The sequence below is a fragment of the Nicrophorus vespilloides genome, unplaced genomic scaffold (assembly GCF_001412225.1).
Source record: "Nicrophorus vespilloides isolate i.1.1-1 unplaced genomic scaffold, Nicve_v1.0, whole genome shotgun sequence".
NCBI lineage: Eukaryota > Metazoa > Arthropoda > Insecta > Coleoptera > Silphidae > Nicrophorus > Nicrophorus vespilloides.
The window spans coordinates 24,847-96,935 of NW_017096573.1; the positions used below are offsets into that span (position 1 = coordinate 24,847).

At 32.1% G+C, this 72,089-nt stretch overlaps 1 protein-coding gene across 1 annotated transcript; it reads left to right on the top strand.

Annotated features, from left to right (window-relative positions):
• The first annotated feature begins 2,999 nt into the window (after positions 1–2,999).
• On the top strand, positions 3,000–47,436 carry LOC108557428 (leucine-rich repeat-containing protein 24). The gene is made up of 2 exons (XM_017913935.1): positions 3,000–3,142; positions 44,920–47,436. The coding sequence occupies exon 2, from the start codon at positions 44,959–44,961 to the stop codon at positions 47,158–47,160; it is 2,202 nt and encodes a 733-aa protein (XP_017769424.1). The 5' UTR covers positions 3,000–3,142; positions 44,920–44,958; the 3' UTR covers positions 47,161–47,436.
• The last annotated feature ends 24,653 nt before the right edge of the window (positions 47,437–72,089 follow it).

Genomic DNA, 72,089 nt, shown 5'->3' on the forward strand with positions numbered 1-72,089 from the left:
ACTAATATATTAAGTAATACTGATATTAGAAATTATCCATAGGTTTAGATCAAAATGTCTAAAACATGATCAGGGCTGCATGGTTCATTAATAATAAACAAATACATCAAGATCTTCCTGTAGGTCGACTATACCAACGTTTAGTATTAGGTGCAAAGATAGGTCGTATCGTAATTCGTAATTTTTAAGATTTAGAATATAATTTCAATTGATAACTGAATTTGTCATTTGTCAAAATGAAATCTTTAAGAAAATTAACGAATTATAAATTAAAACTATTATTAACCAAAATTATGTTATTGAAATTCGAATTATGAATTGATGCATTCTTATATTTGAAATTTAAAAGTAAAATAGTAATCAGATAATGCATATTACTTAATATAGGCTTCGTGCCATCAACTTCAATGATAACTAAAATCTGATCCATTTAATAGAGTTGCGACGAAAGCGGAAACTTTATTTGCAAAGTTTTGTCTCGTGTAGTGCTCCGCTCCGCTCTCCTCTCTTTCTCTCTCTTGATATTTTCCCATGTAAATAAACCCAAAGTTTGCGAAACTATTAAAGCTCGCGAAAATACACACGGGAAGCGCACGTCAAATCGGCCCAAGCAATTTCCAAACATGCATTCCCAATGAAAAAACGAAAAAAAGAACATGCAAATAAGTCATTAAGTGCATGTAGACAATAAACTTTGTATATTGGGTGGAAACATGGGGAGGGATGCGCGTTTCGGGGTTTCCAATGTTCATCCGAGCTTACTAAAGTTTAGACCCAACCGCACCGCTTAAAGCTACCCCCTAAATATAATAGCGGTTTAATCGTAATGCGATTATCGGCAACCCCTGGATAGATAAATGTTATATTGATGCCAATAAAAGCCTTGACTCGTTCCGGATCCGAAATATGCCTGTTGGTTAGTGCTGTAGTATTGTTTTGAACGTACTGTCGTCTGGTGTAGTTTAGTTACGGAACGTTGGCAACGTTTGATGTGACGCCGAATGCGAATGTGAACATTGAATTAACATTAGGCCGTAATTACCAACACTAATCATCGATCATAATGCGCGTTCCGATAAATAATTAATTAGTATCGATTTGGAAGATGCAGATTTGCTGGACCCAACCGTAGTGTAACATGCATTTGCATCGACCAATGCACGCTTCTCATTATATTAATTAACCTCAGCCAATCCCAAACACCAAAATTACTTGCTAAGTTCTAATGTCGTGACGCTGCATTAAGATTGTATTAAATTAATTTACAGTATGCTGCTTGAGCTGATTTGTTATTATCTAAAGCGCTCTTGATTAGATTGAAATATATATTGAGATAAGTTAATAGTAATCAAAATGTATTGATAAATGTTATTGCTCTTGCTTCCATTACTGGTAAACGATTAACCAGTTTTTCCGGTAATTTCGGTATTTTTTTTGTCTCAGAAATTGAAAATGATAAAATGATGATGATAATAAAGATATTCAAGATTACGTCAAAAAATAATTTAAGAAGGAAATCTTTATAAATTGAAATAATATGCCAAAAACAGTATAATTTATCTACATTCCTAGCTATAAAATTGGTTATACATATTTATTTTCCTCCATACTATATAAAGTACTCGAAAAATATTTTCAATTTTACTATATTTTTTGTAATCGTTAACTAATAACGCTATGCGAGATGAGATTACAAAGTTTTCGATGTAGCAGAGAAGATAGCTTGTTACAAACACATTGTATCTTACAATCGAATTTCATGATTGAATGTTTGCCGCCTCCGGCACCGTCAGCAATGATGATAATAATGAGTTCTGCACGCGAATTTCAATAACTTTATTTAACTCGGTTAATGGATTGTATGCAACTCGCCTCGGGAATTGCATTTATCATACACATATATATGTATATTTGCGCATGTTTCGTACTAACTAGTTAGTCTCCATTGTCTCCTCGTTGTCTGTCTCTTTCGAAGTCTATCTCATTCGATCTCCCTCGACGAGAGCAAGACATTTTGTACTGTGTGTCCTCTCCATAGGGAAGGCATGTATTATCTTCGAAAGACTTGCTGCGAGTTTAGCTTGCCCTGCAGGAATATCTTGTATATATCTATATCCGACAGTTTGCCTCTTCCTAGATACACCACGCTGCATATCTACTATATAGATATGTAGATATGCACGCTAGCAAGTTGAAGATCCGGATCGTTCCAAAACCATCCTCCTCATCCTCGAACCGACCCCTCGACCCGATATCAACTTTGTTTCTCCAATGTTATAAGTTTAGCTGACGCCACCAGTATAATATTTTATATTCAAAGTAATATTTTTTGTCCTCCCTTGTCGCTTCTTTCTCCCTTTTTCTCTTTAAGTTGAACCCTCTGTCCTGCACGACGTCCCATTACTATGATTTATTGATACGAATATTTAAACGTTATAAAATGAAACTTTCAAACCTAATAATATCATTTTATACACTTGCATAATTCATAACTCACAGCCGTAAATCTTACGTATCCGGTCTCCATTACCTTCTGCTCTCCTTCTCTCTATTATTTATTTTCTTTTTTGTCTATTTCCGTTCAAAATTTTTTCATTTTATTTTATAACTTATATTTATAAATCTACCTGCAAAGTTTCCTCCATGAATTCCTTTACGCTCCAGTAATTGCTGCGCGCAATTATTATAAATTCGCTAGGAAAATCTCTTTCCAGTCACAAAACGGTAGCATAATTCATGCCTCATTTACAACAAGATATGTATTTTATACTGTTTAATGCATATTTTATGATGATTTGTGTATAGATTTAGTTTATATATTCTAATAAAAATCTGCAGTTTTTACAAACATTTTCTAAATACATTTTGTACATACCTAATTTAAAAAGATTTTTATTCTCTAATCTATAAATATTAATCTAATTTTAAGATTTTCATTCATCTAAATATATTTAAATCCTCGAATCTTATATTATTTTTTGCTTGTTTGTTTCAGAAAAAAACGTTGAAGAAGTTTACGCTATCTTTCTTCTATTTGTGTTCTCTGCAGTATCGATACTTAAAACGGAAATTAAAGTGCTGCAAGAAGCGCGAGATTGAAAAAGAGCGAGAGAAAAGTAGGAGTTCAAGAAAAAAACTTTTGGTATGTATCACATCAGAAGACGTCTATATTTACAATAGTTTAATTAAAGAATTAAATAAATAAAATAACAACAATTCATTTTATTCACTTCAACATGTTAATAATTGTCTATTATTAAACAATTCAATAGTATAATTATTCTTACTTACACAACAGCATACGCATATTTTTACTGAAAATAAAAATTAAATAAGTTTATTTGAAAATATCAAATTGAAAAAAACGTATTAATTTTAGTAATTAGAAAATATTTAACAGAAATATATTTTTTTCCCCTTTGGCCAGCCTATTGATAAATATTTTTACTATATGTTAAAATTTATTTATGTATAAATTGTACTTTTTTTTCTTCTTCTTATTTATTAATGTTTGGCCAATAAATTATTATTATTAATATTTTTTTTTATTATTAGTGAACAATGTTATAAAAAAATATATTATTAATGAATCTATTTTTGTATCATTTTCGAATTGGTTATAATGATGCGATAATTGATTTGTGCATATAAATATATATCATGAGGTAGGCAATAATTCGAGACAATGTTGTCGCAGCTCCATTATAAATTGTTTATTCAATATCGGGAAATTCATTAGCAATTGAACATTCAGCTGTGTCAATTCAATGAAACAACAGCAGAAACAAAATCAACAAGAAAACAACCACAAAGTGGAACATGGCGAAATTTGCTAATTGAATAATATTCGCTTTAGTAATAATACGGAAAATATATATATAACTTTGGATCGCTTTAAAAAGAAGAAAAATGTATAGGGTCTGAGGGACAATACAAAGGAACGGTACCGGAAATTAAAACGGGAAAACGAATTCGCGAAAGGTGATTTTAATTCCTGGTTTTTCCCCTTCTCACAATCATCTTTCTCCCAGACCAAAACAAAAGAAAAAAACGTGAATATCCCGGGACGATGGAGAAATAAAGCAATTTCCTTTGCTCGTTCCGTTCTCGTTATGAATTATACGTATATCTGTATAGAATTAAATGAAAATTGCTACTGTTTTTATCGCTTTTGATTCGGGATAATTGATGATATTCAACGGATTATGTGTTTCGTTCATTTTCTTCATTCAGTTTGAAATTAAATTCAATCTACTTTCAATACTATTGACGAGAATTTTAGAGAAAATTGTGTCAAAGAGTCATCGCGTTTAACGAATTTTTAAAATTACTTAATGAAAAATTAATACTTTGATAATTATTTATTAACACTAACACATTACTGCGATTTTGTTTTGTTTCTAGTAGCATAAATAAATAATTAGCAAAATAAAAAAAGAACTATAAAATTAGTCAAAATTCCATTTTAAAAAATTTTAGAAAATTTCACGAATAAGAATCAACAGTAATTATAAAAATTACTTTGGTTATTTATATTTTTTTTCATTTTCATTAAATCTAACATTTTTTTATGTCGTAATACTTTTATTCACAATCCGTTCATTCACATTGAGTAAATTTTAGATAGCAGTTGACATTAAATGGATAAGCTTTCCCGGTGGATAGTTACCATTATGATGATTTTGAACATTAATAATTACTTAAATATATATACTAAATCTAGTGGTTTGTAACGCTTCAGCCTGTTTGTGGTTTCACTGTTATCGAGTAGGCCAATAGCCAGAACATTAGTATGTGACTCCATAGAGATCTTGGTATCTACTACAAAATGTTGGTATTTTATGCTCGACCATATCTATATGAAGATCTTTATGTATTTGTTTATTCGAACCATGGAGCACTAATAATATTTCTTATGCATTTTTGACTGGAACCTTTTTATAATTTGTATGTTCGATTTAGTGGCCGTACCCCACAATTGGATAACATACGTCCATACTGTGTGTTCTATAAGTATTTTTTTGCACTGGTAATTCCGACCATTTCCCTAGAACCCAGTAGAGTTCTCTAAACTTTATTTCTAATTGCTCCCTCTTAGCCTGAATGTGATCTTTTTGGTGATTGTGATATGTCTAAAAAGGCAGCCGAGCAGTATATTTTGCTTTCCAGATATTGGTAGATGGTATTCACTATTCTGTTTACTTGCTCTATTGTGCCGTGTTTGCAACAAAAGCAAAACTTTTGACAATATCGGTAGAAGACTTATGGGTCTGTACGACTGGATTTCTGCGACAGGTTTTCCTGACTTAGCTATTATTATAATTTGTGCGACTTTCCACTGCGCTGGAATGTTTTAATTTCCTTTGGGCTTATTGGTTTTACAAGAATTGAAATGGACGTTTGAAATGGAGAAGATAAAAAAAACTTGAACTTCCTTATTTTCTTCCATTCAGACTTGCGCTGGAAGTGGTAAAATATAACAATGATTTAATAAAGTCTTAAAATAAGTAGAAGCAAAAAAAAATATTTTAATTCGATTTTTTTTTGTGCTTTCTTCCCTCGTCGTTCGAAAGACGATTACAAATACTTTTTCTCTATATTCTCAGCTCCTAAATTAAGTTTGTACTGTTTTTCCGGGCTTGAGTTTCCCCAGTTTTTTGCCAATTGTAAGTGTTGGGTTTAGCATTCATTATGAGAATGTAAGAGAAAGAGAGAGAAATGTTGGGTCCTCGAATTGTTTCCACAATTTCCATTGTAGGTCGTCGGCTGCTGGGGGCATTAAAAAACTTTATGCATACATCGTAAATATCCCTCTTGCTCTTTCGTTTCTAAGAGAGAAAAACTGCTTTTCGGGCTGCACGAAGCACAAACAGTTTTAAGAGAAACGAAAAGAGAAAAGGAGAAATTTTGAGTTGAATTACGGGGCGGCTGGGGCCAACCAGTATAAATATAAACCTGTGAGGGGAAAACGGAGGACTCCTGACTTATAATACATTTCAGTCGCGATACTTTTTCACGCGAAAAGCGGTCTCCTGTGTGCGTTTTCGGGTGGTCGTTATTAAAATCCTCCGGAATATTTTAATTTACCAGAAGACACGGCGAGAATATTATATGCTCCGTTTTTTACCGCTTTATTTATTTACTTTTGTCGGGTTGCGCTTTTGTTTTCTCGCCCTTAGGATATTTATGCGCTGCAAACTTTTTCATTTTCAGCGGAACCTAAATAAACCCCCGAGAAGCATCTAGTAAGCTATCATCTCTTTGTAAAGATCATTTGTTTTCACAATTTCCTAAAGACAATGTAATTATCAATGCAGTTTTGTTTTCCTGGGCTGTATCCAAGCTATATGTGACATTAATATACAGACTCCATAAACGTTACAATTTTATTTGGATATGGTTCAGTTTATAATTGTGTACTAAAATTTGATATTTTCTTAAAATATATGGAAAAATACCAATTACAATATTTGGAAAAGTATACATCATAATTATTGTAATATTTTCTTATTTAAGAACAAAAAAATTAAATCTTAATATCATTAATATTTTAACAAATTATGTTTTTGGCAATTATTTTCAATTGAAATAATTACATTTAATTTAGGAATAAAAACAATATTTATGAAATTTTTACGCATATTTTATGAATTTATTTATTATTGGAATAATCACGTTCATTTATTTTTCTGGAAATTATTTTCAATTTTAAAAAATACGGTTGATTTACGAAAATAAAATTAATATTTACAAATATTTGACGAAATATTTTTTAGTTGTAATAATCACGTTTATTTTAAGGAACAAAATACTAAATTGTATGGAAATCTCAGTAATTTTCTAATTGAAAATGTATACATGTTTAATTTAAGAAAAAACATTGGATTTTTGTAAATTTTCTACAAAATGTGAAAAATGTATATATTTAAATTATATGGGAAAAATGTTTAACGAAAACTATATTAAATACATACTAATCCATTTTATTTGCCGCCGGATCGGATCCTGGTCAAACTAGGCCCTTTGTGAACACTATCGGTACTTGCAGAAATAGGGTCCATCACAGATTGACGACGTGAAATGAACGACGTTCTTGCATATGGACTTTTAGCCAAGTCTCGATGGACAATGACAGTGTTAAGGATAGCAGCAGATTCACAGTGAAAGGAAAGAGTGGAATCGCAGATCATCTATATACTACTGATAGTCATCATAATGATAACTATCCACCGGGAAAGATTATCAATTAATGTCAATTGCGTTCTTAAAGTTACTCAATGTTCACATTAATGAACAGATTGTGAATAAAATTATACGATATAAAAAAAAATATATACATATTTAATTGAATTTGAATTACTGCTAAATTGTGTCTGATAGAAATTAATATAACGTTCGAGAAGAGGAAATTATAATTATTATTGTTTGATTAAATGCATTTGGTAAAGGATTCATACATACCTGAAAGAGAATACCTTACGTTTTGTTTGGGTTCCTAACCCTTGCGTTATGTTGTGGGAACGGATGATAATGAAGCTATTTATTATGAGTATGCTCTAGGAAGCTGTGGATATTATATATAAATATATGTATATGAGAGAGAGGCAGAGAGAGAAATGCGGATTTGGCGTTGAATGAGTCCAGTTAGTGGGGCTTTAATCGACGATCGGACGGGATATGACCGAAACAATGGACCGACGTAATGCATTACTGGAAGTTCATGTTCCACTATAATTAACGCTCGGCCACAACACGGCGCATATTAGAACGTAATTGTTTACTGGCCCCGACGATACTTAAAACTGCCGCAATCTAATTAAATAATTAACTAATTAAATTAAATCATGGAAGTCGGCATCGTGCAAAAAAAACTAAGAAAAATATTGGACTCTTAAGCCGTAGAGCCCATGGATTAAGGATGGTTCATGAAGAGGAAGTGATGTCTTTCTCGTGTCACAAAGACAACGTAAACTCTTTAAGACGAAAATTCAGTTTAATTGTTGTTATATCCTTTGACATGCAATTACACACGGAACGCATCAAATATCCGTAGCTATGTGTGCTGTTACTCTACAGTTACACTACGAGTTTGCACGGATGTGCGCAAATAGCACAAACATAAACATTTAATAACTATTTTTAATGAATTTAGTTTTAAGTACAGTTAGAATTAAGAAATTTTAAATAGTAAAATTGATATTAGTTGAAACATTATCGATAGAAGAAGTTGTAACAAATAGGGTTTATGCAATAACAGACTCTTTAAAAACGGTTTTTTAATCTTAACATTTCTACAAAACCGTTTTAAACTATGTTTTTTATGCTTTTAGAAAATAAGGATAAAATAAGAGAAAGCATTTTTCTAATTTATTTTCTTTGTTCAATCGTTGTGTAGATTTTATAAATCAAGGAGGACTGTTACTAACCTGTTTGTCTTTTCTCTTCAATTCTTGGCTCTACAGAATACATTACAATTAGTTTCAGATATTTTTTTTTTCAATTCACCTAATAAAAATTCAAATATGCCTTGTTAATAAAGTCGCATCTTCAAGCCTCAGCTACAATTTTCGAATACTGTTCTTCGTACTATAGGAGAAGCATCAGTGTCATTGAGTGCACAAAACACAGTATTTTCGAATTAAATCAATTTCTTAAAAAAAAACGGTTTTGAAAAACCTGGTTTTAAAAACCAACAATCGCTAGTCTGATTTATAATGCCTGATCATTATAAATTTTGCCAAAAATATACTTATGTGAATTAATAAAATACAATCGATAGATAGCGTGGTGGTGAATGTATCACAAAATGCAATATTCTATCAGTTATGGTGGCTCTCATTGCAGACGGTTGTTTGCAACCAACAGATAAATTATCTTTAAGCAGATAATTGCAATCAATTTGGCTTCTACTTCAGAGCGAATCAGAAAATTGGAAATTTAATTGAGGGCCCTGCCGATAGATGACGCTTCACTTAAGCCAGCGGAAGACCCAATTAACCTACGACCGCCGATTTAGGTCCAATTAAGTTACGTTTGATGTGCGTAACGCATCGGCGGATTTGTAACGCAATTATCCTTGATCTTTTATTATCTCTTTTTTTTTGTTTGACTCCATAAAAAGCGCACTGTTTTCACTGGTGCGAGTGCATCGATAATTGAACGTTGTGCATTTTTTTTTATGTTGGAATATTGCGTATCGCATCGCTGCGCCAAAGCATTAGTTTTGTATAAAATAAAATGGCAACAATTAAATATGCGAATAAAAAATGGTATAAAGTAAAATTCCGATGGTCGAAATAGTTGTTGTAAAGTTGATTTTTTTTTTGTTTAATGTGGATGGAGGTAATTATGATGATTGTTTTCGTTATGTCGAGTGAGTAAAGTGCACATACGGCCGCGAGTTTTGCAATAACGATGAGTGGTATAGTGGGGATTACCCCTGCGGCTCTCGTACTTTGCATGATAATACGTGGTTTGGCGTCTCGGATTCCGGTCGTAATATGCAGGGTAAAATTGCAGAAACAAAGGGCGCTCGAGATATCAGTACCTGGGATTGTTGCAGTCTCGGTACTGCTGCTGCTTCTGTTGTACCTTGTTTCATATATGTAGCAGTAATTAAACTCTTTCTGTTGAGTCAGTCGAGTGCAACCGCAGCCAGCAGCCTGAGGATCCTGATAAGAGTCCTCTGCACTCTCTAATTGCTGCTGGCTGCTGCTGGGGTGGCCCTTCATAACCACCCTCAGACCCTTATCCCACCCCCACGTGTACTCCCCGCTCTCTTTTACCGCAACGTCACCGCACCCTCAAACACACTTAATATTTTGCGAGAACGAAAATTTTCTGATAATAAAAGGACTTTGATTTACTGCTGCTCGCGAAAAACGCTTCGGAGACTTGGGGAACGAGAGAAAAGGAGATTATGTACAAGAGAGACTCTTCACAGAGCTTTTCCTACTTCTCGAAATTGGGCTCCAAAATGACCCAATTATTTCTAAATTTAGGTTTGGTACAGCAATCAATACTGCAAACAAACACCACTAACGATCTTCGCAATTATTAGCCAATTAATTTTGACTCTCATAGAATCAATATAAATGTTATAAATATTAACATTATTAATTTTTAAAACTGATTTGTTTTCTGTTAAAACAAATTAGAAAAGTACAAATTATTTCAGTTATAATTTTGAAATAGGTAAGAAATTACACAAAACATTAGCGACATTGAAAAACTTAAAAAATATTTGTTTTCAATAAATTCTATTTATTTATTTGCTGGATGTCGACTAAAATTCTAAAATTCTTCTAAGTTTCATTATTTCATAAATGAAATGAAATGTAAAATGAAAATTACGAATTAATTTATATATATTGTTACATTAGTTCTATTATTATTCTCTTTCGAATACGTATATTTAAAAATTTGGAAGTAGAACAGTATTTTAAGATTATATTTAAATTTTGAGTGGCTCATAAGTGATAAGTAAGCATTCCGTTGCGCTCATCTGCCTTAACGATCCAGATTTCTTTCTGTGTGGGTATTTATGCTAGTATAGATCCCAGAATCATAAAGCAATGAACTACTAGTTTTTAGCTTTGGGATTTTCAATTTTAACAATTTTGGTACGTCCGTTTAGCCGCAGATCTGAGATGTAATTACAATGATAATGTTGAAGTGGAGGTCAAAGGCAACGAATATGAACTATTATGAATTCTGGTGCGGCTATAACGAAATAACCTGAAGATTAAGGCCTCCTTCCATACAAACGGCCAAGCAAGACCAGTTTCTATGAATTACAGCGCAAAGCATTAAACCTCTCCGTCGGATTCTTTGCTGCGAAGCGCGCAATTTCCACAAATCGATGGGAGAAAGAGGAATTTCGAGGTCCGTTGAAGTCAATACATTTCAGTACATGTTTGGAAGAAAAAAAACGCATCATCCATCAATCAGCAATCCCGAACATTCCTATCCGAACGTAGAATCGGGGTCGCTTTTCATTTGGTTCGGAAGTCAAATGAATCGGATAATATTATCCAAGCGAAAACTTCGAGATTCACTTCGAATTCGGATTTTAATTGTTACCGGTGATTTCGTTCCTGAATTTTGATTTACGTAACCCCATTTTAGGAACGGCTCTCGTCTCGCCCTTTGGCGCTGCTCCTACTAAACTGACAACGATTTCGTTCCGCTTCCAAACGCCAAGTCCTGCTACATTATAGAACGCTCGATCGATGCGTCCTGCAACAAAGAAAGTTTCCTCGGTGAAAGACTTTAAACTGCTGCAGCATTACATCTTTCCGCCTACTCGGAGATAGCAAATGCTATTAGGATAATAAGTGCAGACACAGTTACTGCAATACACAATTTTACCCATAATTTTAGTTGCACACTTCAAATTGAATTGCACTAAACAGCGTTTATCATTTTCCATTTTATTTTCTTGATCTTGAATTTCCACATAGTTACTAATATGGTACTTAAAATTTAGTTTATTAACTTTTCAAATTCATTTCTATTAATGTCATAATTTATTTTTTTGATAATTTATAATAAAAGTTTATCAAGTAAAATATAAATTCCACTTATCGTTAATACACAAACTATCAAATTTGACGACCCACACCTTGATTCCCAATTTTCCAAATAGATAGAAACAAACGTTTAATTAAACACCCAAAATTAATGCAATCCTTTCAACTTCCCTCTTCTATTTAAGCAGTTAAATTGATGCTGCTTTATTCACCTGCAGGGAGCGTTAATCTCAATTTCCGTAAACTTCCCATCCGCAAAAAGCGGATTTAAAATTTTCTATTGTTGCGGAGCAATTTGAAAGCGAAGTGTTATTATTAATTATAATGCGGAGATTACGTCGCCCTCCGGCTTCTTCATTTTCCCACCCGCCGTGCGAATACGATCAATTATTTATTTCTCTTGATACATACAATTTTCCGGTTTCCATTAACCATTTTCCTTCCACGCGCAATACTACGCCCATTGAATATGTCCATTCCCGACATAATTCCACTCAAATTCAACGAGAAATACACTTTATAATTAATTAAAAGAAAATGCTAATTATTTTTGAGTTACGATTTAAGCAATTCAATTATTTAATTTTGATGCATATTTTTTCTATTTCTTTAATTTCCTTTTATATTTAACATCATTGATTGAAATAAGTGCACTTAATTAACTCTGGAAATACAACTAAAAAGAGAAAATAATTTTCGAGTTAGAAATCAAGAAATAAGATAATATAATGCCGGTTTTACCGATAATCTTATCGAAATTACAGGTAAATTTTAATAAAAAATTTCGGTAATTTTGGTAATTTTAGTACAATTGGCTATAGAAGCTTTAAGTCTATCTGACTGTATATTATTTAATTCCGAGGCTATAAAATTATGATATTATCTGCGTAAAATATTACTCTAAGCATAGAATCAAAATATGATTGATGTTTCCATCAGAATTTAGATTTTTTTATGTAAAAGTGTATTTGTTTATTGTCTTTTTGTTAATGTATTATTTATTTCGTAATATTTAATCGCCCTTTTGCACACAAAATGGTCAATTTATTTTTTAAATTTCTACTAGTAAATTATAACTAAAAAAAAATGGTACTTATGCAACTCAATAATTAATAAATGTCTTATAATTTAACAGCATTTTTTTTAAATATAACTTTAGTATTCAGGACGTGTCTTAATAAACATTTTTTATTGAGTTCAATAATGGAATCGAGTTTGTTATTATTTCCGCGAAATCGAAAAACGTTGCACCGAAAAACGATTATATAAATAAGCGAATAGATGGCGGCAATCTCGAGTCCCGCGCGTGCAATTTCCACAGTTCATTTCCCGTTATTTTCCCTTCGTCTTTGATACGTTTTCTATTACATTTTTTTTGCGTTCATCCTGTATCGCACCGTAATGTGATTGCAAATATTTTGGAGGGGTTGAAACTTCCTTTATACGCGCGAACGGAAACGAATAAATTCGCGGATTATTAGGGGGCGGAATTAAGGCGATTTTCCATAGAAATGGAATCAAGTTTGCCAGTCACGTCCGGATGCAACTCGGTCTAAGAGGGTGCCTTGGCTCTGACCTCCCTTAGGTGCAGACTGCTGTAACGACTTTAACACAAATGAGCACAAACACAGTTACGACCGTGTTCCATTTCACTTCACTGTATAAAATGTTTAAAACGCTCCATTTTATTTGCATTTTAAAGCTGTATCCGCATAAAACACGGTTTAGGCCACCCACAACGCACCGAAGAACAGCCGAAAGTGTGCAAACAATGTCACCGGAAACTGTGTTTATATTTTTACCTCTCGCACTCACCTGTACCAAAAAAAAGCAAATTTAGTCTTGAAGCTATTTCGGTTAATTTTATGAAAATTTCATTTTATTACGGGAAACTGCGCTCGCAAAACAAGATTTAATTTGCGTGATATTTGCATAAATATGCATTTTTCAAACGTTACATTTCCAATTACGAAATACGCACGGCAAGCGCAAAAACAACCAAGCAACCGGCAAATTAACCAAACAAAACGCCGCAAAAAGTTTTTTTTTCTCTGTGTGTGTGTATGTGATTTTCAAGCAAATTATACAATAAAGGTAAACATAAAATGTAATTATCTGACCTATTTACAATGCTTTATTTTTTTTACTATTATTCAGATATTTATTTTTAGAAACATTCGTTTAAATTAAATATTTATAGGACATTTCAATATCATTAAAATTGTTTTAGTTTCAAAAGCATTGACATAATCTTACCTATATAAAAACTAATGTAATCTAACGTTAACATATCTTCAAATAAACTAAGCTTACTCTACGGTAATAGTACCCAATCTTACATAATCATAAACAGCTTTATCTATCGTAATTTACCATAACGAAAAGATTACCTTATACTAAAATAACATAACCTTACATGATTATAACCTAACTTTATCATACATTAATATTTTGTAACATAGCATATGCAAATATAACTTAACTTAAATTAACATAACTCAGCCTTGTGAAAAAAAGAAATAACTGAAATAAATTAATTAAACCTTACCTATTCTTGCATAAGTAAAAGAGATCCTTATATTGAAACAACTCAATCTTAAATGATTACAATCATACAATTATATATGGTATATACAATTATATAACCTTACTCGAATATAACTAAATATAATTTTACATTACTATAACCTAATATAAATTAACCTAACCAATCTATCCTTATTCAAAAATAATATAACATTATCTTACACAAATAGAACCTTATCTAACCTTAGATAAAAATAGCTTTATGTATCGTAATCTAACATAATCAAAAGATAACTTACTCTTGCATATATTGTAACATTACTTTATGCAACTAACATAGCCTCACATCTATATTCTTTTAGATAGAACCTATCCTTACATCAGTGGTTCTCAATATTTCGTATTTCGCGCCCTCTTAAATAATTTTGCGCCCCCTGTATAACATAAGATAAAATGATAGATTACAGTAACCCAATATTAGTTATTACATCTATACCCTTCAAAAGTTTTATTTTAATTATATTTAAAATTAATAAAAAATATGTCTGAAACCTTGTCTTCTTAATTTATTTGACGTCAAGTTTCGGCACGCCCCACAGTTCAAGAACCGACGCCTTAAACTAATACATTGTAACATAACATTACGCAAATATAAGTTAACTTAACCTTACATTAGTATAATATAATTTAACCTATATGTAATCTATATTATGTTACAGAAATGGAAACTAATCTTAAAATAACATAACTTATTAAAAGATAACCAAGAGATTGTATCAATTTTAATTTCATAGAGATATATGCTTCTATATATGAGTTCGATGTTAAATTTATAGAAAGCCAGTCCGAATAAAATAAATTATTTCGTAAAGTCCTGAAGAATCGATCATGAATGCTGGTAAAAGTTTTTACGTGACAATTAAAAAAAAGAGTGGCTTTTATACACGGTAAATTAAGCTGCGGATAAATTTATAAAAATGTTCCATTTACATGAATCAGGCTTTGGGCTTAATCAAGGAACAAACAAACAATCGGACAGAAATCAGAACTAAAAAATAACATGCACAACATTGTAATCCGGATTATTATGAGTGCGTACAGAATATATCGAAACCGCAGTAATTTTATAACAGAAAAGCGAAATTCGTTACAGGTTTAAACTGGATTTAGCAATGTTTCGAAAAGAGATTTGTGCGCCGCCGCTTCCCGGATTTATATAAATAAATAAAGACTAATTAAATGCCGAATAAATATTCGTAGTTGTAAAAAACAAAAATCGAATTATTAAAAAAAAAATGTAAAGAAAATGCGTAGCGTCAAAGCTAAGCATAATTTTCACGCTGATGCAAACGTATCGAGTTGCACGTTAGAACATACACAGTATATTCTTATAAAGCAATCATAAATAATAATGAAATGAAACGGGATGAAGGACGTATTGTGTTTCCTATTAAAAATGCGTTTGTATTTTTTTTCAATTTTGTTGTTTTCATCATTTTATTTTCTGTCTCTTTTGCATACATTGAAGTCACGAAATAAGAGAAAATGTCTTGATCAAATTTCGTTTCGTTAAATTGGACGATGATTCCAAGGATAATAACAAAGCGCGCGTAATTTGAATTTTCTTTAATATTCGTCGGTGCGGAACGCTTTTTGGTCCTCATCTCCTTCATTCTAAAACAGTAAATAATTACTAATTTCATTGGCTTCGCATTTGATCTTTTTTTGCAAAGTAAATGGTATTTATGTAATTCACAGTTGGCAATAATGTATAATAATAATCTCGATGTTGTTGTATTTTTTTCGGTCTGGCGTTTGCGAATTTTCAGCAGAAGAAAATGGAATTTGCGATTAAAATTGAAATTAATGACGACAATATCCGTCGATGTGGCACTCGATGGCGCTTTAATTACGCAATTACGTTGGCCAAATGGGCCCCGGCTGGGATATATACATATACACGACTATAATATATTTCGCACTCATTAATTATGCATCGTCCGGCCGCGCTGCGAAACGGATGGAAAAAAAATATCGTTATTTTTTTGGTTTCAGTAAAACAACGAGAGAGAGAGAGCAGAAAACAATTTACAAACATGCAATCGAATAAACAGAGTAGGCGACTCGAAACTGGACATGTTACACAACCTTTATAATTAGTGTCGTAATAAATCCTCTCCTTGTTAGTTAATGATAATGAGATATCAATAAAACTAATACCATAATAAAAAGATAATCGAAGGATTTATATAAAAAATATATTTAATCAAATGATAGAAAATAGTAAAATTGAGGTATTAAATATTTTTAAATGTACTTACAATAATTTTATAGAAATATTTCTGAAAAAAAGATAATTGTAATGGAGTTGCAAACATTCTAATTTAAATTAAGAAAGAAAAAATGGAAATTAAATTATGTAATTAATTATTAGTTACAAATGTAAATCGCAAGTTTTCTTTCGTTGTATTAAATTTGTATATTTCAAAGTCCTTTTTAAATTATGAAAATGTTTTTATTTATACAAATTATTTCCGAAAAATTGTGTATTAAAATTTTATAATCTTAAAAACTATACAGAATAAACTATAATAGATATTGGAATAGGGATAGTGATGCTTTAATTTGATAAGGATATTTAGATTTCTGTAAATAAGGATTGTGGAGAGAAAATAAATATTGGTCTTTTTGGAAATAAATTTAATGGAAAAATATCTTAAGTATGAAATTAGTACTAATTAAAATTAGAATTTTAATATTGAATACAATGAGAAATATTCATTTTAAACTTTTTTTTGGCAAAATAATAATTATTTAATGTATTTGGATTTATGTTAAATATTTACAAAATATTAAATTTTTACTTATGAAAAAATAAGAAAGTAATTAATATGAATTAACTTTCAGTACTTTAATCGCAGTTAGATAAAAAAGAGCAACTATTGTGTTGGTAAGAAAGTAATTTTAACTTGTTCTTCTGTCACTTTTAACTTGTTTTAGAAGCCAATTGAGTAATTTTGCTGGTTCCAGGAAAATTATTCTAAAACTATTTGTTAAAAATGTTCGAGTTGATTTCTTTGTAAAAATCTATTCCTACGCAGATTTCTTTTTTATAATACATACACGTTAAATATATCTCTCACAACAATTGAAAATAAATGGACTCGTTAAGAATCTCGATTTTAGCATGAATTGAAAAGATCCACTTAAAAATTAACAATAAATATTTGCAATATCCATCTCAAACGTAATGAAATCCTTACTTTTTTTAAACAAATCATCGCTGTTAATTAAAAATTGATCATCTCCAATAACAGATCAAATTACATCGAAAGCTGAAATGCATCAAAACGATAATGTTATCAATTTGGTGGCATTCAAAATTTATTGTGTATTTTGAGCTGCATTTCAAGGAACCAAATCGTGTTCTAAACACTATAAATTCTCACACATCTTTGGTAACTGAAAAATTATTGAAGCTACGTTGGAAAGTAATATCGCATCTCTAATATAACCCTATCCCTGCATCATTAGATTATCATTTTTTTCAAAGTTTGCAAAATTCTTTAATTTGTAAAATTTTCATTTATTATGATGACTTGAAATCGTTTGTTCTATGAGTGGAATCACGATGTTGCTAGAAAGATGACAAAAGGTCATCAGACAAAATGGAAAATATATATTTAATTAAAGTTAATTTTTTATATACTTTTTTTTACTTCAAACAGATTTAATATGCAACAGATAATTAGAGGGTTTTTAATGGTAGAAATCATGTTTGATTATATTTTTTGCCATCAAACAAATGAATATATTTAAATGAATATTGTAAATATTTGAAATTAAAAATAAATCGTTTGCTTTTTCACAGGGTGGGCCAACTTCGATTGACTTACGTAAAATACATATAACTTTTGTAATTGTATTTCTTTTAGATTTTCTTTTCTTAGATAAAAGTAGAGTTTATTAGAATTTTTTTGATATAAGTGTGGAAAATAATATCATTTAAATGATCTCTATTTTCTTGTTGACAGGTGCATTTCTGGCTCCAAATTTGTTAATTCTTCACGAATATTTCATTAAATTTGTTGTTTATGGTTTACACTGGTAAACCATCCCCATAAAAAAAAATCAAGTGTCGATATCGTGAGAACGCGGAGGAAAAGCGAAATCTGATTTTTTCGAAATAATTCGGTCACCGAATTCATTGGCATATATAAAGCAATTTTCTGAATCACGTGTTAACAATTTTTCGGCTAATGGGATTTTGTATAGAAACATCTTCGAAACAAGTTTCAATATTCTTTTTAGCGATGTTCATTGCGAACAGTACGATGAAAATTCCATTGTTGACGATCACATACTGCACCCCGTTCCTAAAAATGGTTGATTAAATTTCTAATCATGTTTGCACTGGGAGCTGTTGGAACATTAAAATATGCACGGTATTTTTTGTAATAATACATCGTCGGGAAATAAGATAAAATTCTATAATTTTCACCAGTTCTTGCAATAAATATGTAGCCATTATAAAATGTCTTATATTTATAATCTAAAATAAAAATAAATAAAAACTCAAAAGTTATAAATTTTTTAAAATAGTCAGTCCAAGTTGGCTCCAAGTCTATATTTTTGAGCGAGATTGGAAAAATGTACTTTCTTTTAATATTTTTCGTTTTAAATATTATAGCTTGAATATAACAAAACAGAAAAAACTGTTTTTGGTATTTAATTAAAAGCTCGCTCTTAGTGCAACACAGTAACTAAAAAATCTGAAATATTTTTCGATTAATTTGGGAGGGCGTCTCGGGACAAATATCCCTCACCATTATTTAATATATTTTTTTCTCTCGCACTGTAGTAAATTCTTGGGTCTCGCAAAAATTGGGAAAGTTTAGAGCGCACACCGTTAATTAAAAAAGAGCAATGAACAAAACAAAGTGCAACGTGGAATCCGGAAGCAAAATGTTAATTAACTAATGGACGGTGAACCTTTTATCTGTCATTCACTCTGTGTGTTCGACGCACGAAGAAGATGGAATGGAGATTCCAGTCTATTTGCGGATGAAAAATCCTCTGTTAATAATTATAAAAAAATATGTGAATCGATTTCGAGGAAATTAATACAGAAATAGAGCTTAATTTATTTTGTATAGCAACGTTAATTAATTTTATAACACGAAATAGCGCATATAAATAATTCCAAGCGAAATTGCGCTATTTACAAGTCAATGCGTTTCGGTAATCACAAAGAAGTTGTAAGAAAATAAACTTTGAAAAGCGATCGTCTTGAGTCTCATAATGAAAGAGCTTTCTCATGTTTTTTTTCTTTTATGCTATTTTCTCACATATTTTTGTTGTTCTGGTTATGAAATGAATTAGTGGAGTATTGAAAGGAATTGATACACTCCGGTGTTAAGGTACACGAAAACAATTGAAAACAAGTAACCTAGCAACGGGAAAAATATTGAAGTACCTACTTTGATCTTGCGAAAAGGTCTCGTTAGAAGACAAGAAAGGAGAGACAAAGATGGTAAAAAAGAGAGTGGAAGGGAATATAGTCTTTCTAGGGAATTATTTCGCTCCGGCTAATTCCCTGCTGAAATGAAATGAAAGTCAACGAATATCGTTTTGGAATATTATCCAGCAGTTTTCGCCCCTCTGCTAACATCAAATGGTTTTAACATTGTTGAAATTAATTAAAGTAATTTATTTGTTACATTTATTATATATTTAGACATGTTAACAAATAACCAATACATTTCTATTAATTAAAAAAAAATACTCAAGGAATATCAGTGGTGACAGTTTTCGAATAATGAAAGAACAACAGAAGAGAAAAGAAATCATGCACAAATTAGAGCAAGAATTAAGAAACACCAGGCCAACCAACATGACATCAACAAATAATAAAACAACAAACAAATAGACAAGAAATAAAACTAATAAAATCACCTCATCAGCAAAATACACGATCGCAACAGATACATCAACTACATGATAATAAACAGCGATCTATTATGAAAAACTTTGAGTATTATAACTAAAAAACGTTAAATGGAAATAAGTATCAAGCAGAAATAATTGATATTTTTTAACTGGATTCTTAATGAAAACCAATATAGTAAGAAACAAATATTTACAATCACTTATAATAAAGAAAATTAACAAAACAACAATCGGATGATAAACAGAATCATAATCGATAATTATAAAAAATGTCGGAGAAGATTTTGGATGCCAATATTATTGATACACTTATAAATACTGAATTGATGTTAAGGTATCAACACTGTGAGTGATTAGATAATATTGTTTGGAGGTGTCCAAACAGACCACATCAATCGATAAAACCTAATAAAAGAGAAATAATTCAAAATCACACGGTCGCAAGATATACCGAAATGATTATTAATGGCATATTTTATTTAAAAGATGTTATTTAACTGTATTACTTAACAAAAAAAAGGTATTTCTAGTAGCAATCTCATAAAATTGATCTGTATTCATAATGTTTCTTCTGGGTCGCATACGGCCGATGGCCCACGGGTGGGACAAGCCTGATCTAAACCAAAATTAATAAAAAATTGAAAACAAAATATTTTAGAAATATCTGCAAATTTGTAGATTACTTGTTTTGTGATCAAAATCTATGAAATATACAAATTATAATTTACACCAATATAATTCAAATAGACTAGAATGTCATCAACATTGGCTTATGGGACAGTTTCAAAGTGCTTCCACCTTGGATTCGACCCAGATTCGAGCGAACACAATCTAATGCGGCCGTTTGACGTGAGTGCCAAAATCGTGGTTACAGACGCTTCTGTGATTAGAACTGTCGGATTAGCGGTGAAGGCCCAGAAACTAGAGGATTCTCCACATCGAATAAAACCACTGTTCGGAATCAATGGAGTGAACATAGAAAATATTACGTGTAATTACTCTCCACAACAATTGTACTAACAACTATAATTGTAATTAAATCGGATTATGCGGCGATCATAATTGAAACTAATTAATTGTAAATAATTCCATCGCAATACATAATTGCGTATCAACAATGAAAAAAACGGTTAATACCATCAAGTCGGTTTTTGTTGCCACGGCGACTGTGGATAACGGTGAATTAAGCGCGTCGCGAAACCGTTTCTCATGCGTCTAGCGTTTAATATTACGTTTGCAATTATTTCCTTCTGACGTTAACAGTTTTACGTCTGCGAAGTCGTAATTACGCGGCGCGACGGTAATTGCGATGCAGCGTGTTTCATAATAATTTTCCGGTAGTCGTGTGTCGTCGCAGCGTGAGTTAATTCGCTTTGTTAAATTCAAATGGACCGTCTCCAGATATTTTCACGGATTTATGGCCGCATTACACGTTTTTCGGAACGCCTTTTTGGCTCGTCCGATCCGACTGGAAACGCGAACAAAGAGCGTCGATGATGAATGCTGCATCCAACAGAATCCATTAACATAATACACTTCTTATGCATTCTAAGCGAAATGAAGAGATTTGCGAGATTTGTCAGTAGCCTTTAACCTACTCGCTACTTGTAAAGTAACGCATTCAAATTTTTCTTATTTTCTAAAAAGTTGAGCTAACTATCTCGATTTTTAAATTTAATTTCGGTTGATATTAATTGCATAAACAATTCCGGTGTATAATTACATTTACTATGTTTTTGAATTTTAATAATAATTACTTAAATCTATATACTAAATCTAGTGGTTTGCAACACTTAAGCCTATTTGTTTTTTCGCTATTGTCAAGCAGGCCAATAGCCAGAAGATTAGTATGTGTGTCTATCTTCGAATCTGCTACTAAACGCTGGTATTGTATACTCGACCACATCTATATGGATGATATTTAATATTTATATAAAAAATATTTGCTATATATAGAAGGTAAAACAGAAGTCCTAAAAGTCATTGTAACAACCCTGATTATATGACTGATATAAATCGTTGTATTCATCTTCATTTTTTACTTAAAACATTCTATTTTCCAGATATGATTTTATTATTTAAAAAGAATTATATGTTTATCTTTATTTTATATAGCAAACCGAGATGTTATACTTTATCAATGCTTGAGATATGTCCAAAAGGGTAGCCGAGCAGAATGTTTTACTATCTTGGAATAAAAATAATTTAAGTTAATTGAAGCATTACACATATTCATTACTTGGAAAGTAACGCACTGCAATTTTTAAATTCTATGAACTATGAGGGAATAGTAAGGAAATAAAAAACAAAATATAAAATTATTATGATAATTATTTCACAATTTTTAATAACCCATTTAGGATCAAATAATTATGATTTATTCAACTAAATACCATATTAATAATAATATTCATTGCAACACTAATAATAACAAAAAAAAGTGCTCTGCTGCAAAAGGCTATTAACCATAGATCATTCTGCCTTAAATAGGTAGTTTATGTATTTTATATGTATTACATAAATAGGAAGAAAAAAAAAACAATTATTTAAACAATATAACATTAGGTATGTCATATTACACTCCAAACATTCAAAATTACAACACACCATAACTTATTATTATTTTAAATTTTAATAAGTACCGTTTCATGCAGAATAGACAAAATTGAAATACGGTAATTGAAACAAAAAAATTACACAAACAATTTATGGAAGTAGCGACTATGTCAACCAAGTAGATACCTGGAAAGTAGCTTTTTCAATTTCTACATAATTAATATAAATATATCAAACTAGGTATTAATAATAATTCAAGTATAAAGATTTCACAAAACTTGCTTAGTACTTTAAAAGTAATGCATCATAACTTTCTGTTTTTCATATTTTAACCAGTATCCTTGAAAGTTGAATAGACACAATTTAATCCCGGTAATACAAAGCAATGATCAATTCAATTATGTGGAATCTTGCTACTCTCAGTTTTAATACTAACTGTTGAACTTTTTGTATTAGTGAATAAGTAACCTCCTAAATATATGCAATTATTAAAACATTAATTAATTAGGTTTTCTAACTCCAAACATGTATTCACATTTAGATAAGTTGGGAACAACTGAGTTTGAATTGTTTATATTTATAAACCACAATTATTTTCCTACCAATCTTTTATATTCAAAATACCACAATTGTACGTTTCGTGTTAATTAACAAACAAGTATCCAAATTCATGTTATATTCATATTAAAGATCATAACACGTATAAATTGAGTATATTACAATTATTTTATGAAATATTAATTTCAAACCATAATAATTAAAACCATAAACCAAGAAAATAAAAATAAAAATATTTTGCAATTTCATTTATTGAAAACAACGACCGAATACAAAATTAATATAAATAAATCTATATATAGATAAATAAATATAAATTTCGTAATTGCGGAAATGCGGGGTTTCGTGTAACAAACGGATTACAAGCACGCTGCACAACCCGATAAATATAATTAAATTCATGCTTGTTTTCGCTGCACGGTTATTGCGAATAATATTACATTTTAGGCTTGTCATGTGCCTTTATTTGGTGAAATATAAACCCCCTGTTTGAATCCCTACCACTCATGTGCACCTAGATCAAAGAGTCAGCATGCCGATTGCTGTCATGTTTACTTGCAAAATCAGATTTTTTAATCACAAAAACCGATTTATTTTATTTAAAGTTATTCATTCTTTCTATTTAAAATGTGGATGCGCCGGGTAATGACGTAATAAAATATTGCTAAATTTCGTCAAAAAAATAATTAATAAATTAAATATCTATTTTTAATTAAAGATGTTTTAAAAAGATATCTTATTAATCTATGTTATATTGAAAAGTGAATCTTTACATTTTTTCATAATGTATAAACATTCTGTTGTCATCCCCTTTCTCTGAATTTCAAATCAGTGATGAAATTTTAATTTACTTAAAATATCCATTTACATACTGTAATAATCTAATAATTCCACTAAACTCAAAGCTTTGATATGGTTGATGCGCCGGGCAATGAATGTTTTGTACAATACATGTTTCAGTTTTCAATTAAATACATAATGACACAATTTTTATTTATATAACAAAAATTACTAATGAATCTACATGAAATTTATTATTTATCATATTAATTCACTTTATATGAAAAAAAAAAAGATTAAAACATGTAATTCACACTACAAAAAAATTGGCGAGTATTTGTAGTTTTTTTTAATAATTTGCTTCATTTCAATATTAAAGTTTTTCTTATATATGGATCAATGTCATCTATAGATAAATATAAAAATAAACAAATAAATGTTTCTTCGATACATTTTAATGCCCCTATGTTTAATTCCATATCTATTATGTGCATAAACCGTATTGCTGCACATTTCATACATAGTTATTCGATTTCGTTACATGACTCTTTTCTGAAATTCAAGTGTCACAGCATTTCCAATTCCTGGCGAGTGAGTGAACTTACTTACTTACAAATATAAAAAATCGTGTTGCTTAGTTTGTCTCAAAACGAAACGATGCATTGAATAACAATATTTATTTGCAAAAATTTATATTTGCAAATTGGTAAAATATTTTGAGTTAATACTCTTAATTAATTGATAAATAAATGATATTGTAATTTAGTTTTATTAATAATTTTAGAATTACCTAATTATTTGATTTTAACACAATTTTAAATATATTTCTAATTAATTACATAATATTGCACTAGTTACGCTTAAAACAGTTGCTGAAGATGTTAAGAAAAATGTAAATGCAAAAAAGCTCATGATTTTGATCTAATCACTGGTGAAATTCTTAAGAAGTTTCCAAGAAAAGTCTTTGTCAAACTATCGAAGTTGATCAATATTTGTATTCAGTAAGATAATACTAATGTCTGGTAAAAATCTAAGCGAATTGGAATCATACCAAGCAATTTCTCTACTTAATAGGTAGTAGAGAAAATACTTGATAGGATTCCAAGTCTAAGCAGTTTGGAAAATTAATACTAAAACGCCACCACATCAATTGGGCATCAGAAATAATCATTCTATTATTGAACAAGTTAATCGTATCTCTGATGTCTTTGAATAAACATTAGAAGAAATAGGTGTGTGATCTGTTGTCTTCCTCTATGTAGCACAAGATTTAGATAGGATATGGCTTGAAAGCTCTAAATAAAGTTGGTATCTGGCAAAAAAATGACGAATTAACCTAAACGAATTTGATCACATACAAGAGAATTACACATCAACCAATATTTATCAATGGCATTGCATTATCATATACCAATATAGAAAAATAACATGGTAGTACCCTTGGTAGTACAATAAGGTAATCTTATATAACTTCTACGTCCAGTATGGATTTGTAGTATTCAGCAGTTGCGCAAGCGATTCTAATATCCAAGTGATTCAAAGATTTCAGAATAAAGGGCTAAAATGTACTGTGAATACGCCGGAGTTCAGTCCTATTCTTTATAGTGATCTCAATATAGAGTCGCTTAACATATATCATCGCTAGATTTTCCAAACCCCATAAAAAGAGGCTAATATTCATCTTCCAATATTCGTAACGCGCACAACATTACAAGACGACTCAAATAAATAAAGCCTTTTGAACTTGCAAACTGACAAAATGTAAACATCTAGTTAATTCTAGTGATACATTGCAAAAATAATATTGATTGTTAGTTTTTTTTAACTATTTTTAATTATGTTATAGGCTAATAAAAAAAAATACAATTAATTATATGAAAACTAAATTAATGAATGAGAATTGTCACAGAAATACAAAGTTGGTACTAAAAATTTGGAGGATGCTCCAGGTTTATGCATGATTTTCTAATTCTGGAAATATTCTTAGATAAACTGCATTATTTACATGCAAGAATGAGATAATTCCATGCAAATGATAACAAATAATTTGCGGCGTGCATGTGTGTCTATGTTTGGTTACGGTATTTGCATATTCATTTTCCTTAGTTGCATGTAGTAAACTCGTTGTATCTCGGTGCTAGGTGGATGCGCCTAGGCTCAGATCGTAGCTGCCGGAGTACACATGTATGGTCTACATACATGCATGTGTAGAGAGCGGCTTAAGGGGGTAGGATTATTGTAAATGAAAGATCAACATGGATTTGGTGGAAATTATAGCGTCGGGCTATAGATTAATTGATGTATTTTGCCAAGAAGCGAGATAAATTACAGGCGCACACCCACTAATCCTTTAAACAAATTTTTCGATCCTCTACACTTCCTACATGCATACATAAAGTTGGAAGAGTTTATCTAAAAAAAATGCGAAACAGGAAACGATCGGAATGACATTGAGTAAAATGAACAAGGATTTGGTTTTGGACAGGAAGGCTCCGGAATATTTTTTTAGGAACGACGAGAGCAATCATCGTAGATTGATGTACCCAAGCCTGGAAGATAAATACAGGGATGTGTAAAAGAAGATATAGTGAAAAGGTCCGTAGCAAAAAAAAAACGAAAACTGTTTACGTCTCTTTCAATTATTCGTGCGGAGATGCTGAATTTAAAACCACTTGAACTCGTTTTTCCTCTTCGCTATTTTATTTATTTATTCATTCATTCATTTGCGACGAAGTTCTTCCCCGGTATTTCATCACTTAGCAAGCAATTAGTTTAATCGCGTGCCGCGCGACGAAATTGACTCGAAGGCGTAGAGGCATGAAAAGTCAAAGGAATTGTTAATGTTTTCAACCGTGAATCGCTCTCCTTTCGCCCGCATTTATGTTTTATGCTTACTTTAAGTAATGACGTCCCAGTTAAAAGCAAGTTTACTAACTTATTTTCATTTTGTACGAATTATAGTCAATATTTAAGACTACATATTTTCATCAAACCAGGTATTCCTTTTTCATAATTTCACGTGCTTAGAAGTTATTAAAAATTCAAATAATGTCTTCGCCTTTCACATAAAAACTAATACATACAGAATCAATTTTAAATACGAGGGTAATCCCAGAAGTACCTGACCTCACGTATAAATACTATGACCAAAAGTAGGAAATATTGAATACTAAAAAATTCATAAATTTAAGAAAATTTAGTCATTGCCAATAATATCAAATATATTTATAATTTATATTTAATATTTTTCTTTATTTAATATCAATAGTGCGCAATTTATGATTCCAATAATAAATATCTGTTTATTAGCTAACTTAGCAATGAAGGCTGAAAACGGAATGTATTGGAGTCGGAATGGGGATGCGATTGTGAGATCTCCTTAATAGTTCGGTCATTGACGTGGATGAGGAGGTTCCAATTTAGGGAAGGAGCTTTGTGTCCCTCTCTTATTTTGGATGCTAAGCTTCGAGCCTCAGGGCCGTAATCGCAGAATCCAAACTTTCCGAGTGCAATACGCTGTAGTAGCTTTCCTTTATGTACACACATATACACCTTTATGGGCAATCGATATCCATCCCGGCTCTGCAAATAAATATAGCGCAATGAAGAAACGAAGGCGAAAAAGCGAATAAATAAAAAAAATAAACATGTCAGACTGTGGAGCAGCCAGACGACTTTTGTTTGTGAACAGAAAAAAAAAGTATGTATGCGAGAAGAAATGTACAGAGAATCAACGAATGAGAAATATATACGTATGATGGATTACGAACTAATTTCGACATCGCCACGCTTCATTAGCTCCGGTATCTGCTGTTTCGACAATTCGCTAGGAAAGCAAATCATTAAAAACAGGCTAAAAGACATCTAAACAAAGGGAGGTACAAAAAACGAACGCACATGAAAATAACAAGCTGCAATCGCATTTCAGGAAATTTAAACAGGGATGATTCATTTACTCAATATGCATTTGCATCCTGGAAAATTTGCATAGACTTGAGTTGACGTCGAAATCCGAAGTGAATGGCAAAATAAATTTCTTGCTGTGTTGGTGGTGGAATTTCTACCGACATTACATCACTAATATTGCGTTTACTTGTATCCATTCTTACCAATCTTCTTGAAATTTGACATGAAATATAGTTAAACTTTAACAAATTGACAAGTAACTTTTGTTTTTTCAGAAACAAATAAATTAATGCTATTAAGCGAACTTTTATTGGCCCTCTCGTATATACTGATTTTTGTTTGTTTAAAATAATAAATACAACTCCGGCCTCAAATGAATAATCCTGTCTGAAAATTGTCGTTAACAACTGGTTTTGCAATTTTCCAAATTTGCTCTTTATTTTTTTTAATAATATGTCCATGCATACAAAGTTTAAAAAGGACAGAAATTGTATTAACTCCGCTTAATTCAAAAAGCTCCGACGGAATCGTATTCACGTACATAACTGAAGTGGTAATTTTGAGTATGCAAATGCAAACAACCTTTTTCAGCAAAAATTAAATTAAATAAAGAAAAAAAATATAAATTTAAACGAGAGTTTACAGCCACAAATTTTATTCAAAAAGGAAAAAAATGCATTTACATTGTTTTCGTTAATTATCTTAAATTTTGTAACCTAATATAAACTCTTATTGTGATCCACAAATTTAAAAACAATATTTCAATATTGCTCATAAAATAAGAAGATGAAACATCTCAAAAATAATTAATAAATAAAAAAATACTAAAAAAAAGTAGAAACAGAACAATAACATCTTACTTATCCATACCTCATCACATGACCCTTCGAATAGAGCCTATACCATCAGAAATTGTAATTTTTATAAAAATCAGCACATTAAAGGAAACAAATTGCCCGGATACAATCTCATTTATAGTAATTATCTTAAAGAAATAGTATCTTAAAGATGATAACCAAAAATATATTTCATGAGTGACCACAGGGAAGCTGCTGGAATTTTGTATATCATATTTCGAGAAATAAAGAAAAAAAATAAGATAACAAAAATTGAGTATTAGATGGGATTGTGAAAGGTTCGGATAGAATAAACGGATTATGTGCGTAATGAGAGAAGGATTAAATCTTGTAAAGACACAATGAAAGCAATTAATGCGGAGACGTCGAAAGAAGCAGTGGATGTTTGGAATACGTTTTGTGTACAAAATCTTCCTTCCTCTGAGAACGCTAAATCCTTTAATGTAATAATGTTATACGGATATTGAATTCTGAGCGCAAGAGAATTTTGGATTTATGCATGAAAGGATGTGAATGTAATATATCTGATAAGAAACCGTAATATTATGAATCTAATATGCATATTTTATTGGAATATATAAGAAGCGTATAAAAAATATAAATATTTTTTGGTAATTTAATATTTTAAGTTTTCGTAAGTCTTAAAATCTTAAAAAAAATATCTTGTTATTATTTTATTGATAATAATATTTATAATAAAAATCGGTTTAAATATTTTATAATTTACAGAATTAATAACATTTATTGCAACAATTTATTGCACAAAGTAAGAAAAACTTAATACAATAATAAAAATAAAATAAAATTCAACTTCTGTAATTATTTTTCTATACTTATTAAATAATATTTTTTCTTGAAATACCATATTTTCATATTTTTTGTTGATAATTTTAAACAAAAAAATATGTGTTTTTTTTTAAAGAAGAGTATAATAGTGTACAAAAATTATGTATTTTTTTTTATTAGTAAAGCAATCTATCGTCTTTCATAATTATCAGGCTTTACAAATTGGTTAATAAGAGAGAAAAAAGGATACTTAAATAGACATAATGATCCGTAGCCAGTTGGTTTTTGTGGTTCTCTAGCAGGTGGTGGTATCTTGGCTAGCCTCATCTAAGTAAGAACTTGACGAAACTGATGTTAGCTTGTTTGTTGATGTCAACATTTGTATAGATTTATTGGTATTTTTTCTCAGCTTTTTAGACTGGAATCTCTGTATAATCTCAATGCTGCTGTTACAAGCAGATCACCCAAGCCTGGCTTGTAGCATTTGTGAAGCAGTTGTTGGGTTAGTGTGCGATGCTAGTACTACATTATTATCAGCAAAGGTGGTCACAGTGACTTGTTGAGATGTAGGCAGATCCGCTGTCAAAAAAGAAGGTACAGCAAGGGTCCTGAAACGCTACCCTGAGGGACTCCAGAGAGGATTGGTCGTAGAGTTGCGATTTATTCATTGTATTTGATCTGAAAATGTCTCCCCGTTAAATATGATTTAAAGATGCCATAGTATACGTCGGAAAAACACTTCTTAATGTTGTATAGGAATGCGGCTGAACAGTACCTCTTATCCTCAAGACTTTTGCTGATCTCGTCCATGATGTACCTGCTCCACAGTACCATGACGTTCACGAAAACCAAACCAACAGGTCAAATATTACTTGGTTTTCTAGTAGCCAGAATCGTAGTCTTCGAAGCAGCAGTTTTGATAAAATCGGAAGGAGGCTGATTGGTATGTGGGAAATGACAGTACCAGTTGGTTTTCCAGGTTTTGCAATGAGGATAATCTGTGCTACCTTACACTGCACTGCGTAAATGCATTAAAATACTACATTAAAAGTATTTTTTTAATTATGTGAGAATAATAAATTTGATCAAAAAGAAATTGAAAATTTCAAAATAAATATAAAGTGTGAAAAAAAACAAACTATATAATTAATTAAATATTTTATTATTTTATACTTTAGAGAATTATATATTTATAGACGACTAAATGAGTTAATCAAATAGAGAACTAATATATTATTTCCTGAAATATTATATTATTGATAATATTTATAGTTTATCGAAAATGATCATTAACAATTTTGATGAAAAAAAAAAAATTTAAACCACAATGTATTGTGGATTTTAGTATTTATGTTATGGACAATAATTGGAGTAAATTAGTTAAACAACAGTTGCATGCGGATCCCATAAATAAAAAGTTCGGGAAATTGTAATGGAACGGTCGGAATAAATTCGCGTATGCTTTTGCATTGAAATAGCTGCGAATATTAAATTTCTCGTTTGTTTTCTGTTGGAACTAGTCAGAAATTAGCATACTTTCCGCTCCGAGAACAACGTTTTGGGCATCGACGAAATGGCATAGGGATTAAGAGCGCAAGATTAATTTTTATCTAATTATTAAAGGATTACCTTTCCTGTGAGAGTGAGAGTGTTAGAATAAATTTCAATTGAAAGCCGACGACTTTTGAATATTGAACAGAGCAGACCGTAAGACCCTTTTTAACACACTTAGTGTGCACACGTACAGATATATTCGGATCCGAAAAGAAAGTGTATTAAAATCGGGGTCACAATTGTAATGGCGCCGTTAAAATTCAGGATGCGGAAAGTCAGCGTCGGAAAAGTTGCTGCATAGATGAATGGTATCCGGGATTATTGCACTTCCAAGTCCAAAAAACTTCTACCAGTTCGAATCGGGGATTTGGATGAAGTTTCCTGTTCGCACGTCGATCATTTCGAATTTCTGGCGGCGGCAAAGGATTACGATTTTGAATTATTATTTCTGGGGGTGGACAACGTTATCTGGCCGCGATTCCCGATCATCGGGTACCCCGTGAAGGTTCAATTGAGCGATCCAATTCGCTCGATTAACCGTAAAACACTGCTCCTATTGTATTTCACGTGGTTGCAGCAGCGGCAACGAATAAATCCGCCTCGCCGTTTAAATAACTGCGCGAAAAACTAAATTGCAGTTAAAAGTTTCATTATTGACAACGCGCCGCTCGTAAATCCACTTTCGAACCTGCCCCAACAACACGAATTCACTGCATTGAAATGTGTGTCTGTAATGTATTAGCTTATGCAAGTTCATCAATTTTAACAAATGTTAATAAATGCTCATTTAATTATTATTTTTCTTATTTTATCTTTTTTCACAATCAATAACAATACTAGTTTTATATAACGCCATATTAAATATAATATTCTTAATTAGTTCTTAAATTAATTATTCTTAAGCAGTTTTACTTAATTCACATACAAATTGTACTTTATTTGATCATTTTCCATGTTTAATCATCACACTAAATGATGCAATTATAAATAAATATTTTTTGAACAATTCATTTTTATAAATGAAACAAGACACATTACAGCTTGTTTCTAGAGAAATTTTCAATTTGATTCCACATTTCGTTTGTATTTATGTGCTTTACTATACGTCAATTATACTATCTTTAATATATGCTGTACTTGTACACTAATTAATATATGTGCCGGTGTTATGAAATATATTTTTATTTTGAGATTTATATTGGTTTGAGTATGAACAAATTAAAAAATATTTTTAAACTATATAATAAAGTAAACATTTTTTATGATTATGAAATTTTCTGTATAACTTAAAAGTAAATGTGATTTTACAAGATTGAAAAGACCATTTTACAATTAACAGTGTCTTCAAAAAGATTTATAACAATAATAATTTTGATTATATTTGTTTATTTTTAGTTAAAGCCCGTCGAGTCGAGTCCTCTTGCGACTGTTTGTGTTTTGCCCAATTTTGGGTATTTTACGTTGAAGTCACCAGTCACTACTGCTGATCCACCATGTTCTCTTATCTCTCTTGCTAGGTTTGATAGAACGACGTTGCACTCTGCCCAGCTACAGTTTTTTCCGCTGATTTTCATTCAGCGCTCTGCTATATTTGGGACAGCGGTTGCCGCCTGCCTGGTGTCCCGCTTGGTAGCAAAGTGGGCAGAATGGTGCAGATTTGCACTCTTTAGCTTTATGACTTTCGTCCTGTCTTTATCCGAGTAATTGCTGGCACTATGTCCTATTTCCCAGCACCTAAAACAGCGGAGAATATCTGCGCGTTCTCTCACTCTGCAGTAGATTCAACAGTTTCAAGCCAGCTTCTTGAGATAATTCGGCCGTGGCTATTTGGTTTCCTTGGTAGATTGGGCTGAAGGACACTTCCTTTTTAGAAGTTGTTGCGTCAATGTCTTTTATAGGCTTTCCAGCCCCTTTGCAATAGCAGCCCTCAGAGTCTCGGCTTTGCCAAATCCCTTCTCTACTTCCAGCAGAAGGTCTCCTTGTTGCGTTATTCTGAGCGCAGTTACTGCTATACCGACCTCTTCTGGTTTTACACTGGTCTTCACTTTCCGGAGTACTTCTGTGTAGCTGCTTCTTTGTGCGTTAACAATTACTGGTATCGTCCTGCTTCTTCGCTTCTTTGGGTTTTTGTCTTTCCTCCGCTCTACCGTCTTCCAATCATCTGCGGCCCTGTTTTCGTCCGCTTGTTCTTCTTCGTCGGTATTTTTTGTTGTTCCATCGTGTATCACGGTGCTACTTGTGCACTTGTATCTCCCGCGTCTTAAAGCGCGCCGCCGCCTGTCGGCAGGGTAGAAAAAATCCTAATAATGTATGTGAGAGGAAACATTGCAGAAAAACAGGAAAATGGATGAATTCCTGGCCTTGGATTACCATTCCTTTTGAGTATCATATATTATAGACTGTTTTTTTATTCATTATTAATTAACATTAACCAAAGTAGTCAGGCATGCTCGAGGGTATTGATTATATATCTCGTTGACTTCTATTTCTCTCACGATCCAATTATATATTCAGCTACTTATAAATCAGAACAGTGCTGGTATGGTGGTGTATGAAGATTATTAATTAGATTAATGTAGTTCAAGCTTTAAAAGTGTCTTTACATTTTATTTTTTAACGACAAAAATATAAGCTTTTCTGAGGATATAATGCAAGATTTGTGATATTTGTTACCCTTTAGTAATGAACTGCCAACTAATTTAAACATTGCATAGGCTTTTAGTAATTTACGAGATTTGCAATATTTATATTTAAAATACGCACATAGATTTACAATTTTAATAATTAAAATAACGAGAAAAATGCAGGATCTTCACTTTGTATCATTTTACTCAATATTAAAAAAGCTGGCACAGACCAAAATTTATATATTTACAAAAAATATTAGAAAGTATCGTACTATTTATCTGCAAGTAATTGTTAAATATATGAAACTAAATTTATGATATCAATAATACAGTTTTTTTACATTTTATCATTTTTTTCGATAATCACGGAATTATAATATTGATGTTTTAATTAAAGATTTTTTTATTATTATTTATAAAGCAATGTATCTACAATAAAAAAGCAAAATTAAAAACAGATAACATGCTCTAGTTCTGGGCTTATTGTAAGAAAAATTAAAAATATATATTGAAGATTGATCCAGCGACCAAACTCCACAGAGTGCTTATTAAAGAAAAAAACACGAATACATACACGCAAACAAGTCTTATTGTCAATTTAGGCACTACACTAACTTAAAAACGATTAGGAAGGTCCTGTGGTTTGTATCGTTTCAATCTTCGTCGATGTGATTCAGTGTGTGTGAGTTCAGTGGCAAGTTGGTTTGGATGGTCCTCCGCTGAGACGGATGAGTATCTACCCATCAGCCAATACAATTTTTTTTACTGTCAGTCCCAGCTGTTTTCTTTTTGTCGTAATATGCTTTTTCCAGGTGAGTCGACGATTCAGATGCATGCCAAGATACTTAGCATCATCAGCCTGTGGTAGGGCACTGCCATTCAGTGTAACGGGTGGATAAGTTTGTCGACGCATTGTGTACGTTACATGCACCGACTTAGTTTCATTAGCCCTAATTCTCCACTTTCTGAACCAATGTTCTATGCTATTCAAACTTCTTTGGAGTATCTGTGAGGCCGTAGTCCGGTTTTGGTGGGATGCTAGAACAACGGTGTCATCAGCAAATGTGGCTATAGTGGCTTGATGAGGAGTTGGTAGATCAGCCGTGAAGATCAAATAAAGTAAGGGTCCAGAAACACTTCCCTGCGGGTCACCAGAGAGGATTAGGCGTAGCGAGGTCACTTCGTTCTTGTGCTTGACCTGAAAGTGCCTCCCAGTCAAGTACGATATGAATATGACGTAATATTCCTCTACTCTCTGCTGTAATCAGGTTATATCCTGGCGCTTTTTTAGTTTTAAGTCTAGTATAGCTAGCTTAACCTGCCTCACATCAAATTGAGCAATGGGAAGTGACATTTGGTATGGAGACTCCAGAAATTCCAAGTCCTTTGCCGGGAAAGTATCATCCGGTTGTCGAAGAGGCGACTCTCTCTGTTTCGGTTGTTTCGTATGCTTGGTCGCCTTCCACAGTGAGTGTTTGTTAGTTCCAGTAGGACACAGACTACCAAGATACTCGTGCAGTGCCTCGTTGCTCTGACTCTCTAATAAGTTCCTGAGTTGTCTATTGGCTCTATTCAGGCGAGTTTTATCATCCGGATGGTGGGTGGTTTGCCAAATCTTCCTCAGCCTTTGTTTCTCTTTTACGAGGTTACGTACGTTTGCTGGACCTTTGTAGCTAGTTCGGATGGATGATGGTGAAGGTGTAGAGCTCCATGCAGCTGCTTGCATGAATCGGGTGAGATCTTCGACCGCATTTTCCCAGTCTTTCTCCGACTTCAGCCTAGTATCCGTCCTTAACACCGTCTCAAGGTATCCTCTGAACTGGTTCCAGTTGGTTCTATTCGTACTCAGGGTTGGTGGTCTATCCCGTTTCAGAATCTCCGAAGACAGCGTAACAAGTATTGGCGAATGGTCGGATGATAGGTCCAAACTCGTGTCTATGGAAAGGTAGTTATTGGAGGGTATCTCAATATTCACAATGTCGATATCCAGTACGTCGGGTTGTTTGGCTCTGTCAGTTGGCCAGTAGGTTAGTTTACCGGCGGATAAATGTGTGAGGTTTCGCGATTGCATAGCTTTCAGTAGCTCTCGACCTTTTGTTGTTGTAAGTCTGGAGCCCCAAATGGTATCCTTCGCATTGTAGTCTCCAACTACAATGAAGCGACTACCCAGAATGTCGAAGAACTCGACAAATTGCTCAAGTTTGTTGTTGTGTTTCGGTGGGCAGTATATTGATGATATGGTAATTGCACCTCTCCAATCCTCTACAACGACGCTTGTTGCCTGCAAGTGCTCTTCCTGAAAGTTCGACAATGGGTAGTGCTTAATTCTGCTTCTTATTATCAGGGCCGTTCCTGTATGTGCAGTACCATAAGGATGATCCGTCGCATATACCGTATAATTTGGGATAATGACATGGCTTTTATCATGGCTATGGGTTTTTGTATACCATATGAGCTCTTGGATATGCTGTGTCATTACATTTTCAGTTGTTGGTTAATCATTTCTGCTTCTTGTGATGAGAGCGAACATAGTGTCCATCTGTCCCATAAGTTGATCACTGAAGGCACTGCAGTACTTCCCTTCTCTTAATAAGTGCTTCGAATGATATTTTTTGATGCAGCAGAAACACAACATTATATATGTCTTTGTTGTTTTCTGCCTGCTTCAGCTCAACAAAAAACATAGGAAGTTGTTTGCTCGAGTCCTTGCTACTCCTTATATTACTGACATTCCGTACAGTATGACCAAAAGACTCAATTTCCTCCTTTATGTTCTCGGTGTTGCATGAGGAATGCATATCTCTTAATACGACCCTAAAGGAGCATTCAGTTTTCTTCTGGTAGGAGTGTCATGGAATATATTTCTCTTTGATTAGCGCGTTAATCCTTTCGAATTCATTGGTACCATTTGCTTGTACCTTCACCTGTTTCCTTCCAACCAATTTGAGCGTGTACGCGTTCTTCCCGACGGTATCAAAGTCCTTGATTAGTTTATTAATATCGTCCACGTCTGGGATGAAAAACGGCGGTGGCTTTGGAGTGATTTTAGGTTTTTTAGTATTTGTTGGTGTGACTTTCGGCTGGGACTCTTCCGAGGCGTTTGGCAGACTAGCTAAAACAGACTACGGGTTATTTACCCGTTGGCTCATTACCGATATTTTTCTTCTGTTGTTTCTACTGTTGTTGTCGCTGCTGTTGTTGTTGCTGCTGCTGCGGTTGTTGTTGTTGCAAAAACAATGAACCTTGTTCATTAAGCAATTCTTGTTGTTGCTTAATAATGTTTTCTAAGCTGGCGATTTTTGCTTTGTATTCCACCAGCTCAGCATGTATTCTGTTTATTTCCGTGTTGCTAATGCTGCTTGTACTGCAACTCTCCGCACTTACTTGCTTTGCCTGGATTTGCCGCGTGTTTGTTTTATCCCCTGAATTGGGATGTTTTCTCTGTTTTTTTTCTTGAGTTTCTTCCTTTTTTCTCCTGGCTCGGGTGGAACGTGCTCTTCACCGTCCGAAGAACCTTCGTCCGCCATTCTGGTTGGCCCTACCAGCACTATTACTGATTGTTGATTGTTCTCACTCACTATTATTTATTTATCACAACTGTACAGGAATACCGACTACCACAATTATTTAGAAAAACCTAAGACGGTGCACCGAACACACGTCTTATCAATTGAGCGTCTCAAACTGAACTTATTAAAGATAATGCTATATAATTTGAAATTTATCTAAATTGTAGTTTGCATTTCTTATAAATTTCTTGTAATAATACAGTTTTTTAATACATTGTCAAATTTTAATAATTAAATTGAATAGTTCGCAAATGCAATGGTTTCATATTTCATCGATTTTCTCAATAACCACGCGAGCTAATTAAATCGTTGAATATGCCAATTAAAGATAAAATTATAAGATTTCCTATGAACACAAAATAAATTATTATATATTGTTGTATTGAAAACAAAAGTTAATTAAAATTATTTTGCATATGTTGAGCATTGAAGTTGTTTTGTATGAAATAATATGTTATTATTAATATAATATTGATATAATTTGAAATATTTTTATTATTTAAGAACTAACTATTGTGATTCAAAGAAAAGTTGCTCAAATAATTGCAGATTTGGTGTTACAAAATTAAGTTTGCAGAAAATGTTTTTTTAGACCAGAAACAGCGCTGTTTCATTATAATGCAGTTGCGGCAAAGTTAATCTATGCACGGAGAAAGAGAGAAAGTTGTAAGAATTACGAAAAACTTTTTCCCGACAGTCGGTTAGCCCTTATTCACGCTTTTCTGCATCACAAAAAAATGAGGGCAAAAAGAAAACGAAAATAAAACGCGAGTTGATTTCAAAAAAGTTTTCCTCCATTGCAACGAGGAAAGAGAAAGAAAGGAAAAACTATTCTTTCCTGTCCATTCTTGCGTTAACTTCGTTCGGGAATGCGGGATCAGGAAGGAAGATGAGGGACGTTTCCAGTCTGCAGTTAAACTTAATTAAAACTGAACGACGAGCATGCATCTACGTGTACAGAGAGAAAGAGTGTACAATATGCATTAGATGGAAATACCATATTGAAGGATGAAGGAAAAAAATGAAAATATAAAAAATAGGAAATGGGAGCAAATTTTGTTCCTCGCTCGCTTGAATTAGTGCTGTATAAAGTTTAGTGTATTAAAAATAAAATAACACACAAAAAATATATAAGGGAATGGGAAGAAACACATAGAATAACTTTGGTGTAGTGCGTAATAAAAGATTTTATTTTGGAGCGGTTTTATGCCGCACTAAACTCAAACTTTTTCGGGCACCGAGTTTCGCTATATTAACCGACGCTTATTCACATATATTTTTTATCATTCACTTTAGTTTATTTGTCATACACTAATAACGTTCGTTTTGGGTGTCTAATTAAGAATTAGTGGATATTAGGATGAACTGTAGCAAATTAGTTAATTTACATGAAATTTTTAAATTCAAACGATTTAGTTTATGTTTTATGGGAAGTGCTATGAGATTCGGTTTGATTCAAATAGTTCTGGGATTAGATTGTAGATTGTGCTAACGAAAATTACAAAAATTACATATTTTATTCAGTTTGTATATGAGCTTTTCTAAAAATCGATAACTTATTTCATACCGTTTAGTTAATCAAGTCATTTTTTTAATTAAGTGAAAAAAATGAATTTTATTTTGGTTCATTCAGTTTTAAGTCTATAAATTAGTGAAATTACCTGTTCTTCAAATACTTAAAAAAATGTAAAATAATTTGTTTTTCCAATGAATTAACAAAAATGAAGTTCAATTTGGTTAATTTACTTTTCAATATATAAATGAATAAAATTAACTGCCTTTAAAATACATAATAATCAATGAACAATAAATTGCAAGTATAGATGATTTAGTATAAAATGAGATTGCCAAAATGAGAGATATTCGAATCGTTATCAAAATTTTCTAGTTTATCATTTCAACATTTAATTTATCATATGAGCTCTTATGATATTTTCAGTCCAATAAAAATGTTTTCTGCAATTAATTATTGAATCTATGAATGAATTAACTTCTCAAATCAGTATCTAAGGTTGGTTATCTGAGCTAATGCCCTGGGCCTTACAAATGATGGAGTTCCTAAACAGTGTTAATTGTTTGCACCGCTGCTCATTTTTTTTATCCATGAAAATGTCAAGTTATTTCAGAATATTATTGTTTTTTATTTACCCATTTCATATTTATGCTCTAATACATAAAATTAACATCTAATTGACAGGAAAGCTTAGATAATTGTAATATAATTTAATTTGTAAAATTTTTAAAATAGTTATCAGAATTTAATATAGATGGCGCAATCAAAGATGCATATCATTTTCGATTGAAAAGAAATTTGTTGATTCATTTATATACTATATTTAAATCGGAATTTTACAATTGATTCTACGTGACTTATTGAACGTGTTATGGATGCAGTATTTTAATATGAATATTCAAAACTGAAATGGTTATGGAAACAGCTTACAAATCGAGTAGATTTTTCTTCTCGCTTTTAGTGTTTCTTGTTTGCTGCTTTCTTTCTTATTTTTCTCTTTCTCTTGCAGTATTCTTTTCTTCCTTCTTTCTTAGGTCTTCTTTTGTTCATTACAATGGATCCGGGGTGTGCGATTTCAGATGGGGTCCGGAGCGGAGCGAAAACTTTCCAAATTTATTCTATTTGTAAATCAGGAGGTCTCGAGGGTTCGACGGGTCCACTTGAGAATGCAAACAAGGCCTTAACTTTCTTTCCAAACCATCCCCCACCTTTCCGTTCCTCCATCCTTTTTCAACCCCCGTTTTTATTTCGATTCCCCCCGCGGTCCCCACTCGGCTTCAATTTCGCGCATTGGCCCGAGGGGACGAATGACGGAATGCGATCAGATGTAAAATATTTGTCGGGCGCCAGAAAATACACACATACACACTTACAGATTCGCATCCGAACAACTTTACAAACATTTGCAACCGGAAGTATACGTATATATCCATATATCCATGTATAAAAGGATGAAATAAAAAAGGAAGAGCGTCGCCTTGGAAAAGAGCCCTGTTTTGTCTTGGTTATTTATTTGTTTTATCATTGCTTTCCTCTTTCGGTACTTGCCATACATAATGCATGACCGTTGTCGCATACACTTCTCTTTCTTTATTTTTTTTCCATTTCTTTTCTTTTTCCTACATCTGTCCCAGCCATGTGTTTTAACTTAAGTTTTACCTAAATATTAAAGAAATATGTATCGATGTTTTATTCATACAAGAAACTCGCTCTATTGCTAAACATTATACAACTTTACATGTATTTACCATTAGAATAAATACCATTAGAATAAAATTAGAATAATTATAGGAAAACATATATACTTAGAAATAAATTTTGAAACATATTTTCAAAAATTGCAAGCAATATTATTATAACAAAATGTATATAAATATTTATGTATGCATCCATATGCATTTAATAAAATTAATTAAAGTTATCTATTGCAATATAAAAAATAACTTTAAAATATCTTTTAATTTTCTATAAAAAAATTTAATATTGAATATTGATCAATACATTGAAATTAAATTTATTTTGAATTTCTTGGAAAGATCTAAAATGATATTTATTTTTTTTTAATTTTTAATTAAAAGTGAAGAGATTTGTATATAGATTTTTTATTGAATAAATTAGTCGATAATATTCTATAAAAATAAAAAAATAGATATTTTCTCAATTAAAATTTACAAAGCTCACACAGACAGGGTTTGTCAACTTGGACTGATTGTTTTAAAATATTTATAATGTTGTGTCCAATCGTTATTATTACAATTATTATTGTTAATATAGTGTATTAACGAATCCACGGCGTATCTTCATCGCCTTATTGTTTAAACATATACATCAGCATAAAGGGAACCTTCACCGTGGGAGCGATTGTAACATTCCTTCCTATTTTCAACTAAGAAACCAGACTCTGAATAGGCAGACCAACTACTGAGACCAAAATTCCGTATAGGAGCAGTGACCTGAAGCGGAATGTCCTATCAAAACCGTGTTTTACCCGCTAGCTTAGTTAATTTTATACGTAGAATAATAATTAGTCTTAGGAAGTACACTAAAGAAACAACTACTGAATGAAGAACTACAATAAAGCAAATACTTTGAAGAATATTTTAATAATAAACAACAAGTAAAACTCGTTCAATTTATTATTTACCAAACCTAAGGCTCCACAACAGACAACAGAAGAAGATATCCCACAGTGTCCAGAAATCCATCCCTGGGACACGACAATAACTTCTGAGTTTTTATTTTTTTTTTTAATTATTTTTGTTGTAGATTAAAAAGAATTTTTATAATTTTTATAATTACTACATACTCAAAGCAAGAACTAGTAAAAATGATAAAATTTTGTTATATTTCCCGAGGATTTATTGTTAAAATGCACACAAAAATACCGTTCGCATTTTAATGTTCCAACAACTCTCAGTGCAAACATGATTAGAAACTTAATCAGCCGTTTTTAGTAACGGGGTGCAGTATGTGATCATCACCGATGAAATGTTCATCGTACTGTTCACAATGAAGAAGTTGTGGTGGCTGTACGACAGAGTATCAACGATGTCTGTGTCTGCTCGTCGACATGCAGCATCTCCAGAACATCGCTATGACTAATATTGAAACTTGATTCGAAGACGAAAATTCAATTGATCCAAAAATTGTTAACACGGGATTCAGAACAATGGCGTAGATATGATAATACATTAGGTGACCGAAATATTTCGAAAAATTGAGATTTTAGTTTTGTCTCTGTTTTCCCAATTTAACGGCACCTGATTTCTTTTTGTAAAGACGGTTAACCAGAATAAACCACAAACAGATGCGAAAAATGCATGATAAAGAGTCGTGGCAACATGCTATTATTTTCTTCACTTATATAATAAAAATTCTAATAAACTATACTTTCATGAAATAAAAAAAATATATGTATTTTACATCAGTCAGTCGAAGTTGGCCCACCCTGTATAACCCTTAAACTACTGAAATATATTCACAAAACTGGCTGTAAAAACGCAAAAAAAAAACAAATTGAAACATTTTATAAATTTATGCTACTTTCCGTTTCAAAACTGTGTAAATATAAATAACACAATATTATCATCAAAAATATATTTTACGGTAAATTGAAAAATAAAAAAACTAAATCGGAGTTATGAATTTATTTAAATAATTTTTATTTCAGGATTTTAATTTGTTTAATAATGCGATAAATTTTGTAACAGTCCTTTTTTAAACACCGGAGACCAAGTTGTAACATATTTTTTTTTTCACCTCGAATAATATTTGGCAAATTATTTGTTTATTTTTAGTAGATGGAATAATAACTGTTGTTTGCAATCAAAATTGAAACATATATTATCTATAAAATACAGATTAAATTGTTCATATTTTTACCACATGAAATTTTTATTTAATCTTTATTCATACTATGAAATATGTGCAAACTTTTTTTTGTTTTTTTTAACAGAAATTTTATAAAAACTGTGCAAAATTTAATTGAAAATAGTTATTTAAAAATTGATCTTTTTATTCTTTATAAGAAATATTATTTTCAGTATTATTTTTTAGATTTATACACAGTTGCCTAAAAAAAATAATTATAAAATTTTTCAAAAATAGTATTTTTTATGAAATAAAATGTAACTTATTGATAAAATATTTGATTATTTCTTTGAGTTTACATTAAGAAACTAACGGTTTTTGCTCTTTGATGAAACGGAAAGGACGAGGAAAAGAAAGCTCATTACGGATTTCTTTGCGACGAAGTTCCTGCTACAACTCATCCGCTCGGCCCATCCATTCTGATGCGGTGGAGCTACAAAGATATATATATACCCCAAGTAAGGGGTGGAAAAGAGAGATGTAGCGGAGATTGCGTTCGAGTGTGAGTTTAGACCGAGTTTCGCTTATTCCGTCCATTCGAAAGAGGTTACGTAAACATTTACAGTGGCAACAATAAAAACGGAACGCATACACACAAAAAGCATATAAAATACAGAAAAGCACGGCGAGAAAACAGAAGCTGAACAAAAACAGCGAACGAGGGTAAAAATAAATAAAAACAAATAAAAATAAAAAGGAGGAAAGAAGCCAGAAGAAGCATGCACTGGTAGGATAAGGAGACGGGCGTAACGAAAGTTTGCAAAACTGTAACAAAATTAAAGTACTGTCGGAATTGCTAATTGCTTTGAAGGACGTCTCTGCTCCGGGCGAGGCGCGTCCAGGCAGTAATTGCATAAACTTTAAATTAACTTTCGGTTATCTGGAAGATATTTCCAGATGGAGAAGGAAACTCCATCAATTCTAAACCGGTTTGTTCGGATAATTCGATGCGGTTTTTGAATGCAAGTTTCGTAAACGCTCGGTGATTATCACAATAAATGGTGATGGGATTTGCAGTGAAAGTCGTTGCTACAAAGATAACAACATCTAAGAGTGGACAAACATCTGCCAAAGAGAAACTTCAAATCATTTCGACTCTAATCGAAGGAAATATCGAGTGGTGGAGATTCTTCTGGCAAGGAGAAGAAGGATCAACAACAACTAGAAAAGAAACGTTGGAGGAGGGTGAAGTATGAGGAGAAGTGGGCAAAGGAATAGAAATAAAACGAGCTGAGAGCGACGCCTGGACCGAACAAACAAAATAATCCAATCGATTCTGGGCCAAGCCGAAATTGGCATGTGATAGTTTTCCAGCTAGAGTTTATTTCTTTGGGAAATTGCGAAAGACCGTTGTTATATGGTCCATACACATAGTCATTGCAAACTTGTGCTGCATTCGACGAACTTACAAAACGGCCATATTGTATTTGACATATACAATATATTTAGGTAACTTTACTTTTCAATTAAATTCCAACACAAGTTATCAAATAATGTTTCTATAATATAAGTTTCGGTTGCTAGGTTTTAACCATTTATAACAAATATATCAAAATAAATATAAATTTACACCTTAACTATATTGTAAAATTAATAATAATTTTTTGAAATTTTACTCATTAATGAATAAAATAAAAGCAATGAGACTTCATTTATGCTTTGTAAACAATTTATATACATACACCAATTCTTAAAAATCGTTCCGATTTTCGAAAAATTTGATTATGCAATAGTAACGAATTTGTTATAACACAATTGTAAATAAAATCTAATAAAATTTAAAAGACTTCACCTGTTTTTAATGATTGGGTTGAGAGAAGTTTACTAAATAAAAAATAAATGTAAACTATATTCATTAAATGTATACTAAAAAATGAGCATTACATGTTTGTATAAACGATTTTTTTTAAACGGACCTAAATCCATTTGACCTTCCTGCAGGATACACACATTAACTCTTCATCCACTTCATCCCACTAATCCTTCTCATCAAGTTAATCCATTTCAAGTGCATCCCCTATTTATTCTCAACTTTATCTTCCTTAACTCAATTTCACTTTATCTCCTTTCGCTATTCATTATTACTCACATAGACCATGATGATTGACCAGAAAAAATAAACATTATTTGATTTATTAATAAAATTTGTTTAATGAAATGTATACTAAATTAGAATAAATAGAAAGAAAATAATTACTAAGATTATTATAACTAACTTATAAATCAAATAATAACTTAACTAGATTATAAATATTTAATATCTAAACTTTATTGAAAATTGATTGTTTTAATTGAATTGATATTGATATATAATTGATTTTATATTTCTTGTTGCAGGTTTCAATTTATGCAGATGGTAATGTGGGAGTGAGTGAGATGAGGAAATCAGGGCTGTGGATGGTGGTGGTGGCAGTGGTGATGCTGGGTGTGGCTGAAGCTTGTCCCAGTTCGTGCGTTTGCAAGTGGAAGAACGGAAAGCAGACTGTGGAGTGTAATGATAAAGGATTGCTGTCGATACCAGGAGGTATGGACGCTGGTACTCAAGTCCTAGATTTGTCCGGAAACAGCGTGGATGAGCTTCACGCTGAAATCTTCCTCAAGATGGATTTGATTAATCTGCAAAGGATATACATGGCGCGATGTCGCATCCACAGTATAGATGAGCGAACGTTCAAAGGATTGACAAATTTGGTAGAATTGGATTTGACTGGAAACCTTCTGGAGGCCGTGCCCACCGATGCGTTCGTCGATTGTCCTTCGCTGATGAGGTTGACTCTCAACGCCAATCCGATTAGAACGGTGAGAAGAGCTACGTTTGCTCCACTTTCCTTCCTCAGCACGTTGGAGATGAGCGAGTGCGAGATTGAGAGTCTGGAGGTCGGGGCGTTCCAGGGACTGCACAGTTTGGAATGGCTAAGATTGGATGGGAATCAGCTGAGAATGGTAAAGGGGGGGCGCGTTTTGCCGGAGAATTTGAGGGGAGTCGAGTTGCAGGGAAATCCGTGGGAGTGCGATTGTCACCTTCTGGAGATGAGGTCGTGGTTGGAAACGTTTAGTATAGCCAGTTCGGCTGAGCCCATTTGCGCGGGGCCGAAGAAGCATTCGCGACGCCCGGTGAAATCGATACCTTCCAGCGAACTTGCTTGCCTCCCGGACGTGTCTCCAACGACGCTTTACTTAGAAATCGGCGAAGGCAAGAATATATCGTTGATTTGCAGCGTTCACGCAATTCCCGAAGCTCGAATCTCCTGGTGGTTCCAAGGGCAACTCTTACAGAACGACTCTCTGGTGTCTCCAGGTTTGCGTTTACTTTACTACATCGAAGAAGGTGAGGAAGATAAACGGAGCGAACTCTTTATTTATAACACGAGTCCAGAAGATAATGGAACGTTCGTTTGCACAGCTGAGAATCCTGCTGGAGCGGTTGCTTCTAATTACACCATTCGGATTATCGTTAAGGAAGAGCCTATTATTGTAGTTGTGGCCGTTCCTTTCGAATACCTTTTAGCTGCGACCGTCGGAGTCGTATCTTTGCTGGTAATCTTAGCTATAGCTTTGATAGCTTGTATAGTTAAGTATCGCAGAAATCGTAGGCGTCTTCAAAAGCGCGAGAAGACGAAGGAGGTGGCGCTGCAATACCAAGAGAATAATAGCAAAGTTGAAGAGGATTTAGAGCAGATCACGGATGAGTTGAAGCAGAACATTCTGAGCGAACCTCAGGTGATGTTCTATAGTCCCCCGTTGAGCAAGGAAGTCTTAAACACCATGTCTCCATTGACGACTCACCAAATTCGAAGTCCCTTATCCCTGAGGCATTACCACTTGGAGCAGAATCCTGATTTAATCAACGACACAGAGAGCGTGGGAAGAAGACGTGAAGGAGATGGCGAAGATGACCATGACAGCGCTTCTACCATCCCAGCGGAAGCTATGCATCCCAACCTAGTGCAATTCCCGATCAGCTGCTTGAGAGGCAGCAGGAAGTTATACAGTTTGCACAGCTGGGATGGGGAGCAGTATCCCGCCGATTACGGTCTCCCGAAAATGGTGAACGCGGCGCCGCAGAGCGCGGAGAACTTCTACAGAACGTTGCCTTATAATCGAGCCGCGAAGAGGCATCAGCAGTCAGCGGCTAATCCCCTCAATAGGTTCTCAAGGGAAGCGGAGTTCCTGTCGCGCAGCTCGCAGTACGAGCAGTATTGTCCTGCGGATGTTAGGTACACGGCCGACGGGTATCCCGCGAGGCCCGAGCTAATGCCTTCACCTCCGGAGGGATACAAGAGTGAGACGTGCGCTTCCCTACCTTGCACATCCTCATCCGCAGCTTGCTCATCCTCCTCCTCCGCAACAGCAGTAGGAATGACACCCGCGGGCCTTCCTTGGCCCGTCTGCGTGCCCGCCAACATGCACATGATTAATCACGCCGAATGCAATCAATCCAAGTACGCAAACATCAACAAGAGGTGCGTCGGAGCACAAACGGATACTTCAACTCCCCAAGAAGAACCAGCGCAGAACGATACAACCACGGAGAGCCCAGACGAAGGATACGAAGGTGAACCTGGTGTCGTGTTATAAAAAGAAAAGACCAGAAGTGAAAGAACAGTTGAAATGATAAAATGAACTAACTTATACAGGGTATACATAATGATATGCAGTGGTAAGCCGCAACATTTATTTGCACTCAAAATTACAAATTTAAATTATCTTAATACTTTGCACTTCTATTTAGGAAGTGCCTTGCAAAATTTAGTTGCAACCTAACGACAATATATCTATACAAAATCAATCCAAATATACAAAGAAAGATTGTAGTTTAAAAAAGAAAGTACACGAAAGACGATATTTAAACATATTTAAAATTAGTTGTTGTATCTAAAAAAATTTATTTGTCAAATATACAATCAATTTAATTAATTAAAATTTAATTAATTCAAGCAGATCTAGTAAATTTTCATTCGATTTTATTTTGTAAATTTTCGCACACGAAATCAATATTACATTACCTTTATTTCAAATGTAAATCATAACTTTAGAATAATTAATTAAAAATGCAATTGAAAACGTTAATTTATAAAAACAATTTTAATACTTTGTCTAAAAAATGTGTAAATAAATAATTAAAAACCGGTAATAATATCAGGATATAATAAATAACAATGTATTGCATAAGAATATACCAAGGACTATTAACCAAGATATAATTTCATAGTTTATTTGAATAAACTTTATTATAAATAAATGCAATATTATATAATTCCATTATTTTGCATTTTTATTAGTTAATTGTTGAAGAATATGCTGTGATTTTATTTCTGATTCAAAATAAATTAGGAGATTTATATAATATTTTATATAATGCAATATTGATTATTATAATAAGCATATAACATAACTACGTAGGCAAATCTAAATAATAAAAATATATTTGATCTCATTTTTTTATTGAAATTAAGTAAATATGAGAATTTTATTTGAAAGTATCTAGATTTTCTTCATTGTTTAAATAATTTAGTATATTTTTAAATGAAAAAAAAATGAGTGCAGAGAAGTGAAGTGGCTAAAAATCGATGAACACCACTGTAAATAGTATAAATATGTAATAAAAAATAATAATTAAGAAAAAGTTAAGATTAAGCGAAACGAGAAAATAGTTCTCGATGTAAAGGCAATTTATTTATGAGAATACGGACGTCGGAGTAGGCGAAAGTGTAGCGGAAACTTAATTTTTACTTTGTAAGGATTTAGACGTAAAACTAGATTTGTTAAATTGTTAAACAATTAAATATAACGGATAATAGTGGAAGTTGTAAATAATATGTAAGTTAGGTGAATTATATGAACAGATCTATATATAAATATGTATATGAATGATAGTAATTTAGTAGGATATTGAGTTTATTAGATTATCGTTCCCTTGTTTGTTTACTCTTCAATTATGTACTTTTTTTCATATAGAAATACCCCAATATACGTCGACGTTGATCAATTTTTTATAACAAATACTATATACTAAATATATATATATACATACACAAATAAACAAATAAATAACGAAACATATATGTATGATAATTCGGATCTTGCTATTTATCTCATCCACATTCTCCTTCCTGTATCAATCTTGTGCGTTTTTGCGTGTGTGTGCGACAAAGAGAGCGAATAGATTGAAATGGTGGGAGGGAAGGTTGTGTTTTGGGGTTGTTGGTGGGGTTGTTGGTGGGGTGCGGGTTTTCGACGGCAGAAGATAATGGTAATGTAATCTTGGGGACAAATATAACTCACGGCATAAATCCAGAGACCACTGCTGTGCTATGGGGGTTTACTTGTTTCAGGTTATTACATTATGCTAAGGAAGCTCAGGAGAGATCTTTATCATCCAGTATGCATTAGCTCAGGGGGGAAGGTTGTTATTTTCTTCTGCGTGATATATGGCTCCGGCGCATGCATAATCTATTAATTGCCAACCAACCCCCAAAACTTAAGACGCAAGAAATTAACGTCGGGATTAACAGTGGAACGGCACACTCCCAACAGCAATGATACAAGCTGGCAAAACTAAAGCATGAATACTTAAGTTTCAGGACGCGCACTTTACGATCGTAATACAACAGTGCTTATTCGAATTACCAACATTCCATTAAAGGTAAGTGGAATAATTAATAGTATTTATAATATAAATATTGTCATGCAGTTTATAATCTCATCAATTTGTGTCATAATTATAATATATATATATATATAGCCATTTGTAGTACTTGGCTCCATAACAAAAAACGCATTTTACAATTAAACTTTCTACGATTATTTGAATTTACCGCCATTCTATAAACAATATTCCACTACAAGCAAGTTGACTATTTACTAAATTCTCCAAATTAATTAATTTACTTTCATAATAATGTTATTATTCATATTCTAATTATTAATTTCAATCACACTCGCCATAGTTACACGTATGATCGAGTTTATAAATGTTTATTTACACCAAAAATATGTTTGAATTCAATCACAATTATTCAATTTTCTTTAATTAATTATCAATTTACTTACCAACATTCCATTGACGGTTGAGTTGATTAATTATTATATTTAAAAAAAATCATTAAATTTCAAACTTTCTTAGTTACAACATTCAAAAAGAAGTGTCTGCTTTTAGTTTTTTATTGGATTATTGAAATAATGAAATTAAATGTATCAGTAGTTATTTTTTTAAATTAAATCCAAAATGTTAAAATAATTACAGTGTTGATGATGAGGAAGTTGTTCGCGCTGGTACTAAAAAAATGGTGGAACATGGGTTAACCATCAAACCGTCAACCATCAAACAACCCGGATTACAGGTTCTCGATTTGGGTTTTTTTAACACCATTCAATCATTACAACACAAAGAGTCCTCATCCAGTATTGATGAACTCATTGCGACCGTGTTAAAAATAACCGCGGGGAAAACTAGACAGGTTTTTTCATTATATTTCCAAAGTACATCAAGCTTTCTCACATAAGCAAGGACAAAATTCGTTTGCAGAGAACATTATTAGCACGTCACGTACTTGACTAATTTGTTGAATGTTACTTATAAGTGTTAATTTTCAAATGTTTTCCATTTTATGTTATAGTTTAGTTATGAAAATACAATACAATTTCTAAACTAATATATTTAAATGAAATGAACATTTAGTATATCTTCATAGTACTGAATTTCACATATAAATATTATAATTAATTATAAAGTCAATAATGTTAATATAATATTGATGTTCTCTTAATAGATATTTTAATTTCCCGCCATTAAATTTAAAATATTAGTCTTGAAATCAGTAAAATATAAATCAAGAATGTATAGCTTCAATATTAACTTTTCTTCTTGGTAATCTACAGAAACCAAAAAGTTTTTCGTATGTATATTTTTTATATTTTCAGAAAGAACTAACGATACGTTAAGACATACACAGCGTCAGAATGACTTTGATGAACGTATTTGGAAATGCAAACCCGACGATCCGCGGATGTAAGGAAAACTTTACTTTTAGCAACAAAGTTTTGAATACGCTCCAGTTTTTTGCGGCGAGGAAATGGAAAAATAATAAAAACGTAGAGGCGAGATCCTAAAACCGTAAGTGCATTATTAAATAAAAATCGAAAACTTAGAAATATATACAAACAAGAAATACGTACATTTTACGCAGCACTAAACTCCAAGAAGAGTATAGTTTCGTTCTTCATATAAACTTTAATAAATCATTCCAGAAGAAATGCATTTTGCATATTTTTCTCAATGCTTGATCTATTAAACAACTTTCAGACTATAAAAGTGTCTCAGAGCTTTCATTAACAACTTAATGAATAACATTAATCTTATGGTTATTTTTTTACACAATTTTAGTGTTAAATTACAAAACAAAAGTGGAATTTAATTAAATTTCTTAAGCATTCTTTAGAAAAGCATTACCTAAGGTACTATATATTAATACTACTCTAATTAGACATAAAATAATTTATCAAATTAAATTCAACAATACAACAATATCTCGCTCGCATAGTGCGGGTAATTTAATTTCTTGCACTGTTTGAAACCGGACATTCGAGAAGTTTATGCAGCACAAAAAGAGATTTGATTTTAAAAAAAGAATAATTTGGTGTTATTTTTTATTTTGATCAATTCATATTTAGTTTGATTTGAAATTTGATATAGATGCCGTACTCTTGCTGTATATAATTCTCATTAAATAATTACTTTCATATAATGTTATTCATTTTTTTTTTCACTATTACACAAACATATGTTATACTTTATTAATTTTCGTTTTTATTATGTCATATTAAATTCAATTTACAATTTTATTCCTGTGAACATTATTTAAATCTAATGGCGCTAGACATTTGTTTTTTGGTAAACTTCCGAATGGAAGTTTTTATCATTATATTCTTCTGTAATTTATTGGTTGGCTGCCGTATTGCAGGTTAACTTCAATATATTGATGCTCTGCGATTCAACAATTCCCTTAGTCTATGTATCTGCTGCTAATTAGGTCCATATGCTAAAAGTCTTTCATTTGACTGTCTATTCATGATGAACGATTACCGTATTGCTGCAAGCACCGAGAGGGATTGCAAAGGCCTGGCTTGACCAGGATTCGAATCGTGAGTACAAAATATAAATTAAAATGTTAATTTTATAATTATTATATCCACTAAATATTATTTCTCTTTGAGTATTTCTTCATCATTATTTTTTTATTATATATTATTACTAAATATATGTCATTAATATGATTGATTAAAATTACAATATACAATTTTCACTTAGTTGATGATACTTACAATATCTAAAGTAAAAATAAACGTTTTGAAATATTTGTATTTCTAAAAATGTAATTTCATTAATTTAATTTTTGAAGGAAAAGTGATTAATAAAATTGTCGAATTTTTTAATTGTTAATTTAAGGATGGTTTAAAAATATCATAAATCATCTATAGCTATGAGTTAAAGTTTTAAAGATCACATTAATTAACGAAAATATTGTTGATGGAGGTAATTGCAAGTAACGACATAAATTTGCAATTCAATTGTAAATTCCACTCTAATAAATGGTGCATGCGCCGGGTCATGAGATCATCATAATCCAATAGAGATGTGTCCGCCACCGGTTTTCTCTAATTTCAGCGAAGCAACAGTTAAAATGAATCTCCTGATTGCGCAAAATATTTAATAACTTTACTCCGTCTCTCCGGTATAAAGAATTAAGGACGTGTAAAGACGTCGAGCATCCAAAGGGAAAAATGGTGCTTATTTTGAGTCCGGGACGAGGGAATTAAGAAGAAGGACGAATGTATGGGAAAAATAATATAAATTGAAGAGAATAAATAAAGAAGGAAGCGGACACCAAAATGGGGCGAGGAATTATTGCGGCGCGGGTTTCGGATGGTGTTTTCGCTGCGGGTGGTGAGAAGTTTGGGTCGTGCGGTTTGCCAAGAAGAGGTCAGACGAAGGAGGATCGTTTGAAACCTCCCACGGGGGTGAACTCAAGACGACGACGGCGACGATGACGACAAGGCATCTGGACTAGTTGACCACTGGCTATCTCGTGTAAGGGGATGACGACCGATGTAGGAGAAGGAGAATAAGGATGAGACGGACAATTGAGATTCTGGACTACTAGCATGTATTGATCTTCCTCCACACGCTCTCACACTCGCACACATTCATTCAAAGACAGACAGAGAGAAAGAGATGGAGAACCAACAGGAAAAGAGGGAAACAAAAAAATGAACATCTCGTGGACGGAGGATTGGAAATGCGGGATTGCCGACAAAGAAAATGAATGGTCCGTCGTCTGTTGATTTCGTAGATTAAAGAGGTTTCTTTTGGCGACTTCAAAAATTTTACTGCGCACCCAAAATTAATTAGTTTCAGTTCATTTGCTTCATATATATGGAAAATTTTACATTTTTATTACTTAATAAATTAAAAAATAAATACCTGTATAGTATACACCATCAAAGTAAATTAAAAACTTGATTTTCATTTTTACTAAAAAAGTTTGTTTTTCTTACATTGTACTTTTCTCCCATTTTGCGCATAAACTATAAACTATTTTTTATTTTTTTTTATCGAAATTTCATGATTTGGCTTTTTTTTTATTTTAGTATATTCTAACATGGCAAACTTGAGCAACTTTTACAAAAATATCTCATAACCATAAGTTATTGTACTCAAAAATGAGGGCCAATTAAAATATTAAACTAAAAATGTATCAAAATAAAAAAAGAATCAAATTTTGTTTTTACTTTGGGATATGTTCAACGCTGTATTTGATTTGATTTTATATTTAGATAATCTAGTTATTATCACAACTACCGCAATCATTTTCCATACAATTAAGCTAGTCCAATTTAGGAAACTTTTATAAATAAATGAAAATATTTATATAATATAACTAATTTATTAAAACTTAAGTATATGCATGTTTTAAAATAACTTAAAAATTGTATTAATAGTTTAAGACAATTTTTATGTTATTTTGCAATAATTGATTGCTGAAATTAACGAAGTTTATCGTGGTTTTTGTGTGTACGGTAGTTAGCTTTCGCTTCTCTCTATCCGCCAGCCCAAATATTTATCGGAAGTATTCAATATAGAGTGAAGGGTGGAATAGTTCTTTACGGCCCAACGAACGATGTTAAATAATGACGTCCATTTCACTTCCGGACGTGCACTGGATTCCTGTTATTCATCTTCTTATTATCGGGACACCGCATTTATTCCGAGCTCGAACGGCGAACGAAGAAAGAGCGAATACAATATAATAGTGTTTGCGTGCGAAGAAGAGAGAGAGAGAGAAAAGCGAAGCGATCGAGAAAAATAGTGAGTAGAGTTTTGCCAATATCGAGCAATATATAACCAAATTTTAAACGGATTTAGGCGCACGCACGTCGCACCAATCAGTTTCCGACGAGAAGCCGTCAACGCAGCGATGAATAGATGACATTTATTACAATTAAATGGGTTTCCAGTTTATTTTTATTTAACTAAATCAGACCTATTGAATATTATAGTATAGTACATACACTATCCATTATACTCAAATGCGACATCTGTCGTTAAATTTTGTAACCTAATTGACATGAATCAAAACTGCATGTGTCTCAGCTGAAATTGCGACTCTCAATATGCGAGAATTTTGTTCCTGGCATTCACGGCAACATGGCGTTTGTCAATCAAAGACATTTTTATTATCAGAACAATGGCTCTTTTCTATAAAAAGGTTGCCGATCCTTGACGTAAACTATAAATATACTTAGTTTAATAGGAGTGTGCTTTGGTATTTCGCATTGGACGGTTTATTATTCGAGACACGAAAATATTAAGATTATGAAATTATATGGGAGGAACAAAGGGTGAACAAATGAGAATAAAAAAGGGATTGTTCGGGTCTGGGGTAAAAGAGATTAATGGGGACCACTTTTAGTTTATAATTTGAACCGTGTAAGTTGGTGGCACGGGACGATTTATCATCGGAGGCGGCGGTGGAAAAGAGCGGTGCGATGGGGACGGAGTCGGTAATCGCCGGGAGAGAAAGAGAAAGGTCGGAGGAGAGATTTGATATTCGATTGGCGCGGCCGTTCGGTGATAAATTATTTTAATTAAAGTTATTGAAATTAAGTCCCCCGGGTTCATTAGAGGAAGGCGCATAAATCACGGCGCACCGCCAGAGGGCGCCATCCGAAGGGCCCTCGGCAACGAAAGAGAAACGACACTGGAATTCCGATGCACCGTAATTAAAATAGTTTTGCAGGTAAGCAACTCGGTTATTTCAATCGCCTACATACACACACCGGTGAAACCTTGAAGAAGAACGGAGTTTCGAGAAGGGCAAAAATCCGGAGACTCTTAATTGGAATTCGAATCGATTCCAACGCGTCCGTCTTTGAAAAGCAGAACCGTGAAATGTAAAACTATGCAATATACATTGTTTTTTTTTAAATGAGACATTTCAAATTAAATATTGAAACTAATATAACATTAAGAAGAATACAATTAAATTTTGACATATGATTTTTTAACAATTAAAAAGAAGTAATATTTATATTATGTATGCATGGTCATTAAAATAGTTTTGTTGTTAAATATTTTGGAGGGCAACTAATAGCCGAACGGTTGGTCAAGCCAGGCCTTTTGTGAGCCCTCTCACCCTAAAAATAAACTAATTAATAGTAATTAAGTTAAACTACCGAAACTATACAATAATTACCTCTCTAATGGTGTGAACGAACACCATCCTTAAAGATGCTTCACGTTTTCTCATATTTTATCTTTATATCTAATTATAAATAAACATTTATTGATAAGGTTAAACTATTCCACGTTTAAGTACATTGGTTTCGAATGGTTCCGAATCCACCCGATTATTGTTCTTATATAGTCTATGGTTTGTCGTTTTGCCAACTTTATGAAAACAAAATTAAAGTGTCGCTTTTAGCCTCATGAAGTGCCTGGGTGAAATAGTCTACACATACGGGTAAGGGAAGAGTTTGATGGAGGTACGGTTTTTTTACACGCCCGAAATAGAAAATATTCAATTATATCGACACTACCTGTGAAATCGAAAATGTAAATCCCACACATATGAATGTGTGTGCAGCGAAATACAGTGCAGCAAAGACAATTGGCAAAACTTTAATCAAGCCTGCAGTCAACACAATTGCAAATATAATATTAAGAGATAGGACAAAACAAACTTTTGACCTTTCAATTAATACTGACGGATATGTCTAATAATGTAAATAAATGTAAAACAAACGTTATTGTTTGATATTTTTCAAAGTCAGTATTATGCATTACAAGTAAATGAATCCACTGATATTGCAAATTTTGTAAATCTTATGGCGTTTGCCAGCCTTTATCAGGTCAATGGAGAAAATATCTTTAATGTTATAAATAATTTTATGCGAGAAAATAAAAATGATTGGAAGAGATAGAGCAAAAAGTATTTTTGGAATTAATAAAGAACTCGTTGCATTGTTGCATACACAGAGGCTTTGGCAACACGTAACATGCCCGCTGAAGATTTATCGCAAGCGGAAGAAAAGCATTTGTTGGAATTAGCTTCAGACGGATTCTTGTAAAATAAACTTATTTAGTACTTTAATATCATTCTGGTTGCAATTGCAACATGTGTATTTAGCCTTTTCCAAATTCATATCTGTAGCTTTTTTATCATTTGTATACATAAAGTCAAAGAGAAAAGAATCAAGCCTTTGGATGTCGTTTCTACATAAACATTTTCATTCTTCTTATAGATTATAATGAATATTATTTATAATCAATATTTTATTTATATTTTATTATGAATAAATTTTATTTTTGTTTATTATATAAATTTTATGTTTGGGAAACACTGCACTAAACAATTCGGTTGAGAAGAGGAATAAGAAGAAACCGGACTAGATCAATCAAATCACAAAAAACAAACATTGGCTTGCAGAGTGGTAGAGCAAGCTAAATCAAGCTGAGAGGGTGAGGAAATAGAAAGAAAATTTATTTTGTACTTTTCCTCTTCCTGAAAATAAAAAATAATAATTTTAATTTATCGATGCATCGTCATTAAAATAGTTTTGCAGGTAAGCAATTCGATTATTTCGATCGAATGCACCGGTATAAAAGACGTGGTTTGTGGAAAATAATAATCCAATCCTTAATTGGAATGCGAACCGATTCGAACAATACTGCATACCACAAAAAACGCCTGAACTATTTCAATGCGCCATATGTTTGACATTGGATCAAGCATAAAATAAATGACTCAAATGTATATTTGTTTCAAAAATTCTGACTTCTAGAATAAATTTCTTCAAATTACGATAATATGTATATATATATATATTAATACTGTATCAAACAATAAAACCAATTATGACTAAAATATAAACATGTTTGCTATAATATTTTACATTAATCAAAAGTGTCAATTATCACACATACTAACCAACATTACAATAATTATATTAACCTTAAAATAGATTTAAAACAAAACGATTGATTTTATTTTCAATGAGACATCTTTTTTTCATGTAACTTTCTAGGAACGAGAGACTCTACCCCCCCACGGTTACGTTTCAAATTCGGTTTCGGTTCAATTCCGGTTCAGTTCCGGATAAATTTAAATTCAAAATCGTAAAAGCAATTACAATTCCCTTTTCACTGCTGTATACAATTATAATATTGAAAATTATTTTTTTCTAATGTCTATATAAATAAACCATAAGACTAGCACTGGTATACTACTATCAAAGAGCATATATGATAGAAACAGATTATCAATTAATTTAATAAAAACAAAATTGAATCGAAATTAACCGTAATTCAAATTTCGTTCCGGTTTCAGTTTTTCAATTGAGCCATTTTACGTTCCGGTTCTGTTAAAAATTCCGTTTAATATCGGTTTACAGTTCTGATTTGACTTTGCCTCCCAGTTATCAATTTTTGATTTTGATTTAATTTTTAAAATTTTGTTCAGGCCTCTTGAAACCTCATCACATTTTTTTAAAAATGCTGAGTAGGAACTCTCGTGAATTATTTTTTTTTTAATTTCCTGAAATAAAAAAACCGATTTTATAAAAACTACGATCGGGTACTTTTTTTATAATTTCTAAGAGAAGAAATAATGAATTTGTTTTAATGTATCTTAATTCTTCAATTTCAAAATTGTTTTCTTTTCTGTTTAATATGAATATAAAAATTTCTCGAGGTAGTAATTCTCGAGTATATATGTGCAAGGATCAAATTTGCCCAATCATTTCTAATGAAGCCGTAGCCCTGTGCGCAGATTCACCATCCCTTTAATGAATGTAAATATTTGTATCCTATGTACTCCCACTGAATACCGAAAGAAAGTCTTGAGATTCAGAGTCTGCTCAACGTTTCCCGATGTTTGGATAACCTTCTCCGTGTTACATTTTATTTTTTTACGTAATTTAGTTTCTATTTACCTCCGTTTTGCTTCTTTTTCTTTTCCTTCTTGCCTTCTTCTGCTCTATTTTTATTTTTTATGTTTTTCATCTCTTCGCTTGTATATTTATGAGCTTCCTGCCGCAAACTCAGTATATATGTACAACTTCGTCGCTTTTTATTCAATAAGGAACCAGATACATACTTCGAATAACTTCGTTGTATTAAGTCCACAATGTTTGCGTAAATATTTCATTTACCTTTCAAACAATGACTGAAACACGACAGTTATTAATGGAACTTACTTATTTACGTTATCAATACAAATAATAGTTATACATTTATTTTATTATTCATGTAATAAATGCAAATACAAAAATACAAAATAACAAATAATTTTTTAATGTATGGAAATAATACAAAATTTAAATAAATATAAATGATAATTTTCAAATCATAAATATAATTAATACTTTGCGGACTAACGCGTGTGGTCAGATTATAAATCACTATGTAGTGGCGTGTTTTGGTAACTGAAGTAGCAGCTCTACAGACTAAAGTCAAAGCTTAATCAAAAACAAAGATTCATAACCTCAACATAACGGCTCCATCTGTAATGGATTAGTGATGCCTCGCTAAGAACGAACATGACTGTTTTGTTGATGACAATTTTGCATAATCATAGTTACTGAGCAAAGAGTTTGGCTGTTATATCCGTCTCTCGTCTGGAAATGGTTTATTTATTAACATATTTAAATAGTTTTTTTGAAATAGATAATATTCAGTTTTTATGAACTGAAATTGTTAAAATAATATCAATAATTAAATTGAACATCATAAGAAAAATTAAACAGGTAAAAAAATATTGACATACTTTTACGTTTTGCAATAAAAAAATACAATTAAACATTACATTTATATTGGAAAAGTTATATAGTTGAAAAATGTGTTTTATAAAATATTCCTATTAAATTACTTGTTCGAAAACCAATAAGAGAATTTCAAGAGAAGACGAGGAAGTTGCTCGAGGCAGAAAATTAAATTTCATAGAAATTTCGACGCGATATTAATTTCACAACGATGTTGCTCTCTTAATGTTCCAAACAATTCGCTCATGTTACAATAGGTGAAAATTACTTGAAGAGGGATTCTGCTCTTGTTATGTTGAATTGGTGGATGCGCCGGGTTTGGCGGCAGGACATAACGAGGAATAATCATATGTCTGGGTTGTTGGAACCGCGTTCAATTTTGCAGAAGCGATGTGATATACAGTGAAGGCATTATGGGCGGTTTCGTAAAGAGCACTTGAGTACGTTGGAAGCGTTTTAAATTTCAAATTTACACGGGAAAACGCATACACATAAATACGTACATACACACATTTATGCATACATTTACTTACACATACATGCATGCAACGTTTGCAGGACGAGCGGAATATGTCGCTCGACAATCTGAAAATTTATACGAGACTCGTCTTCTTTGCGTCTCGCTCTCGCCTAGGCCTCAGGACCTAGAGGATATTTTATTCAGGATCCTCTTTGCCTCCTGCAAACACTCACGCCTAAATGACGTTAAAATTCGTTAACTATTATCGTCCCTCCTTTTCGCTGCATCCACCTTCCCAAGCGAATAGAAAAGTCGCTAATTTATAGTACATTTATTTCCATGCTAATCATTAATAAAATATAAGTATTCACAAATATTATACTGCAACACTCTAGTTGTTATGATTTTTAGACATTTATATATTATATTGTGGATTAAGAACCATTTAAATATGGATTTAATTTACTTTAGAAAACCATTTCATTCATAAACTAATATTAAATAAAATTAAATAAATATGAAAATAGGACAAACAAATTTATATTTTGAAATGAAAAAATAAAACACATGGATAAAAATATATATTATCTAAAATTATGCTTTTTTCTTAAATTTTAACCAATTATAATTATTGTCAGAGAACACAATTGAAATAAAAAAAGAAATATTAATTATAATTAAATTTTACATATTTTGGAAACGGTTTGTTCATGTAGTTCAAAATAAAATTGAATTAAAAATAAGTTGCCCCAAAAATACACTGTTTGTAATTAATTTGAAAAACTGAGTGAACTACAGATTGACTATTGAAAAAAGAAAACTTCTTTTAAAATGTTATTCATACTTCCAGAAAATGTAGCAGATCTACAAAGACAGATTAGCAGAATCGTATAAAATATAAGTTTCAAATGAATGTAATTTTTTAGGATATTCATAGACAACGTTTTGGAAGACCAACTACATCAACGAGCTTCACCAGCCAAGAATTAGTACTGAAAAGTTATTGCAAAACATCATAAAATCTGTAAGACAAACAAGTCGTGCGATTGGCAAATCAAGTATCCATCGCATTTTAAATGTTATGTATGAAGATGATCCGGATAATTTTGAAAATGGTACTTCGAAAAAAAAAAATAACTGACTCCAATGGACTATTTCTTGTGAGTATAATTTAAATCCGATGACACTGGATGAATTAAAAGCAGCAATTGAAATTTTAAACATTTGTGATAGAAATTAATTGTGAATAAAAACTGAATGGAAATAAATGTTTAAGTTAAAGCTGATATTTTTTCGATTTAATTCTTCCAAATTATATATATATGTACATATGAAAACAACTGAAAAATAAACAAAGCAGTAATTTCATTTCAGCCCATTTATGCGGATCTGAAAACAAAAGCGCAAAGGCCACTTAGGAATGCGATATGTCAGCTGTCAGATCGTGCGTCAAAACGTTTGTGTTTTTTTCCTGTTTTTTTTTTCTGTTTTTTATCCCTCATCTGTCGTTCGGTATTAATCATTTACGTGCATTTGGGGGAAGGGATGAAATGATTCCCCTTGTTGTTATTCTAGATTTAATTTATTTATCCGAAATGACGTTCGATTCAATAGGGGTGCACGTTTTGGGGGGTCGATTTTGTTGGTCGGTTACTTAACGAGGGTACGTTATCCCGAGCGGACCGTGGCCGCCTGACAAACGTCGATGCGGTTGATTAAATCCCGCTCTAAATAAAGCCTCTCTCGCTCTGAATATGTCAAAGATGATGCGCGTTCGACTTGACAAATCCATTAAAAACGATCCAAAAACCAAGCGACCCATTCAACTCCCCCCAATCGCACTCTCTCGCACAACGCCCATCCTTCACCAACCCCCCGCAACAAACATTTGACAGACGGAAAGTGGCTCGGAACAAAACACATTCGGTCGAACGAAAACGAAAATAATAATAATAAAAAAAACAAAAAATACAGAAATACAGAAATAAAAACGAACACACACGCATGCTTGCACACAGAGAGTCAGAATAAAGGAGAGGGAATGAAGCGAACATTAAATATAATCACTCAACGTTGGTCTGATGATGCCAGTAGTTATAAAACGATTTGGTTTCTGTAATCGAGTGGGCAGAACGGGAAGAATAATAATAAATGTTGTATGAGTGAAGCTCGTAGAACGCGAAACCAAGGAATGAAAATGGAACGACTATGGAGCCAGGGCGGTAATCATATGTTTATTTTTCTTACATGAACATTTAACATCACATCTGATTAAATATAAAGATATTATTTTTTTTAACTACTATTAAAATAATATATTGGTTAGATTAGGTTGGGTTATATTATTTGAGTTAAATAATATATATTATATATACAGATATATAATACAGATTTTGCTGGTATTGATTAAAGTAGGTATTGAGTTAGCTTAACCTTAAACTACTCGCGCACTGAAATTTCTATGTACTACTTGTGCGGTGTATTTTATACACTACTTGTATTACTACCAGACGGAGTGCATAAATGATTGTGCGACAAATAAAAACTTGTTCATGTTAACTAATGCTTTTTTATTAGATTCATAACTAGTTGTAATACATTAATATAATAATTTTTGAATCAAAATTGTTGTCATTGCCCTCTATATAGGCATCGTCTGCTATTACATCAACACAAAAACGACTTCTTTGTGCCGCAATGAACACAATATTGCACCGGCATTTAGTAAACACTTTGGGAATAGCTTACATTAAGTGTCATAGATGGCGAGCAGTTAAAGGTTTAGTTGATTTCATTAAATATGGATTATGTTATGTTACAATAAGTTTTGGGATGTTAACATTAATTTATAGGTCAGTATTAGAATTAGTATTATCTTTAGTGTTAAGTTCTGTGTTCAAATTAGTTTAACATCAGTTTTATATTTAGTGTTTTTTTAAATGCATCGACTGTTATGGTCATCAGAATCAAATGTTAGTGTAGACGTTTGTGTTAAAATCAGTGTTAAGTTTAGTGTGAGAGCTATGTTAAAATAAGTGTTAAGATAGGTTTTAATATCAGTGTTTAAGTTAGTGCTACCAATACTGAATACGTCTCTGACTCTTATTTGTTCATGAGTGTTGGCATGCAGAGAAGAAATCCTCATGGCAATCCAATATTGCTGAATATTATATAAAAACGGGAAAAATTACCGTCGGAGAACTTTATTCATTCCCATCTAAGCTACACTTTTTCCAAATTAAATTAAAGTAGTCAGCAGAACGCAAATATTTAGAACACATTTTTTCATAGAAACAGGCAATTTCTATAATGAAGCAGCGACATTTCATTTCATTTTGTAGATTTCTTTTTCAGTTTAGACGTGATCGTTACCGGCGAAGAGAAACACGGATGGAAATAACCAAAGACAATAACCAGGAAAATGATGAGAACGGGGACGCTGCACGGATGATTCAATTAGCTGATGCATTCGCGTCGCAGAAATCGGAGAATTATTTCAGCTTGTGAATTATTTTAATTGCGACAATTTAATAATTAGTTTGTTACGCTCGATGGGCGTAAGCGGATACGACGATTCCACCTTTCAACTTTGTTCGGGTTCGGATCCCTTTTTTCCTCATCCCACTTTATTTCCATTGCTAATTGATTAAATTATACAATCCTCTATGCGGACTGCAAATTTATGGACACCGTTTACATTGGAAATGATGCCATTTGCAATTGTAGTTTGATACTTCTTTTATTTCTTGATGATACTATGTTGATCGCTAATTTATGGACTTTATTGAACTTTGTACTGCATCCGCAATGTTTGTCAGGTGAACCAAATGCATATAAAACTAAATGGAAAGTGCCAAAACCATCTATTCGCAACTGTTTGTACTTCTGCCTAATTAAGTGGATGTTTCTTCAAGAATTCATCTGTGCAGACCATAAAATTTGATACTATTAAAATACATAATACTATTTGATACATAAAATTTGATACTTATTAAGTAATATAATTACTTTTTTGAACAGTCAAACAACAATCAATGATCAACTCTGATTGTTTGTTAAATATTTGGTTTTTGAACTATATAAGATTATTAAAACTTGGTTGGATTTATTGGAGTTTTTTATCACCCTCTTTCTTTAATTAAATTAAAAACTTTATTCGCTGGTCGAGAAAGCAAAGTGAAAAGTAGGGAAAGGGGGAAATTAAAGCTTAAAAAAGCATGAAAAATAAAAACGATATTGAAGGATGGCGGTGGTCACGGCTATATAAAATTTATTGATTGCATAATCGTAAAATATAATTAGAATTAGAAGAAGAAGGAAAAAAAAACACTTTTTTTCGCTTTCTCTCGTATACAAAAAGTATGCAGTGATTGTTGTTGTGTGTATTAAGTTTTATTTTTTATATAATTTGTTAGCAGTTAAAATGCAGATCAGTTGATTTTGGTTAAAAGTTCAGTGAAGAAAAATTCCGGTTTGTTTTCCGGCTTTAATAAAGATATGAATCACCGTGGTAATGGTTTTAGGTTTAGGGTGAGCGAAGATAGATGGCGGCAATTCCATTTTCAGGACGGAATGGCTGGATGTAATACATTTCTATGGGATGGGGGTCTGTAGTGCTTCTAGATGTGGAAAATGAGGCCGATTTTTATATACGCAGGTGAAGAAAGTATGAATATCATTCGTGACCTGGTCAAAATGAGCGTCGTGGAAGAGAAGCGGTAAATCAGGGCCGGGCTTGGTAATGGAAGACCGAGCGTGCCGGAAATATATCATCGGTTGCAGAAGGAATGGTGGAAGGGAACGAGTACAAAAAAAAACTGGTTAAGATGAGAATTAAAGAGGATGAACTCGGTGAAGAGGCACTGCAGGGAGCGAAAACTGGAGAGCGGCCGAACTGATGCCATTAATGTTGCATCCAGCGATTATCTCAACATCAACTCGAGATAAGCCCCGGGAGCGGAGCGAACGAAATAAAATTTAGAAAAAAAGAAAAACTCATCGAATAAGAATGCGCCCCGGGAAAAACCGCAGAACGACCGCCCTTTTTATAAAGTAACCAACATGCAAAGTGTCATAAAAGCAATGTTACATTTTTGTTTTAACGCCATTTTCCTTCTGTATATTAACTTTAATTCCTAAATATATTTTTCCTATTTTGCTTCAATAGACATAAAGCACGGATCATTCAATTTGATTATGTATTTCTTAATACAATAATGACATTTTTACGAAATAAATAAATATTTAATTCAAGGTTTTATCCGAAATTTTACTATAAAAAACCAGCAAACAAACGTTATAATTTTGATATAACGTCATTTTATTTCTGTTGATGTGATAATAGTTAATTTATAGTTCACTGTATTTTAAAGTAATTCAATAACAATTTTAACAAGATTTTCTTTTAAGTAAAAAAAAACCTTTCCATTTTGTTTTATTGACATTTTATTTTTGAATTTAATGTAAGGGCAGACCCCTTGTAAGCCCTCTCGGTGCTTGCAGCAATAGGGCCATCTTTCATCACAGATGGACAGTCAAATCAAACAGGTTCAGCATATGGACCTTCAGCCAAGTCGATGGTAAATGACAGTGTTAAGGATAGCATCAGATTCACAGTGAAATTAATTAACATTTACATAAATTATATTGCAATATTTGGTTGGTATGTTAATGGATTAATGTTGATAGTCCATACGATGTTGACGAAAATGTCAGATTCAATTGTTTATAAATTTATTAGGTTTAGAAATTTCATTCGGCTTTCAGATTTTTCAAAAAGTGAAGAAATCATTAATAAATTAACAAGTTAAGATAACAAAAAGGATATGAATGTCGCTATGAAATCAAAAAATGTCTTTGACGGAATATACAGTACAATAAATCATACAATCATAGGGAGATGTGCAAAACATATAACAAAAAATCTATAAAAAGCGTCCTGATATCGATTGAGGATTGTTTGCCACGTCGGGAAAGTTTGTCAAATAAAATATAATCCCTGGGATAATCGCTGTACACATTAAAATATGTATTTCTCGAGATACTTAATGATAAAAGAGATGATAAAAAAGTAATAATACCCTAAAAATGTATTACACATAGAAGTTAAAAATATATTGTGAATTGAGTATAATTATAATATTTTAATTTTTCGTAATATTTAGTATTTGCTTAAAAAAAGAGCCTACCTGAAAATAAAGTCAAAAATAAGAAGCTTTTAGAAGATTCAGAAATTTAAAAAAAAAAATAGCAAATATTTTTTATTTATTAGTAGATACCAACAAAACTCTTGAAGAGCAGCTTGCCTATGTTATTATATAATAAATTTTGTTTATTGAAATTTCCAAAATTGTTGTTTGAATAATTTAGTTCTTTTTTTGCTATTGTTATTGTAAATATATATTTAAAACAAGTTGTTTGTAGTTTACTACAAACAACTTGTTTTCTCGTTGCGTAAATAATTGTACGTCGATGCAAACGTGAAGGGTCGACCGAAATTGCAGATTAAATAAAAAATGGTTAATTTAATTGGATGAAAAATCGAGTCGAGTAGAGAAACGAGGAAAAATTAATGGAAAGGGTTGTAACTCAATTTAAGTCTGGCGTGTTCGGGTTGGATGTTTTGTGTATTTTTATTTGGTTTTTACGTCCCGTGTTTGGTCCTCCTGCGTCCTCCCATTTTGGTTTTCGGCAGTCGCGTGCCACGTATTTAAATAAATATACATTTAAAATAAAAGTCAAGTCTAAATGAGCGTTCATTTATTATTAGGGGGTTGAACTGTTCTGGGCTCTGTCGGAGTGGATAGAAGAGAAGTGTAGAGAAGAGGATGCTGCAGATCCCATCTGGCGCTTCATTAATATCCTCCCTCCCGCAGAAACGGATGCTCGGAGGACACACAATTTAAATGCACACAATTTATGGTGATATTCAATTTAGTAGGTGGGTGGACGGCGGAGGACCGGAGCGCAGAAATATGCAATTAATTAAAAATTTACGTATTCATTATTGTGACGGGGAAAGTGCGCTCGCTGTAGGCAGACTACTGGAGGGCGTTTGGGGTAGATGGTTGGGCGTTTGGGCTGGGGATGTTGGAGGAGGAGGAGGTGCCGCTGCCCGGTTTCGGCTCGGCATATTAAACGGCCGTCCTGAAATTCGCGTCCCATTGTTGGAAACGCTGTATTAAGTTTTTAATTAACACATGAGTTGTTAATTAATCCTTTGTCCGGAGTGTCAGTGACAGATGCCAGCAGGAAATGTTTCAGCGTGCAGGAGATGTGCTTCAGGATTTCGCTCCAAATTCCACTGAACTGAGGGGCCGAGAGGGAATCCTCATCACGTATCAAACAGAAATACATTTTTGGAAAACTGTATAGTTTTTTTCATTTATAAATCGGAAAAGAATAAAATCAATAATATTATTAAACATTCGTTTAATTTGTAAAGTTAATTCTTTTTTTTTTTTCTTTCTTATTATAAAAATAATTCATAATCAATAAAATTTACTCAATATTACATATATTTTAGCACATATTATCTTCAATTTTTAGTAAAATATTAAATTAATACTTTAATATAAATAAAGATTATTTAATTAATTTAATTATTTGTCATTAAATTTAACTAAAGTTTAAAATAAATTATTTTGTTTTATTTCGACCAGCATTTATTTCTAAAAGCGTATGCTGTGTAATGAATATAATAATGATAATTAAATTATGCTTTTGATTTATATATGAATATCTTTAATATATTTAATTATATATTTAATATCGCATGTTTTGTTTTATGTATGCAAAAATTAATATTTCATATGTTTATGATATTAATGAAAATTATGCTTGTTTCTCCATGAACAATGTTTATAAATTATATACCGAACTTTATTTTTTATTCAATTTTTATTTGGTTTTGCCATCTTGGTTTTGTTTAAAACCAATTTTAATTACTAAAAAATAATTCAATTCTAAACCATTTTTTTTTCAATCAAAGAAATTTTATATAATCATTAACCCGTAAGTACTACTGTTGGGTCAGACTAACATACATGATATTTGTTATGATTCGAATTCTATTGTAATTTAATTATGAGGGTTTACCTTCTGGCTATTCTACTTCTCTCCTTTATAGTATAGTGTATTTCGGGTCAAATTGACGAGCAAATACGTTCTTGAAATATCATCAATATTTTGATTTTCAATTGGAATAACTTTAGTTTCCCATGTACCAAAATGGTGAAATCAGTAATTATGATATTCAATATGTACCACATTAATTTGTGAATAAAAATACAAAAAAAAATGATATCATGTATTTCTATAATGAGACTAAATCAGTTATGGATGCAATCGATTTATATATTAAATATGTAACAATATTATATATAAATCTTCATCATTCTGAAAGAAGAATTCTAGGTATTGTTTGATAAAATAAATAGGATATACGTTGTGCATTATAGAAGATTCTCAAAAATCTTAGAATTTCGATAGCAAATATCACATAAACCAAGTGGAACAAGAGAGATACTTGGGAATACTATTAAAAAAACAAACTGGGTTAGGACGACCACATAAGCATACAAAAAAAATGCTGCGACAATTGATTCTGTGACAAAAATAAACAAATTTCTCCCTCTCCTTGTACTTAAGATGGCAGTGTATGTTTACCTCTTGGATGTGCTATGTTGTGGCGGTGTGGGGAAACACAACAAAGGAAAACATATACGCATTACAAAAACAACAAACAAAGCTAAAAAAATAATGTTTCAAAATAGTCATGACACACAAATACCGGATGTGGGGACACTGATAGAAGCACAGACAAACATATTAATACACAAAATATAATACCCAAGTAGACCTGTTTTTTAACTGCGACACCCATGATCACAACACGAGAACAAGACGGAATATAAGGACGGAACAAAATTCAATCAATATAATGAACAGGAGTTTTCTGGTGCAGGGCGTTATCCCAGAGGAAATAAGAATGGAAAGCGATATTAAAAAATTAAAAATAAAAATGATGTATTGGATTCAAAAATACAGATCGAAGACAAGAACAAAAAACAACAACAAGCCTGCTCAAAATACCGGTTCCAAGGACATAATAAAACGAATAATAAAAAATGTATAATAAATAAAGTAAAAATTGTATATAAAGAAATATATATCTTGCAGGTTAAAATTCCTGTTGAAATACAACCTAATAAATGGATTCCAAAAGAAAGAGAAGTTCTTTTGCCAATCAATAGCGATAAGAAAATAGTAACGTTTTGTGACATATGCAATGTAGAACAACTTAATCAAAATTGCGCAGACTGGTTTGCCTTTTTCTGGCCAATAAAATTGTACTTCACTTAAATATTTATTTATCTTTAAATCAATGGAAATATGAAATTAATTTTGGAAAATTCTTCTAACTTATTTAATAAAAAAAATATAATTTCTATTTTTTTTTATAATTTTATTATCGTTTATTAACCTTTAACTACTCTCGAACTGCAATTTCTATGTACTACTTGCACGGTGTATTTTATACACCACATGTATTACTGCCAGACAGAGTGCATAAATGATTGTATTACGACAAGAAAAAACTTTTTCATGTTAACTACTAATTTTTCATTAGATTCATAAATATTTGTAATACATTAATATAATAATTTCTGAATCAGAATTTTCGTCATTGCCCTCTATATAAGCGTGAGTAGAGGAGGTATTAGCATCGTCTCCTATTACACCCACACTGCAGTGCAAGAACAAACATGTACAAAAACAACTTCTTTGTGCCGCAGTCAACACAATATTGCACCGGCATTTAGTAAACACTTTGGGAATAGGTTACATTAAGTGTCATAGATGGGGGAAAGAAAATATAGATGTTGTATAATTTCTTAGAAAATTGGTGTACTTTTTACACCGGCGCGAGTAGTTAAAGGTTAAACATTATAATTATTACCAAAGCAAAAAGAATCTGATAAATTTTAATAAAATTTGACAAAATTGAAGTTTGTAAAATACAAATCAAGGAATGTAATGTTAAAGTAGTGCTACGTATAAAATATTGGATTATTAAAAATAAAATTAAAATTGATAATGTTTGTTGTTTGAAAATGAATAATTTGAGCTGGAAAAACAATGGAGAAAGAAGCAAGCAATATGTGAAAGCAAAGTGGATTGTTCTATTAATTCTCAGTTGCATATGTAATTGTAGGAAGTTATACGTTTGGAAAATTTCCGCATAAAACTTGTCCCCGTCGAGTTGCAAGGAGGGGGCGGAGGTTCAGAGCCGGAAAACGTTTTAATAGAATTGCATAAAGTTCATTTATAGTAGACAAAAAAATCATATAAAGCGCGTTGTGCTGTTACATTTTTTTTTTGTGGATGCACCGGGTCACAGATTTGCGACTCTTTCCATAACCATACGCGAAGGCTGCGCACACACATACAGGAGAAGCAGGAGACAACAAAAACAGCAGTGGCGGCGAGGTCTGAGGACGAGATAAGCCAAATTAAATTCCATTCATCGCGTAGTCACTTTATAAATTCATTTTCGTGCAAACGCAGCCCTCCGCCACAAAATAAGAAATAAAAATCAGGATGAAAAGATCATATAATAAATTGGCAATTTGAACTAAGTGCGTGTGTGTGTGTACGTTGGATGAGGGAGAGAAAAATGCGGTTCGAGGAAGCGGGTGGGTTGGTTTTTGATCGACGGTTCGCGCGAAGAGCAAAAATGATTAGGGCTGAATGTGTGACTGGCGTTTGGGAGGGGTTTTTGGGGATGTAGGATGTGTACGTCCGCCCCTGTAATTTATGGAAGATTCAGAGCATATCGGAAGCTCATCAAAACTACGCGAAATTAGGACGCGACCTCAACATTACTCTCCGCTGACTGATTTATTAGAGGGGCCTCAAACTCTCTCTCTCTTTCGCATCGCATCGCACCACTCAACATACCGAATTCCATCATCATCATCCACGTCCGCAGCCGAATCCAACAACTTTGCCTACTCATAAGCGAAACAACATGAAAAACAAAACAAAAATACATGCCGACATAAAACGAGAAACAAGTTTGTTTCTACATCTGTTAATGCTTTTCCTCTTCATATCTCGCAATGATTTATTGCATTCCTTGCATGACATACTTTCTACTTACAACGTAAACACAATATTTTTCATATACATTTAGTTCATTTGCAAATCAATATTTTACTAAAAACTACAACTTTCTGCTTTTTCTTATAGATTTCCCATTATTTATAAGTCATATTGAAAGTGAAAATGTTGTCACACATCAATAGTTTTCAGGGTCTATTTCGTTCGCCTATCAAGAAATAATGTGTAAATTTCTTTACTTATACATTTAATAAACTAGGGCGAGCGAAACGAGCACTAACAGCTACAAAATTTCACCGGTTTCAGTACTTACTCCGTTTGTCCACCAAGAAAGATGTTTTTGTTTAACATTTTAAAAGGATGTTGACAATCTCAGTATTTCTTATAAATCATTCTAAAAAGTAATCCGTCTTCATGAAATAAATACAATATATTTTAATTAATTTATTTTACCTGAGAAGTCAATCACATACTAATAACAAAAAAATCTGCCTTTTCTTAATATTCAAAACATAATTCATTGTGTGGTGCTCATTCTCCAGCCCGGTACCATTGAAATTCCAGAATGAAAAATATGGGTTAATTGTACAGTCTCTCAAGGGTTTATAGGGGATAGCTCTCGTATGATAAGTCTCTTTTCTCGTGTGCGCTATATATTAAGGTTCTCTGTTTTCCTCTGTATCTTTTTATATTGTCTATCGTTTGTTATGTCTTTAAATATACATGTGTTTGAATACCGGCGTTGTGGTCTTATGTGTTTTTATCCTCCGAAGATTCCTTTCTTGTCCATGTAACCGAGCATCTTCAATAGATATCACATCGTTCGCCGATGAAGAAAGAATATATACTATATTTATTATCACATCTTAACTTAAAACTAAATAATGGTAAAAACTTTCATTGGAAAGTTTACTAAAAATCAAATGTCAACCGCCATAAGATTTACTTAATGTTCACAAATTGATTGTAAAATTAAATACTACACGACATAATAATAAAAGAATATCTTAACTTAAAAACATAATAATAAAGTTTATTTCCATCAATCATTTAAATGTATGGCAAAATATGCGTTAATTTATTTTATTTTAAATAATAGATGTCGCTTTTTAGAACTCGCTTCGTTCGATTATCAAAAATTTACAACTAATTAGCAATACTTTCTTTTGATAAATTATAATAAAACTTTTGCAAAATTGTTTATAAAACATATAAAGATGTATCCGAATTCTATAAAAGTATGAATTACTTCAGAATTTATTTATAGACATATAAAAATCTATTCAAATTTATTAAATGATTTAACTGTGAAATATTTTATGTGATACGATTTACGTGTTAGCGTCAGACAGTTAATCGAATCATCAAAACGCTTCAAAATGAATGCTAATCAATTGATTGATCTGTGTTTGTTTGAAAAGAAATCTGTGTGTTTGCATTACGATCCGAATTGGAATTTGCTTTGGGAAGTTATTATCGGGTTTCCCTGTATTGGTCCCAAAATGGTGCAAAACGCGTGTAAAGTTGGGCTTAATGCATAGAACAGATCTGTTGCTACTTGCAGACACCGCATTGTTCCCAAAACACTACACAACACAACAAG

Bases quoted from the DNA above. Each gene is read 5' to 3' on its own strand.
- LOC108557428 (XM_017913935.1), top strand. From the start codon at position 44,959: ATGAGGAAATCAGGGCTGTGGATGGTGGTGGTGGCAGTGGTGATGCTG.